Source organism: Cricetulus griseus, assembly GCF_003668045.3.
Source record: "Cricetulus griseus strain 17A/GY chromosome 1 unlocalized genomic scaffold, alternate assembly CriGri-PICRH-1.0 chr1_0, whole genome shotgun sequence".
Classification (NCBI taxonomy): Eukaryota; Metazoa; Chordata; class Mammalia; order Rodentia; family Cricetidae; genus Cricetulus; species Cricetulus griseus.
In genome coordinates this window covers 230,313,669-230,377,005 of record NW_023276806.1, presented here as the reverse complement: position 1 = coordinate 230,377,005, position 63,337 = coordinate 230,313,669, and the positions used below count along the sequence as shown (strand labels likewise).

General features: G+C 46.3%; 3 protein-coding genes across 3 annotated transcripts in view; 1 reads left to right on the top strand and 2 right to left on the bottom strand.

Moving 5' to 3' along the window:
- Positions 1–142, bottom strand: part of LOC100761951 (H-2 class II histocompatibility antigen, I-E beta chain-like) — an 11,177-nt gene extending 11,035 nt beyond the window's left edge. Inside the window, 1 exon segment of the mRNA XM_035451425.1 lies at positions 1–142. This exon segment is cut by the window's left edge and continues 3 nt beyond it. Within this exon segment, the coding sequence (XP_035307316.1) occupies positions 1–97 (97 nt within the window). The 5' untranslated portion in view covers positions 98–142.
- An 18,998-nt stretch (positions 143–19,140) lies between these two features.
- LOC100752328 (H-2 class II histocompatibility antigen, I-E alpha chain) lies at positions 19,141–33,869 on the top strand. The gene is made up of 4 exons (XM_035451986.1): positions 19,141–19,225; positions 32,552–32,800; positions 33,195–33,476; positions 33,715–33,869. Exons 1-4 carry the CDS (start codon positions 19,141–19,143, stop codon positions 33,867–33,869), a joined length of 771 nt encoding a protein of 256 aa, XP_035307877.1.
- A 26,432-nt stretch (positions 33,870–60,301) lies between these two features.
- The window catches only part of LOC100761373 (rano class II histocompatibility antigen, A beta chain), a 7,024-nt gene continuing 3,988 nt past the window's right edge, over positions 60,302–63,337 (bottom strand). Inside the window, exons 3-6 of the mRNA XM_035451424.1 lie at positions 62,551–62,832; positions 61,947–62,057; positions 60,860–60,930; positions 60,302–60,355 (exon numbers count right to left, since the gene is read on the bottom strand). Coding sequence (XP_035307315.1) covers positions 60,302–60,355; positions 60,860–60,930; positions 61,947–62,057; positions 62,551–62,832 — 518 coding nt within the window. The remainder of the gene's footprint in view (positions 60,356–60,859; positions 60,931–61,946; positions 62,058–62,550; positions 62,833–63,337) is intronic.

Below are 63,337 nucleotides of genomic sequence, written 5' to 3'. Positions count from 1 at the left end.
GGGGGTCCCTGACCAAAGTCACAGGAGGGCTCAGGGCCATCAGGGTCAGGACCACAGCTGCCACACAGGAGCCTCTGGGGAGCCACAGTCGCACCATGTTAGAGGAGAGGAGAGACCCGAATAGGAGGAGCAGACAAACTCACACAGTAGAAACTGTCTCCCTTCTTTACTCATTGGCAGGATAGTAAGAGCCAGGGCAGTCACTGCTCTGGTGCTAATTGGGTAAAGTCAGGGTGAGCAGCCAATCAGCAGCAGAGTAGAACAGCATCACCAGTTGCTGGTTAGGGTTTCAGTATGAAGGTCTCCTTCTGAAACCTACAATTCCAGTTCCCTTCATTAAAAGGACACTCAGTCTGGCCAGGTGGCCCAAGAGTCTCCAACCCCAGCCCTTGGGAGGCAGAGGCAGCTGGGGCTCTGTGAGTTCGAGTCCAGCCTGGTCCACAATGTAAGAGCCTGTCTCAAACCAACAAACAAACCCAAGAACCAAACAAAAAGACAGTTATTTTGTGGGGAGCAGGAAGTCTTGTCCCCTGTTGACTGCCCCATATTGTGTATGTGTGGACAGTGCTTACTGGACTCAGTGGACTATTAATCAATTTTTTGGATGAGGAAATGAGTTGGGAAGGAGAGGTGTGGGAAGGTCCCAGGGGAAGCTGGAAGAAGATAGTGGTGGCAAACAGTATCAAAATACATTGTATACATGTACAACTCTTTCAAAGAATAAATACTGTATAAATAAATATACAGAGGGTTTTTTAGAGGTTTTTTTTATTTAGTGTTTTTAATGCTTGATCCAGTTGCAGCTGAAACATTAATCAGCCCACAGTGCTGAGCCAGCTCTGCTGTGGTCCGTAATTCATTCATCACTGTGAGCACTGGGGGAGCGCTCACCTCCTACACAGGGCTGTTGGCACAACTGTGTGTCTGAAGCTTGTGGGAGCAAAGGAGGTGACTGAAGATGACAGCAAGCCAGGAACCTTTAGCCTGGCACTTACTGCCCCTCAGGTTAATGATGGAGATGACAAAGGTGATGCCAGTTCATCCACTTCAGGTGAAGTCACCACCATCTCTCACGTTCCCTAGAGCTGGACAAGGCTGTGGTGCTGTGGACATCTCCAGGAGCAGCTTCTCCTAGTAACTGATGATGTCGCAGAATGCCGGCTCCTGATTGGACAGTGGAATCTGCACTTCCTCCATGAGGGAAATGTCTGACAAACTAAAGGAAACTGAAGGATAGTCTTGGTGTGGCCCTAATAGCGGGAGGAGATGGGGGGGGGGGGGGTTCCAGCCTGGTCCCTGAACTGTTGCTGATCTCAGTGGTGCCTCCAGAAGCTCAGTCTAGGGTCCCTGTGGTCATCACAGCCCAGTCCTCAAGGGAGACACTCAAAGCAGAGGCTGGATATCCTGGGGGCAGAGGGTGGGGCCCTGCCAGGTTGAATCCTGAGAGCGAGAGTCTGGGGAGTGGGGAGTGTGAGGCAGAACTGGATCTGGACTGAAGCAGTCCTCTGACTTGGTGTGCAGCCCTGGGGGATGTGCTCATCTCTGCGGTTGTCAGCTGGAGGCGGGGCTCCTTTTCCTGATGTCTTTGATCTAGTTTACCTGTTTTATATCTTTAGCACAACACCCTGTGATGCAGGACAGCTGTGGACGCTCAGGGAGGGAACTGGAATTCTCAAAGCTGTGAAGATTAAAATAGAACAGGGAAGAGTGTTGATTTCCTTTTTATCTAAATCACCCATCACCTCACCATGGCAACGCATCCACCACCTTAGAGTTCAGAGCTCACACTGGGCAGATCAAAGTGCTAGGGGTTGGACTTATGACCTCATGCATGCTGGGCAAGTGCCTGCCACTGAGCTACAGCCCAGACCTCTCTCTACTTTGATGAAGAATTTATTAGTTACCCAGGTTGGCCTTGAACTTGTGACCCTCCTGCCTTACCCTCTGGACTAACTGAGATTACAGACTTGTTGTTCTAAAAGGCCCAGGTGGAAGATTGTTAATGCTTTAGATTTCTACATATATTGAGAGAGAGAGAGAGAGAGAGAGAGACAGAGAGACAGAGAGAGAGAGACAGAGAGAGAGAGACAGAGACAGAGACAGAGAGAGTTGGTGACATATCGCAGCATGTCTCATCCAGTAATTCCATGTGGTGTGGACACTGTAGAAACTGACCAACCTGTGGCTGGAAATGGCTCAGTTGGAAATATGCAAATCATACAAGCGTGAGGGCCTGAGTGGAGGTACCCAGAATCCACATAAAAGACAGGCATATTGTCCTTTAGTCCCAGCAATGGAGTGGCTGAGACAGGAGGGTCCTGGGGGCTCAGTGACCTGACAGCCTAAAAGCTCTAGGTCTCTGTGACAGACCCTGTCTCAAAGAATGAGGTTAGTGGTACCCGAGAAAGGACAACAGAGTCTGACCTCTGGCTTCCACATGCCCCCACACACATATTCATACACACACACAGAGACACACACACATCCATACATGCACACACATGCTCTCACATGCCTGCACATACACACCTGCAAACACACACACCCACAGAGACATTAATAAGCCTGTGGACCCCATCATTCCAGTCCATCCTGTAAGTAGAGCCTCCAGAATGTTGTTTAATTAAAAATAAATGAAGTATTTTAGTATTTACCGTTGGTCCACACTAGATGACTAATAATCTTTTAACTGACAACAAGAAATGAATAACAGTTATTCACATTAATGACATTTTGCCTAAATAAAATCAACTTAAACATTTTATAAAATAAGGTTAGGGGAGAGTAAGCCCCTACCATCACCATGTCATCCTCTGTGTCATATTTCAGTAAGCCCAGCACACACCCGCTGACATCGTGGAGTAATCAGACATTAATTGGGATCTAGAAGCCACTGAGTCACTATGTTGTGACAAACATTAAAACAAAGATTTTGTTCATCATCATGTCATATGTGTGCGTGCACACACACACAAAATAAGTAAATATTAAATAATCACCAACTTAAATACAGTAATATATGCTTTATCACAGTAAATAAAATAAGTTAAATTTTGTCCTAAGTATTTTTTAAAGCCCTCCAAAATGTTCACAATGAACAAGCCTCACATTTTCTGTGGTCTCCGGGGAAGCCGGTGTTATACTCTGCACATGGGTCACAGAAGGTTGACAAAGTGGGGAAAGTTAGCCAAGGTGGCTCCTGGGCCAAGGTCAGCAAAGTCTAGTCAGACAAGGAAGTCACCTCAGCCATGGCATTGACAGGAATGGGGATGGGTGTCGGGGTGTTTTTGGTTCCCATGGCTGATGGAGGGGAGCTTTTGTCGGGAGCCGGGAACAAGCAGGAGCCTGGATCCCTCAACAAGCAGGAGCCAGGCCAGGCTTTTCCCAAGGGTGGGGACTGAGGATAGGAGAGGAAGTAAGGAATCCGTCTCCAGGAAACCCAAACAGAGGCAATTTAAGCAGTAATGGGGGGGGGGGGGGACTGAGTCTTATAGAGAGGGAAACACGGTCTTTCTCTCTCGTACACACTCCCAGGTCTAAACATTCACCGCCAGAAAATACTGATGCCCACTGCTGCATCTGGCACTGGCGAGAGCTCTTACTGGAAGTTCCCCCCTTTCTCAGGTTTCTCTTCTCCACCAATGGGAATGAAGGGTGAGGTAGCGTCAGCTGTCTCCAGCAGACACTGGTGGCCAGAAGGTCTTTTGTGAATCTTGGGAGAAACTAGGGTGAGGTAGTTGATGATAACATTGTTTCATGTTGGGGATTAGACTTGGAGCCTCACACATGCTGGGCGAGCACTCTATCCCTAGCCCTGCTCCCAGGCCCCCCCCCCCCGTTGATGTTTGTTAAGGCTGAGAATTTCCTTCAGTTGCAGAATTAGGACATGAATGTGTGCCCAGTGAGAAAAGAGTGTTTGCTGAGTAGTGCAAAGGTGGGGCGAAGCTGGAAGAGCCGGCCGTTAACGTAAATATACAGAATGATGCTGAGTCTCACTGGGCCCATGAAAGGCCTGATGCCTCAGCTGTGACCGCCACAGGCTCTTGCTCAAACTCCTGTCTCAGGGAATGAATTTACTTAGATTTACTTTCTACCAGAGTCTGAGTTAGGGAGCCAGACACCTTCTGATCTCACGGCAGCACAGTAGAGAGTGGAGCCATCACACTGCGTCCCACGGACCACCACAAACTGAGCACACTAAGACAGCCTGAGCCCCCCGGAAAACTTACTAAATGCTGAATTACTGAGAAGTGACCAGAAATGAAATGTTTTAAATTTTTAGCACCATATAGTGAAATAGAACTTGTGAATAGAAGAAATTAATGCACAATTTGTTCTTTGCTGTCCCAATGTCCATAGACCCATGCAGACCTAAAGCCAGCAAGGAACACAGACGGCCAGCATGGCTCTTCCTGTCCACTCTGCTCTCCTTTGTCTCCCAGGCTCCTGTGCTTGAGGACTTGGTCCCCAGCTGCTGTTTCAGGAGGCTGTGTGTTTAGCTGAGGGAGGAGGGACACAGACAGTATTCCATTGAGGGGTATGGCCTGGCCCACCTCCTGGCCGGGCACTCTGGCTCCTGCCTGCTCCCTGGATACGACTAGCAGCCTGAGGCCCTGTGCTCCTTGTATACTGTCCCTTGGCTCCTGGAAAGACACCTGTCTCAAAAGCAGTAACTATCAATTGTTTCCTATACATAAATCATAATTAAGTATTGTGGTGGCTTGAATAGGGATAGCCCCATAGGCTCAGAGATCTGAATGCTTGGTCATTAGGGAGTGATGCTAATTGAGAGGGATGTGGCATGGCCCTTTGGAGCAGATGTGTCCTTGAGGGAGGAAGTGTGTCACTGGGGTGTGCTTGGGGTTTCAAAAGCTCAAACCAGGCCCAGTATCCTCCCTCTCCCTCCCTCCTTCTCTCTGTCTCTGTCTGTCTCTGTCTGTCTGTCTGTCTGTCTGTCTCTCTCTCTCTCTGTCTCTCTGTCTCTCTCTCTGTCTCTCTCTCTCTCTGTCTCTCTCTCTCTGTCTCTGTCTCTCTGTCTCTGTCTCTCTGTCTGTCTCTGTCTCTCTCTCTCTCTCTCTCTCTCTCTCTCTCTCTCTCTCTCCTCTGATGCCTTGGGATCCAGATGTAGAGCTCTCAGCTACCGTGTCTGCCTGCATACCACCATTCTTCCCACCATGATAATGGACTAAACTTCTAAGCCCCAATCAAATGCTTTCCTTTAAAGGAGTTGCCATGGTCATGGTGTCTCTTCACAGCAATGGAACTGACTAAGAAAAGTATCATACATAAATCATTCATTACACCTGAGCATCAGCATTAATGGGGGCTGGAGAGGTGGCTCAGTGGTTAAGGGTGCTTGCTACTCTTGCAGACAGTCAGAGTTCAGTTGCCAACACTCACTTCCAGTGGCTCACAACTCTAAAACTGCCTGTAACTATAGCTCCAGGAGAACTCTCTCTCTCTCTCTCTCTCTCTCTCTCTCTCTCTCTCTCTCTCTCTCTCTCACACACACACACACACACACACACACACACACTCATACATGCATGCAAACACGCACATAGATAAAAATGAAATAAAAGCTTTAAACTATAGGTATTTATAAATTACAATGAAAATTCAAATTACTACTATTTTGAACTAACATTTAAGAATAGTAGAGAGATATGGAGAGATGGGCCGGTAGTTAAGAGCACTGGCCGCTCCTGCAGAGGACCCGGGTTCAGTTCCCGGCACCCACGTGGTGGCTCACAACAATCTGTAACCATCCCATTCCAGGGAATCTGATGTCCTCTCCTGAACTCTGAAGGTACCAGGTACTCATGTGGTACACAGACATACATGCAGGCAAACACTTCCACCCAATAGAATAGAATAGAATAGAATAGAATAGAATAGAATAGAATAGAATAGAAAGAGCATATTCACAGACCATAGCACGATGGAACACTTGAAGGAGCTCATTTGCATAGTGAGGCCTGAAGCAGAGAGGAGGGTGTGGCTTGGCTCAGGCCTGAGCTATCTGAGCAAGAGCAGGCTTGGGGGAGGGGTCTGGGAAGCCTTGGGTGGAGGTGGGGAGAGGCGCTGACTGCAGACGACTTGGGATAAGGAGAGGTCTTTCATGTGAGCATCCTTAGAATGGTCGCTTCCTTAGGAAGGAGTTGAGCTTAGATGAGCGTCTGTAAACATCAGAACCCAGGGTTGGTGCTGCAGCTGCGAGGAGTGGGAAACCCCCAAGGCATCTATCAAACTGAAGGCCGGGTCCCCAGGAGGGTGGTGTCAAAAGACACTGTGGACCTTTAAGAAGTGAAGACAAGCCAGCCGTGGTGGCTCACCACTGTAACCCTATTAGTTGGGAGGTTGAGACAGAAGGCTTGTGGCCTGGTTCCAGGCCAGCCTGGGCTATATAGTGAGTTCTAGGACAGCCTGGGCTACAGAATGAGACCCTGTCTAGAGACAAACAAGAAAGTAAAGACATGAGAGCTGGTTGGAGCCTTTGTTGGGGACATAGGTATCACCTGACCCATTGTTGGGGACATAGGAGGTTGTCACCTGACCCCTTAGTAAGTTCTTAGCTCTCCTGAGAAGCTGTTACACAAGGAATACTGCTGGGTGGGCTCTCTCTGTCTCTGTCTCTCTTTGTCTGCTCGGCCCCACTTCCCCAGCACACATCTGCACCGTCGCCACCCACAACAGTGCCGCGCATTCCTGACATAATGAGCCAACGAAGCTGCCCTGTCTTCTATATTAGTGGCCTGCATCTCGTATTCCTCTGAGAGGAAAAAAAAAAAAAAAAAAAAAAAGCTGTAAGGCTAACGGAGTGACAGGTGGAGCCGAGGGTTTGGATTAACTGAGTAGCCAATATTCTCATAATTGTACTAGAAAATATAACTCGAAGAATAGAGAAAGATAATCCTTCTGAGATTGGTCTTTCCTTCCTCTTCCTCCCCCCCCCCCACGCACTCCTGCACCCCGTGCCTTTCCTTTTCTTCCTCAGCGGAGGCCCCCACGGCCCCCACTCAAACCCAGACTCCCCCTCACGGTCTCAGTTCTGGCTAGCTAGTTCCTGTTTGGGAAAGCAGCCCAGCATTTTCTGCACCGACGCATTTTCGGAGTGAGAAACCTTTTTGGAAACCCCCGTCGGGGCGGGCTTTCCTTCGACCAATAGGAACAGAGAGAGAAGCGGCGTCACTTGTTTCCAGCAGACGTGTCTGCTAAGAAGGTCTGAGCTGAAGCAGGTCTGGAGAGTGTGTAAAAGTGTCTAAGGAGAGGAACAGGAGGTGGCGGCGGCGAGCGGGCGAGCGGGTGGGGAAAAGGAAGGTCTGCGGTGCGGAAAGGCAGGGTCGCAGCTTGGGCTGCGAAGCGAGCAGAGAGGGAGGGTTTCGTATGTGCCATTAGCGGGGTGGGATGGACATCAGACATTCTTCGTGCATCTGAGGGAAGTCCCTGGTCAGCGTTAGGGGAAGGGAGTGACGGTGACGCCAGAGGCTCCCTGCTAGTGATGCTTGGGCGCCGGGGTGGTCACGCCTGACTGTCATGAGACACGGCGAGGGGAAGTCGTGTTACCGCGGGCCAGCCATGCCCACGCTCCCATCCCAGCTCATTCCCACAAGAAATCTTTATTTGCCCCCCCCCAAGAAATCTTTTATTGTATTTTGTCATCTGTTGGATCTTTAGTATCCATGACAGTTTCTGGTACTGAATAAATATTTTAAAATTAATTAGCCGGATATGACACTAAGAATTAATCATCTTTAGTGATCCAAGGATTTTTTTTTATATAGTTCAAACCCAGTTCTACCTAAATTTAAATTCTAGGAATTTAAAAAAGAAAAATGTTAGTTTGGGGGGCTGAAGAGATGGCTAAGAGCACTGATTGCTTTTCCAGAGGACCTGGGTCTGATTCCAGGAACCCACAAGGCAGCTCAGAACCATCTGCAACTCCAATGACAGGGGACTTAACTCCCCCTGGGGCCTCCTTGGGCTCTACATGCATGTAGTACATAAACATACATACAGGAAAAATACTCATACATGTAAAGTGAAAATAAATTTTAAAAAAACATAACTTTGTCTGGACAAAAGTCCTATAAACCTTCATTTTGTGAGTTCACCACATCTGGAATGCAGTGTTTCCCCGCTGGTACCATCCAATAAAAGGGGATACTCCACCTGACAAGTTACTCTACAACTCAGTTGTAATTATGGAAGAGGATAGAAGAATACTATATCCACAAGAAAGATATTTACATTTGGCATTTTTTTTCCGAGACAGGGTTTCTCTGTGGCTTTGGAGCCTATCCTGGCACTCGCTCTGAAGACCAGGCTGGCCTCGAACTCACAGAGATCCGCCTGCCTCTGCCTCCCGAGTGCTGGGATTAAAGGCGTGCACCACCAACGCCCAGCTACATTTGGCATCATTTGCTCAAGTTTTTTAGTGTTCTCACTTTATTTCTTCATGACTATAATAAAATGGGTGGGTTGAATTACATGATCTCCATGTTAGCACCCAGCTGGTTCCTGGGACAAGGTAAATATTAGCAATCGCTAATTTTTTAATTATGTTGCCATCAGTCATTCCAGCAATTGACAATTACTACAGAAAAAAAGGAAATGTCTGAAAACTAATTTCAATAAAAATTAATATTAATTGCACTGTGCACTTGAATGACCCAAACAATGAAATCAAGAAAAATATTCTATTTACAATGGTAACAAATTTAACAAAGGAAGTGCTAAACTAATTAATACTCTAAAGACTACAGGATGCTATTGAAGGAAGTTAAAATAAAAATTAGCAGACACACCAAGTTCATGGACTGGAAGACTACATTGCTATCATGGCAATGTCCCAAAAGATACATGTAACTTCCAGCAGAGTCTCAAATGAACCCTCAGTAGGTAATGAGCTGATTCTAAAGTTCGCAGAGAAATGCGATACAAAACAGCCAAGTCATCCTATAGAAGAACACTATTGAGCAGTTGAGATGAGGTTGGTCCTATAGGATTCTTATGCCCAGCAAGCTTCCTGTAAAAAGCCATCTTCTTGTAGTTGTGTTATGGAATGTTACTTTAACTGTGCAAATATGTGTTACATTTGTTTATGCTGTGGAATATTACTTTAACTTTGCAAAGGTGTGTTACATTTGTTTATGTTGTGGAATATTACTTTAACTTTGCAAGGTGTGTTACATTTGTTTATGTTGTGGAATATTACTTTAACTTTGCAAAGGTGTGTTACCTTTGTTTCTGCTGCCTTTGTTAACATGTAAAGATGTGTTACATTTGTTTCTGCTGCATTTGTTTAACAATGTAAAGATGTGTTGCTGTTTCACCTTGCCTGCCTAAGGCACCTGATTGGTCTAATAAAGAGCTGAATGGTCAATAGCAAGGCAGGAGAAAGGACAGGTGGGGTTGGCAGGCAGAGAGAATAAATAGGAGGAATCTACACAGGGACAAGAGAGAAGAGGAGAGAATGAGGAAGAAAGAGAGGTATATGTCTGGGGCAGAAGCCAGGCAGCCATGGAGAGGCAGTGAAAGTAAGATACACAGAAGGAAAGAAAAGTAGAAAGCCCTGAGGCAAAAGTAAAGAGAAACAAGTTAATTTAAGTTAAAAGAGCTAGCCAGAACAGAGCCTAAGCTAGGCTGAGCACCCACAACTAATAATAAGTCTCCCTGTCATGATTTGGGAGCTGGTTGGTGGCCCAAAAGAAAGGGCCTGATACAGTATTTGCCTTCCCAGCAATCACAGCTCTGAACTATTCTCTAACACCATTAGTAATGAATAGCTTTGTTCTCATGTTCTTTATGTCTTGTGTGAAGATTGTTGGGTCGAACAAAAGACATTTAGCTATCTAAACTTTACATTGAGAACCCCAGAAAATAAATGATGTGTTTGATGCTTGCAAGTATAGGGCTAGCCTAAAAATAAAAATAAACAAATAAATAAATAAATAAATAAATAAATAAATAAATACACTAATGACAGCCTATGTTGGACAGGATGTGGAGTAAGGGGAACACTCCTCCACTTTTTCAGTGCAAACTTTTTCAGACACTTTGGAAATCAGTATGGCAGTTTCTCAGAAAATTGGAAATTAATCTACTTCAAGACCCAACTATACCCAAAGGATACTTAATCATACCATAAGGTGTTGTTGTTTTCTTTCCTGGCCTGGTCCTGCAGCCATTAGCCCCAAATAAACACACAGATGCTATATTAATTATAAAATTGTTGACCAATGACTAGGCTTCTTATTGACTAGCTCTGTCTTAATTATCAACCCATTTCTATCAATCTAAGTATTTCCACATGGTCTTGGCTTACCAGAGAATTCCCGGACCTGTTACTCCCTTGATGGCCTACATGGTGACTCTGTGTTGCAGGCCCACCCTGCCTACCTTTCCCAGAATTCTCCTTGTCTCCTAGACCTGCCTATCTTCCTGCCTCATTGGCTGAACAGTGTTTTATTCATTAACCAATAAGAGAAACACATATACAGAAGGACGTCCACCATCAACAAGGATATTTGCTCAACTATGTTCATAGCAGTGTTATTCATAATAGTCAGAACCTGGATACAACCTGGATTCCCCTCACCTGAAAAATGGATTTTAAAAATGTGGTACATTTATCTACACAATGGAGTATTACTCAGTAGAAAAAAAAACAAAAAAAAAAAAAACAATGACATCCTGAAATTTGCAGGCAAATGAATGGAACTAGAAAAAATTATTCTGAGTGAGGTAACCCAGACCCAGAAAGACAAACATGGTGTGTACTCACTCATAAGTGGATATTAGCTGTAAACTAAAGGAAAACTAGACTCCAATCCATAACCACAGAGAAGCTATATAACAAGGAGGGCCCAAAGAGGGATGCATGGGTTTCCCTGGGAAGGGGAAATCTAAGAGATCTCCTGGGTAAACTGGGGTGGGGGTGGGGATGGGGGAACGAGAACATGAGGGATCGGTTTAGGCAGGTTGGGGATAGAGGGGGAGAGCAATGAAAAAATTATCTCAATGGGGGCATTTTGGGGTTAGGGGGAAACCTGGTGCCAGGGAAATGTCCAGGAACCCACAAGAATGACCCCAGCTAAGCCGCCTGGCAGTAATAGAGAGGGTGCCTGGACTGGCCTTGCCCTGTAATCAGATTGGTGACTTCCATAATTCAGAGAGACTTCATCGAGTAACTGATGGAAGCAGATGTAGTCAGTCTCAGCCAAGCACTGGGCTGAGCTCTGGGAGTCCAGTTAAAGACAGAGAGGAAGGATTGTATGGGAGGGAGGGAGGGATGAATAAGACAAGATCAGGTCAGAGAAACCCACAGAGACAGCTGACTTGAACTAGTGGGAGGTCACCGATTCTGGACTGACAGCTGGGGAGCCTGCATGGGACTAACCTGGGCCCTCTGCATGTGTGTGACAGTTGCGTAGCTTGGTCTGTTGGTGGGGCTCCTAGCAGGGGGATCGCGACCTGTCCTTGGCATTTGAGCTGGCTTTGGGGAACCCATTCCCCATGCCGCGTTGCCTCGCCCAACCTTGATGCAGAGGAGGAGGTTAGTCTTGCCGGAACTTGATAGCCATGCTTTGTTGACTTTCACTGAAGGCCTGCCCCGTTCTGAATGGAAACGGGAGGAGTGGATGGGGTCGGGGTATAAGCAAGATGGGGAGCAGGGGACAGGCGGAGAAACTGTGAGCAGTGTATAAAATAAATGAAAAAGAAATTAATCAAAAGAAGAAGGCTACCCAGGTGTGGGAAGTCGCCGTGGCTGATGAGGAAGGGTAGTGACATAAACCTTTGATAAACCACGTCTCCAGGAAACCATGACATTTTCTTAGTTACTTTTCTTCCCAGCTAATAGGCTAGGCAGAGAGGCCACATCAGCTGTCTCTGGCAGACTCAGTAGCAGAGAAGACAAATTCAAAGACACAGGGAGGGGAGTGGTGCCAGTAACACCTGGGAGAAAGTATAATTTTCATAGGAAACTCATATAATCAAGAGGAAGTGAAAATGACATTTTACAAAAAAAAAAAAAAAAAAAAAAAAAAAAAGTGGAAAGATACCACTGACCTGGATGGAGATATAATCCTTACAGTCAAAATAACAATTTTATATGTATTCTGTGTGTGCATGCATGCAGAGGTCAGAGGGCAACTCGCAGAAGTCAGTCTTCCCACCATGTGGGTGCCAGAGAAAGAACTCAGGCTTGGTGGCGGCGGCACCTTCACCCCCTGAGGCCTATTCTGAGTCTCAGTTGGGCCTGAGGAACTAAGGTTTGTGGCTGTGAAAATCCTCACTTCAGGGCGGTTGCATGGGGGGCAGAATTCCTGCCACCGCCTAATGGAACCGCCAGGCTGCCAGTGTCTGTTCTCTGCCTCTCCTCCTCCACCGCAGGAATGCCGGTCCCGGGTTAATCGCTCAAACCCACTGTCTGACTCTTTTTTAATTCTTCAGCCATCTTTACTGTTACTTTTTATCTCTTGTTCTTGGAACTAAAATAATGCCGCCAGGATAGCACACAGATTTCACAATGCTATAATCCCTCACAGAGGCAGACACGAACACTCCCTCCCCCATCTGATGAGCAGGGACTCATTGTCCCCAAGGAATCCTGCTGCAGTTTTTATACTTCCCTCCACAAGAAGGGGAGTTTCAGAAGGAAAGTTCCAGTCTCAGGCCAACTACAGAAAATTCCGGTTGGACCCAGGTTGGACATATACTCTAACTTTGCCTCTTGTGGTCTGGGCTCAAGAACCTTTGTTTGGGTTTTGATGAAACTGAAAAGCGTTGCTAGCCTGACAAAGGATGTAGTAGGTCCAAGCAAATCCTACTGAATTTCTGTTCTGATTCCTTCCTACTTAACGACAACTCTATAGCATTGCCGCGCAGCTGAGCGATGCTGGACCCACCAGGAGCCCCAGCCGTGCACCTGACGCTGCGTCAGAGCTGAGAGAGAGGAGCCCCCAGGAGTCCACAGAAAAGGGAAGTCGGCCTAAGGTGGAGGTGGCTGGTTCCTGTGCGCTGCTTCTCTGGAGGAATCGACTGGATGCGTGGACGTGTGTGGTGCCCACGAGAGGAAGTGTGGCGTAAATTCCCCCAGGTCCACGGTGCATCACAACCTCCCGCCTGGCTCATCCCTCAGAACTTAGGCTACCTGGGTAAAACGGAAAAAGGAAGAGTAGAAAGTTTCCACCTCACAGGCCACGTGAAGGTATTAATAGAGAAGTACAGAGAGTTGACATCGTCATCGCCATTATCGTCATTGCCGTCAGCATCGTGGTCATCGTCATAGTAACTGTTATTAATTACTGCATCACTGGCCTCTGTGGTCATTTCACTGGCAGGTAACCTTGCAATGCCTTCATTTTCTCGCTATCCCGACAGAAGAGAACCTGCTGCCTCTGGGAAGAAAGTCTCAGAGGTCAGGATCCACTGGAAGACTGGAATTCTCTACTGAGTGGGAATGGAGGGCTGTCTGTGCTTTGGTTCTGCGTGGGCGTGGCCACTTTCAGAGTGAGCTCCAGCACAGACCTGGGTTCATGCCCTCACCTGCACCGTTAACACAGCCCAGACTTTATGCTGAACTCAAACTGTGAAGATCTGACTGGCACTTTAAAATCATTCATTTATTTTACATGTGTGGGTATTTTGCCTGTATGTGTAACCGTGTACCATATGTGTGCAGTGCCTGAGGGGACCAGAAGAGGTCGTCAAGTCCCTTGGAGTTGCAGGTGGTTGTGAGCTGCCATGTGGGTGCTGGGAACTGAACCAGGGTCCTCTGTAAGAGCAGCCAGTGCTCTTAACTGTGGTGCGGTCTCTCCAGCCCCTCATTGGCAGTTTAGTAGGCAGAGCAGAGCTAATCTGGGGGATCCTGGAACTCACTGGGACTGAACAGACACAGAAACGAAATGCCCTCTGCATCCCATGATGGAAGAGAGGTCACTTTAAGTTGTTGGCAGTGCCAGCCAGGTTCCAAAGCTTGCCTGTGACCCAGAGCTCAAAGGCAGCACTGTGCCTACCCTCCTGCTGACCCTCACCTCATGTAGAACATTTTCCCAGACAGAGCCCCCCAAAGGCACACCCATAATGAGTCCCATCCATATCTCCCCGCCAACCCCCAAACTCAGCCACCCCACTCCTGTCTAACCAGGGTTCCATTACAAGCAAGCTGTGCAGAAGCTGGGTCCAAACAATGACAAAATCAGACATTATGAAGAACTATGAAAATAACATCTAGTTATTAGGGGGGGAAAGTATCCATTAAATGTAGCTTGAAAAATAAGAGACCCAGAGACTGATATTGGGGTTCAAGTTTCAAGCTGAAGATCAGAAAAGCAAAGCAGCTGGTCACTAGCTCTTATCTCTACCTATGCTCAGACCAAAGGGGAGATCCTCAGACTGCTCCCAACTCACAGCTCCTCAGATTCACTCAGACTGCTAAACTCTCCTCAACGTGGCTAGAGACTTTTATACCTCTCAAATCCTGGGATTAAGGGTGTGAGCTCTGATTCACTCTTAGACTGATCCAATCTCCTGTAGACCTGGGCGGCCTTAAACTCACAGAGATCCCTGTACCTCTTAATCCTGAGTCCTGGGGTTAAAGGTGTGGCCACCACTGCATAATTTCTATAGCTAACTAGTGTGGCTGGCTTCCCAAACGGATCTCCAGTGACTTTATTAGATCAGAAACAATATATCACCACAATTAAAAACATAGAAAGAAATCTGAACTCATGTGTTTCATAAGGAATATAATTAATTATTAAAATTTGGGGACTGAAAAAGATTTCTATGTTCTTAAAGATGAATGTAGTGTATAATTTTAAAGCACTCAACATCTACATGAATTTTTATAAACTTGAGGCTATTTTTCTTTCATATTGATGCCTAGAAAAATAGCATGATTTTGTAAAATATTTAGCATTCCTCACTAGCACATTGTTTAATTTTTTTCAGGGTTCTGTTTATTTTTTCTGTTCTTATATAGAGACAATTTTGTCATTTATGTTGTAATATCTATAACAGTGATAATAATTACAGCTCTATAATAAAGAGTTAATTCTAAGGGTAGGTTCAGGACAACACAGCGGCTTTGCAGTGCAGCTGGGCCCTCTGCTCCCTATCCACCCCCTCGAGGCCCAAACGGTGCATCATCCCCACCAAGGAAACAGAAGCTCACCGGATTCACTGCCAGGAGTCTCAGACTAAGCTGTGCTGAAGTGAAACTGGCTGGCTTTGAACGCATTCTCCTCAGCCAATGAGGAGCAGGTGTGGCCGGCAGCGTCACTTGTCTCCGGAAGAACTCACAGGAAAAGCCCCGCGGTACAGACAAAGCCAGCCATGTCATAAAGCCAGCGAAAGCTGGCTTAGAGGAAACGTAACCAAACTTTCTAACGTATTCGGTAAAAGCCGAAGCACTGGCCTAGGGTCCGGGATAGAAATATGATGTAAACCAAATAAATAAAATTTCAGAATTAGCAACATAAAAATCTGAAAACCATTGGAATGATAAATAGACCTTAAATTGTGTAAAAAGAAAAAAAAAGATAGCTAATTGTATTAATCCAACAGTCCTGTCTGCCTCAACAACGCAGTGAAATGCTAGCAACGACATCATCCATCTCAACCTTAGCTTCAAACATAGGCATGACAGCTCTAGGGGCCTGTAAGTCTACATGTTGGAGGCTGAAGCAGGGGAATTTCAAGTTTGAGACCAGCCTGGTGAGGTTGTTTCTTTTTTGTTTTTTCTATGTCAGACCCCTAATAAGTCTCCGCTGGGCTGAAGGTCCTTACAGGTTAGGCCATCTCCTTGTATGCAGCAAAAACTGACAAATAAACCTCACGCGTTCCAGTATTCAGAGACCAAAGAAAGCCAAATGCAGGAAGAACTTTAAAACAGTATGGTTTCCTCATTGCATGGTTTGTAAATGAGACCTAGTTTTATTCAACTTCGTAAATTTTTTGTTTTGATAACATTTGTGCAAGTCTTAGGAATACTATTCAATAAGTTTTAACAAATAATTACAACCATAACTCATGCCCCTGTTGAGATATGGTTCTCTGGATACGTATAAAATCCTGGGTGGGGGGCAGGCACAAAGAAGTATACTGTCTAGGGGAGACGGAAGTGACACTGTCTAGGGGAATGATTGGGAACAACAGAGGAGGAAGAGAAGGATGGTGGGGAAACATGGCCAAGGTTCATGACGCACGTGTATTAAAGTGTATTTACAAACCTAATACTATGGACAAGGAATATGCTCGAATAGCGACTTATTTTAAAAGAGATGCAGGGCTGGAGAGATGGCTCAGGGGTGAAGAGCACTTACACTTCTTTGTGCTCTTGCAGAGGTCCTGAGTTCAGCACCTCATTGGTGCTATCGCACCAGCTGCCTGTCACTCTAGGTCCAGGGGGCCCAAGGTCTCTCCAGACTCCGTGGTCATCCACATGTGCATACCCACACACAGAGACACATAGTTAAAAATAAAAACCACCTTTAAAGAACACGCCTCATGAACCTCCCAGAGTCCACTGTGGATATAAGCACATCTGACAACTATCCTAACTTTATGTTTTAGAATAAGCGTGTCTACTCTAAGATTTCTGATAAAATGAATCATATAACATATATTCTCTTTAGAATATTTATTGTTTTATTTATGTGTATGTGTGTGTGTGCACGCATGCGTTTATGTGCACCGCACACATGAAGGCACCAAGGGAGGCCACAGGGTGTCCTGGAACTGGAGTTCCAATCAGTTGTCGGCCCCATGTGGGTGCAGGGAAGGGGCCCAGGTCATCACAGCAGCAGTCAGTGCTCTCAACCCCTGAGCCATCTGTGGCCTCATAGCATGTCTTCTTGTGCATGACATCTTTCATTTTGTGTGTGCTCAACTTTGCATTTATTTCTATAATTTAATTTTAAATTTATTTGTATGTGTGTGCGCCTGCTTTTCTACACGAGCACCATGTCAGGGTGTCAGATGCCCTGCAGCCTAGAGACAGCTTAGTGGTGAAGAGCACTGGCTGCTCTTGTGGAGGACTAGAATTCAGATCCCAGCACTCCCATGGCAGCTCACAACCACCTACAACCCAAGCAGCAAGAAATCCAGCTTAGCATAGCTTGCTCATCCCTCCTTTTCTCCACAGGACTCTCTCCTATGGAGCTGGCTGCAACTTGTACAGGGGGCTTCATGGATGCAGCTTTCATGAGTCATTGCCTGGACTGGGGTGGACTGTGTGCCTGTGTGTGTGTGTGTGTGTGTGTGTGTGTGTGTGTGTGTGTGTGTCTGTCTGTCTGTCTGTCTGTCTGTCTGTCTGTCTGTCTTTGTGTGGGTCTGCGTAGTTGCCTCTAGGTCACCATGTACCTATAACTCCTCTCTGGTGATCCTGTCAGTAATTCCAACAAACTTGCTGCTTCACCAAGCTGGACTTGGGTGGAGTCATCTCATTAGTGTGCTGTCTGTGTCCTGTTGGGTGAACAGACATCTGTTCAGGTCTCTGCAGGAATCATACAACATCTAGTAAGATCTGTTAAGGCCTCCAGGCAAAGGCCAGCAGAGAATCGAAAGAGAAGACTCACCACCGAGGATCACAGGGTCTCTCTGGATATCGGCCTGTTGGAACCAAGGAAGTAAAGCCAGTGGGATATATGCTAAGAAAACTGTGGCAAGGAATTTGCTTATGCAGATGTGGGAGTGAACTAGCATGTCCAAAGATCACTGGACAGGTGGCCTTCACATGGGAACTTGGTGCAGACAGAGGCCACTGTGACTCTCCTGTTCCTCAGATGAGCCTTGGTCCATGGTCATCTCTCTTACTTACAGAATTAATCACATCCATGGAATATGTTCACAGATAACTGGAAGGGTGTTTGGTTGAGCAACAGGGGCTGTAACCCAGACACTCAAAACTGGTCCCTACATTATCTAAAGAGAATTATCCCTCATTCCATCAGCAAGTGGGGGGCAGGTAGGAAAACTCTGTGATTACCTTAATAAATCTGCCCAGAAGGAGGCAAGCCACAGTGAGGCTAAGGCTGGAGCAGCACCTAGTTCACTGTATCCAGGCAGGCACTGGGGTATCCTGTCTGCCTCTGGAAAGACCAAGGGCTCACACACTCATCTCACAAGGACAAGGTAACTGGTCCTCAGTCATCACAAGCTTGTGGCCTCCACAGAGTGCACAAAACTCAGTCTTTATGAAGAATAGAACCCCCTAGGTTGCTTTAATTTTCAGTCCCTCACATTTATCCAAAACATTCACATAAAGGATAACAAATTTGGAAAACCCAGTAGTTTGGGGAACAAAGATCCTTTCTAAGTTACAAGAATATCTTCAACATTTACTTAAACATTCTCAATATATATATATATTAAGACTAGTCGAGCTAGCCAGAACTTCCTTTTTTGTGTTCAGTGTCCCCAAACTTCCTTGAGACATAGCACGAAGATTACTCAAAAGAAGGGAGAAATCTGGATAAACACACTGCAGTCCTGATGGCAGCCTTGGGTCCTAAAGCCTCCCCACCTCTGAGCAAAGAGCCCCCACCCAGGTTTACACAAGGAGAAAGAGCCAAGGCTTTGACTGACCCGCCACCATCTGCGGGGACCCCTTGGGCAGGTGGTCAACGCACCATTTGGAGTGTTCTGCGCACACTATGAAAAGAAAAGACAAAACCAGCTAACTCGTGTGTGCGAGCCTGAGAAAGTGGATGGGTTTCAGGGTTGGGGAAGCCACAGGAAAGGAATGAATTCAGGGGAGACTTCCTGGCACAGAAAATTGTAAAGAGCGCCATTATTATCAGAGTTCCCCATCCATGGGCTTTTCAGAAATTCTCTCCTCTCTTGCCAGCCGCACACACGCGCACGGGAGAAAGTCCCGCGTGGAACCTCCCACCGTCCCAGAGCTTCCCTCGGGTCCACTCTGAGCAGAGGCTGCAGCGAGGCAGGGGGTTCCCCTTGCCTCTTCCAGGCCTCTCCCTGCAAGCTCTGCACCTGGCAACTGCGACGTCATCACGACGGAATTTTCTGATTGGGTCTGGCAGGATTTGGTTTGGAGTCAGACCTCCTGGGCTGGATCCTCACACTCTCTTGAGAACTCAGGACAGCAGCGGAGGAGACCACTCAAGGGAGAGGATGACGCCCAGCAGAGCTCTGATTCTGGGGATCCTCGCCCTGACCACCGCGCTCAGCCCCTGCGGGGGTCAGGATGACATCCAGGGTGAGTTGCCCGGCTGAGGGATGCCTAGAGCTGGCAAATGGGAAATTCAGAGATACAAATTCTCTGGATTTAGTTAGAAGGTCTAACAACTATGTGACCCCGTCTTCAGGAGGCTCTGGTTGGCGAGCGGTGCTCACCAAGTCATGGTTCTAATACTGAATTCAGTGAGGGAAGGGTGGAGGGCTCTGCGAGAGGCGGGGTTGTCCCGAGACTGGGGAGTGTGTCCACGAATGGGTGATTTTACATTACTAAAAATCCGTGAACTGTTACTCTCAAATTTCTCTGAGAGTTTCTGAAGCCCTTCGTAGCCATCACCTGTAGTGTACATTAAATTCCATGAGTCTTGTCTACTAATGTATGGGAAATGCTTATGCTAGGAACTGGCCCTGGTAGGAGGAGAAAGAAGGAACCCACCATTTTACTAGACAAACCTCCTGAAGCTTGGTTTCCTCATGAGTCACCTCACAAGTGACCAAGGCAAATAATTACGTAGATGTGCTGTAATAACAGCGTAAACTGAGCTGGGACTGGTAGTGCCTGCCGGTAACTCAGTGCTTAGGTGCCCAGGCAGGAGGATCAGGAGATCAAGGACAGCCTGGGCTACATGGTGAGACTTTTACTACTTAACGAATTAGTAAATGCCTTTAAATGGCAGTTTTCCCTGGTTTCCATTCCATATATAGCTTCATATTTTTGTAACAAAAGAAGGAATACAGGCTGCCTGTTCTACCCCCAACTACTGCCATTCTATAACAGCAACACAGGCCAACACAGATACGCGAGCCCGAGGCTCCTCAGCCTGTGCTGCCCACCTCTCCCCGCTCTGTGTGACTCCTGTCCTCTTCCAGAATCCCTCCGTAACTCTGTGCCACTTTACAGACGTTAATAGTAGCTTTGTAAAATGTTGATTGGAAAGTCAAATGTTTGAAACAGGAAGTGAAAGGGATAGAGCAACCCTGTGAACCATGGCTGCTCTCATGCCAGTTCTATAGGGGGTGGGGGGTAAAAGCCTCACCTGCTTCTCTAGGGAGCCTGGCTCCTTTGTCCCCAGTGTCACACTAGAGGGCTGGAGTCAGGTGTGAGCAGGCACAGTGAGCACACTTCTGGGGAGCCACAGAACTGTGAACCGATTTCCTTTGAATTTAAAAGAAAAAAAAGTGAAATTTCAAGGTCTAAGAAAATGCTTTGATTTTAACTCAGCCTATATCACATTTGTCTTATATATAAAAGATGACTTTCAGTATTTCACCAAGGCAGGGCCCCAAAGCTAAATGTATGGGGCTCATTTGTCTTAGTGCAGGCCTAGTCACCACTGACCCCCGACTTTCACATGGTTCTGTCACCTGTCACTCATTCTCAGAGCGCCCATGGTCCTCGGAACAGGCAATAACCATTCAGTGCTCCCCTTCATAAAACACTTGCTCAGCTAAGATGTGGGAGCTGAAATACATAAAAACTGCTGCCTGTGCCCCTAGGAAGGGTCATCCTGCCCCTAGGAAGTGTCATCCTGCCCCTAGGAAGTGTCATCCTGCCCCTAGGAAGTGTCATCCTGCCCCTAGGAAGTGTCATCCTGCCCCTAGGAAGTGTCATCCTGCCCCTAGGAAGTGTCATCCTGCCCCTAGGAAGTGTCATCCTGTCCCTAGGAAGTGTCATCCTGCCCCTAGGAAGTGTCATCCTGTCCCTAGGAAGTGTCATCCTGCCCCTAGGAAGTGTCATCCTGTCCCTAGGAAGTGTCATCCTGCCCCTAGGAAGTGTCATCCTGCCCCTAGGAAGTGTCATCCTGTCCCTAGGAAGTGTCATCCTGCCCCTAGGAAGTGTCATCCTGTCCCTAGGAAGTGTCATCCTGCCCCTAGGAAGTGTCATCCTGCCACTAGGAAGTGTCATCCTGTCCCTAGGAAGGGTCATCCTGCCCCTAGGAAGTGTCACCCTGTCCCTAGGAAGTGTCATCCTGCCCCTAGGAAGGTGTCATCCTGTCCCTAGGAAGTGTCATCCTGCCCCTAGGAAGTGTCATCCTGCCCCTAGGAAGTGTCATCCTGCCCCTAGGAAGTGTCATCCTGTCCCTAGGAAGTGTCATCCTGCCCCTAGGAAGTGTCATCCTGCCCCTAGGAAGTGTCATCCTGTCCCTAGGAAGTGTCATCCTGCCCCTAGGAAGTGTCATCCTGTCCCTAGGGAAGTGTCATCCTGCCCCTAGGAAGTGTCATCCTGCCCCTAGGAAGTGTCATCCTGTCCCTAGGAAGTGTCATCCTGCCCCTAGGAAGTGTCATCCTGTCCCTAGGAAGTGTCATCCTGCCCCTAGGAAGTGTCATCCTGCCCCTAGGAAGTGTCATCCTGTCCCTAGGAAGTGTCATCCTGCCCCTAGGAAGTGTCATCCTGTCCCTAGGAAGTGTCATCCTGCCCCTAGGAAGTGTCATCCTGCCCCTAGGAAGTGTCATCCTGTCCCTAGGAAGTGTCATCCTGCCCCTAGGAAGTGTCATCCTGCCCCTAGGAAGTGTCATCCTGCCCCTAGGAAGTGTCATCCTGTCCCTAGGAAGTGTCATCCTGCCCCTAGGAAGTGTCATCCTGCCCCTAGGAAGTGTCATCCTGCCCCTAGGAAGTGTCATCCTGTCCCTAGGGAAGTGTCATCCTGCCCCTAGGAAGTGTCATCCTGCCCCTGTCCCTGTCCCTAGGAAGTGTCATCCTGCCCCTAGGAAGTGTCATCCTGTCCCTAGGAAGTGTCATCCTGCCCCTAGGAAGTGTCATCCTGTCCCTAGGAAGTGTCATCCTGCCCCTAGGAAGTGTCATCCTGCCCCTAGGAAGTGTCATCCTGCCCCTAGGAAGTGTCATCCTGCCCCTAGGAAGTGTCATCCTGTCCCTAGGAAGTAAGTGTCATCCTGCCCCTAGGAAGTGTCGCACTGTCCCTAGAAAGTGTCATCCTGCCCCTAGGAAGGGTCATCCTGCCCCTGTCACCCTGTCCCTAGGAAGTGTCATCCTGCCCCTAGGAAGTGTCACCCTGTCCCTAGGAAGTGTCACCCTGCCCCTAGGAAGTGTGTCCCTAGGAAGTGTCACCCTGCCCCTAGGAAGTGTCACCCTGTCCCTAGGAAGTGTCATCCTGCCCCTAGGAAGTGTCATCCTGCCCCTAGGAAGTGTCATCCTGTCCCTAGGAAGTGTCACCCTGTCCCTAGGAAGTGTAGCATCCTGCCCCTAGGAAGTGTCATCCTGCCCCTAGGAAGTGTGTCCCACCCTGTCCCTAGGAAGTGTCATCCTGCCCCTAGGAAGTGTCATCCTGCCCCTAGGAAGTGTCATCCTGCCCCTAGGAAGTGTCATCCTCCCTAGGAAGTGTCATCCTGCCCCTAGGAAGTGTCATCCTGTCCCTAGAAGTGTCATCCTGTCCCTAGGAAGTGTCATCCTGCCCCTAGGAAGTGTCATCCTGCCCCTAGGAAGTGTCATCCTGTCCCTAGGAAGTGTCATCCTGCCCCTAGGAAGTGTCATCCTGTCCCTAGGGAGTGTCATCCTGCCCCTAGGAAGTGTCATCCTTTCCCTAGGAAGTGTCATCCTGCCCCTAGGAAGTGTCATCCTGTCCCTAGGAAGTGTCATCCTGTCCCTAGGAAGTGTCATCCTGCCCCTAGGAAGTGTCATCCTGTCCCTAGGAAGTGTCATCCTGCCCCTAGGAAGTGTCATCCTGACCCTAGGAAGTGTCACCCTGTCCCTAGGAAGTGTCATCCTGCCCCTAGGAAGGGTCATCCTGCCCCTAGGAAGTGTCATCCTGCCCCTAGGAAGGGTCATCCTGTCCCTAGGAAGTGTCATCATGCCCCTAGGAAGTGTCGCCCTGTCCCTAGGAAGTGTCATCCTGCCCCTAGGAAGTGTCGCCCTGACCCTAGGAAGGGTCATCCTGTCCCTAGGAAGTGTATCATCCTGCCCCTAGGAAGTGTCACCCTGTCCCTAGGAAGTGTCATCCTGTCCCTAGGAAGTGTCATCCTGCCCCTAGGAAATGTCATCCTGTCCCTAGGAAGGGTCATCCTGCCCTAGGAAGTGTCATCCTGCCCCTAGGAAGGGTCATCCTGCCCCTAGGAAGTGTCATCCTGCCCCTAGGAAGGGTCATCCTGTCCCTAGGAAGTGTCATCCTGCCCCTAGGAAGTGTCATCCTGTCCCTAGGAAGTGTCATCCTGCCCCTGTCATCCTGTCCCTAGGAAGTGTCATCCTGTCCCTAGGAAGTGTCATCCTGCCCCTAGGAAGTGTCATCCTGTCCCTAGGAAGTGTCATCCTGCCCCTAGGAAGTGTCGCCCTGACCCTAGGAAGGGTCATCCTGCCCCTAGGAAGTGTCGCCCTGTCCCTAGGAAGTGTCATCCTGCACCTAGGAAGTGTCGCCCTGTCCCTAGGAAGTGTCATCCTGTCTCTAGGAAGTGTCATCCTGCCCCTAGGAAGTGTCATCCTGTCCCTAGGAAGTGTCATCCTGCCCCTAGGAAGTGTCACCCTGTCCCTAGGAAGTGTCATCCTGCCCCTAGGAAGTGTCACCCTGCCCCTAGGAAGTGTCATCCTGCCCCTAGGAAGTGTGTCCCAAGCCCCTGTCATCCTGCCCCTAGGAAGTGTCATCCTGCCCCTAGGAAGTGTCATCCTGCCCCTAGGAAGGGTCATCCTGTCCCTAGGAAGTGTCATCATGCCCCTAGGAAGTGTCATCCTGTCCCTAGGAAGTGTCATCCTGACCCTAGGAAGTGTCATCCTGCCCCTAGGAAGTGTCATCCTGCCCCTAGGAAGTGTCATCCTGTCCCTAGGAAGTGTCATCCTGCCCCTAGGAAGGGTCATCCTGCCCCTAGGAAGTGTCATCCTGCCCCTAGGAAGTGTCATCCTGCCCCTAGGAAGGGTCATCCTGTCCCTAGGAAGTGTCATCATGCCCCTAGGAAGTGTCATCCTGTCCCTAGGAAGTGTCATCCTGCCCCTAGGAAGTGACGCCCTGACCCTAGGAAGGGTCATCCTGTCCCTAGGAAGTGTCGCCCTGTCCCTAGGAAGTGTCACCCTGTCCCTAGGAAGTGTATTATCCTGCCCCTAGGAAGTGTCATCCTGCCCCTAGGAAGTGTCATCCTGTCCCTAGGAAGTGTAACCCTGTCCCTAGGAAGTGTATCATCCTGCCCCTAGGAAGTGTCACCCTGTCCCTAAGAAGTGTATCATCCTGCCCCTAGGAAGGGTCATCCTGTCCCTAGAAAGTGTCATCCTGCCCCTAGGAAGGGTCATCCTGCCCCTAGGAAGTGTCATCCTGCCCCTAGGAAGTGTCATCCTGTCCCTAGGAAGTGACATCCTGCCCCTAGGAATTATCATCCTGCCCCTAGGAAGTGTCATCCTGTCCCTAGGAAGTGTCATCCTGCCCCTAGGAAGTGTCATCCTGTCCCTAGGAAGTGTCATCCTGCCCCTAGGAAGTGTCATCCTGTCCCTAGGAAGTGTCACCCTGTCCCTAGGAATTGTCATCCTGTCCCTAGGAAGTGTCATCCTGCCCCTAGGAAGTGTCATCCTGTCCCTAGGAAGTGTCATCCCTTCCCTAGGAAGTGTCATCCTGTCCCTAGGAAGTGTCATCCTGCCCCTAGGAAGGGTCATCCTGTCCCTAGGAAGTGTCATCCTGACCCTAAGAAGTGTCACCCTGTCCCTGTCATCCTGCCCCTAGGAAGTGTCACCCTGCCCCTAGGAAGTGTCATCCTGCCCCTAGGAAGTGTCACCCTGCCCCTAGGAAGGGTCATCCTGCCCCTAGGAAGTGTCATCCTGCCCCTAGGAAGTGTCATGCCCCTGTCATCCTGTCCCTAGGAAGTGTCATCATGCCCCTAGGAAGTGTCCTGTCCCTAGGAAGTGTCACCCTAGGAAGTGTCATCCTGCCCCTAGGAAGTGTCATCCTGTCCCTAGGAAGTGTCATCCTGCCCCTAGGAAGTGTCATCCTGTCCCTAGGAAGTGTCATCCTGCCCCTAGGAAGTGCTGTCCCTAGGAAGTGTCATCCTGCCCCTAGGAAGTGTCATCCTCCCTAGGAAGTGTCCCTGTCCCTAGGAAGTGTCACCCTGTCCCTAGGAAGTGTATCATCCTGCCCCTAGGAAGTGTCATCCTGCCCCTAGGAAGTGTCATCCTGTCCCTAGGAAGTGTCACCCTGTCCCTAGGAAGTGTATCATCCTGCCCCTAGGAAGTGTCATCCTGCCCCAAGGAAGTGTCATCCTGTCCCTAGGAAGTGTCACCCTGTCCCTAGGAAGTGTATCATCCTGCCCCTAGGAAGTGTCACCCTGTCCCTAGGAAGTGTATCATCCTGCCCCTAGGAAGTGTCATCCTGCCCCTAGGAAGTGTCATCCTGTCCCTAGGAAGTGTCATCCTGCCCCTAGGAAGTATATCATCCTGCCCCTAGGAATTATCATCCTGCCCCTAGGAAGTGTCATCCTGTCCCTAGGAAGTGCCCCTAGGAAGTGTCATCCTGTCCCTAGGAAGTGTCATCCTGCCCCTGTCATCCTGTCCCTAGGAAGTGTCACCCTGTCCCTAGGAATTGTCATCCCGCCCCTAGGAAGTGTCATCCCGTCCCTGTCATCCTGTCCCTAGGAAGTGTCATCCTGCCCCTGTCATCCTGCCCCTAGGAAGTGTCATCCTGCCCCTAGGAAGTGTCATCCTGTCCCTAGGAAGTGTCATCCTGCCCCTAGGAATTATCATCCTGCCCCTAGGAAGTGTCATCCTGTCCCTAGGAAGTGTCATCCTGCCCCTAGGAAGTGTCATCCTGTCCCTAGGAAGTGTCATCCTGCCCCTAGGAAGTGTCATCCTGTCCCTAGGAAGTGTCACCCTGTCCCTAGGAATTGTCATCCTGCCCCTAGGAAGTGTCATCCTGTCCCTAGGAATTGTCATCCTGCCCCTAGGAATTATCATCCTGCCCCTAGGAAGTGTCATCCCGTCCCTAGGAAGTGTCATCCTGTCCCTAGTAAGTGTCATCCTGACCCTGTCATCCTGTCCTTAGGAAGTGTCATCCTGCCCCTAGGAAGTGTCACCCTGTCCCTAGGAAGTGTCACTGCCCCTAGGAAGTGTCACCCTGCCCCTAGGAAGTGTCACCCTAGGAAGTGTCACCCTGCCCCTAGGAAGGTCATCCTGCCCCTAGGAAGTGTCATCCTGCCCCTAGGAAGTGTGCCCCGTCATCCTGTCCCTAGGAAGTGTGCCCCTAGGAAGTGTCATCCTGTCCCTAGGAAGTGTCATCCTGCCCCTAGGAAGTGTCATCCTGCCCCTAGGAAGTGTCATCCTGCCCCTAGGAAGTGTCATCCTGTCCCTAGGAAGTGTCATCCTGCCCCTAGGAAGTGTCATCCTGTCCCTAGGAAGTGTCATCCTCCTGGGAAGACCCTAGGAAGTCATCCTGTCCCTAGGAACCCTGTCCCTAGGAAGTGCTGTCCCTAGGAAGTGTCATCCTGCCCCTAGGAAGTGTGCCCCTAGGAAGTGTCATCCTGTCCCTAGGAAGTGTCACCCTGTCCCTAGGAAGTGTATCATCCTGCCCCTAGGAAGTGTCCCTAGGAAGTGTCACCCTGTCCCTAGGAAGTGTATCATCCTGCCCCTAGGAAGTGTCATCCTAGGAAGTGCCCCTAGGAAGCCCCTAGGGTCATCCTGTGCCCCTAGGAAGTGTCATCCTGCCCCTAGGAAGTGTCATCCTGCCCCTAGGAATCCCTGCTGTCCCTAGGAAGTGATCATCCTGCCCCTAGGAAGTGTCATCCTGCCCCTAGGAAGTGTCATCCTGTCCCTAGGAAGTGTCAAGGAAGTGTCCCTAGGAAGTGTCCCTAGGAAGTGTCTAGGAAGTGTCCTGTCCCTAGGAAGTGTCATGCCCCTAGGAAGTGTCACCCTAGGAAGTGTCCCTAGGAAGTGTCATCCTGCCCCTAGGAAGTGTCATCCTGCCCCTAGGAAGTGTCATCCTGTCCCTAGGAAACCCTGATCATCCTGCCCCATCATCCTGCCCCTAGGAAGTGTCATCCCTAGGAAGTGCCCCTAGGAAGTGTCATCCTGTCCCTAGGAAGTGTCATCCTGCCCCTAGGAAGTGTCATCCTGTCCCTAGGAAGTGTCATCCCTGTCATCCCGCCCCTAGGAAGTGTCATCCCGTCCCTAGGAAGTGTCATCCTGTCCCTAGGAAGTGTCATCCTGCCCCTAGGAAGGGTCATCCTGCCCCTAGGAAGTGTCATCCTGCCCCTAGGAAGTGTCATCCTGTCCCTAGGAAGTGTCATCCTGCCCCTAGGTCATCCTGCCCCTAGGAAGTGTCATCCTGTCCCTAGGAAGTGTCATCCTGCCCCTAGGAAGTGTCATCCTGTCCCTAGGAAGTGTCATCCTGCCCCTAGGAAGTGTCATCCTGTCCCTAGGAAGTGTCACCCTGTCCCTAGGAATTGTCATCCTGCCCCTAGGAAGTGTCATCCTGTCCCTAGGAATTGTCATCCTGCCCCTAGGAATTATCATCCTGCCCCTAGGAAGTGTCATCCCGTCCCTAGGAAGTGTCATCCTGTCCCTAGTAAGTGTCATCCTGACCCTAGGAAGGGTCATCCTGTCCTTAGGAAGTGTCATCCTGCCCCTAGGAAGTGTCACCCTGTCCCTAGGAAGTGTCACACTGCCCCTAGGAAGTGTCACCCTGCCCCTAGGAAGTGTCATCCTGCCCCTAGGAAGTGTCATCCTGCCCCTAGGAAGTGTCATCCTGCCCCTAGGAAGTGTCATCCTGCCCCTAGGAAGTGTCATCCTGCCCCTAGGAAGGGTCATCCTGTCCCTAGGAAGTGTCATCATGCCCCTAGGAAGTGTCATCCTGTCCCTAGGAAGTGTCATCCTGCCCCTAGGAAGTGTCATCCTGCCCCTAGGAAGTGTCATCCTGCCCCTAGGAAGTGTCATCCTGTCCCTAGGAAGTGTCATCCTGCCCCTAGGAAGTGTCATCCTGTCCCTAGGAAGTGTCATCCTGCCCCTGGGAAGTGTCGCCCTGACCCTAGGAAGGGTCATCCTGTCCCTAGGAAGTGTCGCCCTGTCCCTAGGAAGTGTCACTCTGTCCCTAGGAAGTGTATCATCCTGCCCCTAGGAAGTGTCATCCTGCCCCTAGGAAGTGTCATCCTGTCCCTAGGAAGTGTCACCCTGTCCCTAGGAAGTGTATCATCCTGCCCCTAGGAAGTGTCATCCTGCCCCAAGGAAGTGTCATCCTGTCCCTAGGAAGTGTAACCCTGTCCCTAGGAAGTGTATCATCCTGCCCCTAGGAAGTGTCATCCTGCCCCTAGGAAGTGTCATCCTGTCCCTAGGAAGTGTCATCCTGCCCCTAGGAAGTATATCATCCTGCCCCTAGGAATTATCATCCTGCCCCTAGGAAGTGTCATTCTGCCCCTAGGAAGTGTCATCCTGTCCCTAGGAAGTGTCATTCTGCCCCTAGGAAGTGTCACCCTGTCCCTAGGAATTGTCATCCTGCCCCTAGGAAGTGTCATCCCGTCCCTAGGAAGTGTCATCCTGTCCCTAGGAAGTGTCATCCTGCCCCTAGGAAGGGTCATCCTGTCCCTAGGAAGTGTCACCCTGTCCCTAGGAAGTGTCATCCTGTCCCTAGGAAGTGTCATCCTGCCCCTAGGAAGTGTCATCCTGTCCCTAGGAAGTGTCATCCTGCCCCTAGGAAGTATATCATCCTGCCCCTAGGAATTATCATCCTGTCCCTAGGAAGTGTCATTCTGCCCCTAGGAAGTGTCATCCTGTCCCTAGGAAGTGTCATTCTGCCCCTAGGAAGTGTCATCCTGTCCCTAGGAAGTGTCACCCTGTCCCTAGGAATTGTCATCCTGCCCCTAGGAAGTGTCATCCCGTCCCTAGGAAGTGTCATCCTGTCCCTAGGAAGTGTCATCCTGCCCCTAGGAAGGGTCATCCTGTCCCTAGGAAGTGTCATCCTGTCCCTAGGAAATGTCATCCTGCCCCTAGGAAGTGTCACCCTGTCCCTAGGAAGTGTCATCCAGCCCCTAGGAAGGGTCACCCTGTCCCTAGGAAGGGTCATCCTGCCCCTAGGAAGGGTCATCCTGTCCCTAGGAAGTGTCATCCTGCCCCTAGGAAGTGTCACCCTGTCCCTAGGAAGTGTCACCCTGCCCCTAGGAAGTGTATCATCCTGCCCCTAGGAAGTGTCATCCTGCCCCTAGGAAGTGTCACCCTGTCCCTAGGAAGTGTCACCCTGACCCTAGGAAGTGTATCATCCTGCCCCTAGGAAGTGTCATCCTGCCCCTAGGAAGTGTCATCCTGTCCCTAGGAAGTGTCACCCTGTCCCTAGGAAGTGTATCATCATGCCCCTAGGAAGTGTCATCCTGCCCCTAGGAAGTGTCATCCTGTCCCTAGGAAGTGTCACCCTGTCCCTAGGAAGTGTATCATCTTGCCCCTAGGAAGTGTCATCCTGCCCCAAGGAAGTGTCATCCTGTCCCTAGGAAGTGTAACCCTGTCCCTAGGAAGTGTATCATCCTGCCCCTAGGAAGTGTCATCCTGCCCCTAGGAAGTGTCATCCTGTCCCTAGGAAGTGTCATCCTGCCCCTAGGAAGTATATCATCCTGCCCCTAGGAATTATCATCCTGCCCCTAGGAAGTGTCATTCTGCCCCTAGGAAGTGTCATCCTGTCCCTAGGAAGTGTCATTCTGCCCCTAGGAAGTGTCACCCTGTCCCTAGGAATTGTCATCCTTCCCCTAGGAAGTGTCATCCCGTCCCTAGGAAGTGTCATCCTGTCCCTAGGAAGTGTCATCCTGCCCCTAGGAAGGGTCATCCTGTCCCTAGGAAGTGTCACCCTGTCCCTAGGAAGTGTCATCCTGCCCCTAGGAAGTGTCATCCTGTCCCTAGGAAGTGTCATCCTGCCCCTAGGAAGTGTCACCCTGTCCCTAGGAAGTATATCATCCTGCCCCTAGGAATTATCATCCTGCCCCTAGGAAGTGTCATCCTGCCCCTAGGAAGGGTCATCCTGCCCCTAGGAAGTGTCATCCTGCCCCTAGGAAGTGTCATCCTGTCCCTAGGAAGGGTCATTCTGCCCCTAGGAATTGTCATCCTGCCCCTAGGAAGTGTCATCCTGCCCCTAGGAAGGGTCATCCTGCCCCTAGGAAGTATCATCCTGCCCCTTGGAAGTGTCATCCCGCCCCTAGGAAGTGTCATCCTGCCCCTAGGAAGTGTCATCCTGGCCCTAGGAAGTATCATCCTGCCCCTTGGAAGTGTCATCCCGCCCCTAGGAAGTGTCATCCTGCCCCTAGGAAGTGTCACCCTGTCCCTAGGAAGTGTATCATCCTGCCCCTAGGAAGTGTCATCCTATCCCTAGGAAGTATATCATCCTGCCCCTAGGAAGTGTCACCCTGTCCCTAGGAATTGTCATGCCCCTAGGAAGTGTCATCCCATCCCTAGGAAGTGTCATCCTGTCCCTAGGAAGTGTCATCCTGCCCCTAGGAAGGGTCATCCTGTCCCTAGGAAGTGTCATCCTGCCCCTAGGAAATGTCATCCTGCCCCTAGGAAGTATCATCCTGCCCCTAGGAAGTATCATCCTGCCCCTAGGAAGTGTCATCCTGCCCCTAGGAAGTGTCATCCTGCCCCTAGGAAGTGTCACCCTGTCCCTAGGAAGTGTCATCCTGCCCCTAGGAAGTGTCATCCTGCCCCTAGGAAATGTCATCCTGCCCCTAGGAAGTATCATCCTGCCCCTAGGAAGTATCATCCTGCCCCTAGGAAGTGTCATCCTGTCCCTAGGAAGTGTCATCCTGTCCCTAGGAAGGGTCATCCTGTCCCTAGGAAGTGTCATCGTGCCCCTAGGAAGTGTCATCTGCCCCTAGGAAATGTCATCCTGCCCCTAGGAAGTGTCGCCCTGCCCCTAGGAAGTGTGCAGGGAAGTGACAGATGCAGACCAAGGTCAGGAAGCAGAAAGGCCTTTGGCGAGCACAGTGGACCCAGCTGAGGGCAAAACTGTAACCTCAGGAGGCCGTGCAGTGTCTTCAGCGGCACTTGTGTCCCAGGACAAGAACCTGCTGGAGCACAGGCTGTGTGATCCTCATTTGGAAAAGGAATCAAGAAGGTTTATTAATAAAGAATAAGACAGCATTGAGGGGAGGTGTGGTGTCTGTGTGGTGGGGCGGGGAGGGGGGGCTGGTAACACCAACCAAGATGGTCACACTGGGAAGGGAGGAGCCACAGGAGCAGTCAGGCTTGGCTAGGAGACAGAGGGGCTGGGAGTCGCAATGTGGCTGGAAGCCTATTAATTAAAACCGAGTGCAAACCTTCACAGTAGAGGAGGTTTCAGCAAACTGAAAAACAGCAACAACCTTTATTTCAATGAGAAAAAGAGACCCCCCTCTCCCCCGCAAACAGCAGGACCCTGAGAGGAAGGTGTAGTCAATTTGGGTTGGCAGTTGCTTGTGCAGAATGACAGACTGTAACCTGCCCACAGCCATTCACAGCACATTGCATGTATCCATTTGTCTAGTGACCCACCCACTTCTCCCAGAATTCACCATGCTCGGTGACTGCAAAGGCCAAGCCTGGCTGGCCAGTTACTTCTTACACAGTGTCATGTCTGAGTTTTCTTGAAACTCAATAAATGTAGGAAGAAAAGATGAATGCTAGATACCATCTATGCCTTGACAATCATGTGTATCTGGTGTTCTTTGCGTGGGATTGCCTGGTTGGTGGCCGCTCACTGTGGCATCTCACACATGCTCACTGTTTGAGGCAAAAACTTTAATTTACCACGAATCTGCAAGTGGATGCCAGTGTTGATTTGGAAAAAAGCAAGAGGTAGGCATTGATAGAAGCATATAATCCAATAAAGTCTCTATTTTTTTTATTCCAAAAGAAATCAGAAAAGTATTCCGTAGATCCCCACAGTTAACAATGCAGGAAATGTAGACACAATATTTTTTATATATTTTGTAACGATGTCATTGTTGTCTTTCTGTAAGATTATATATGCTTTTCTTTTGTTAAAAATAGGAAGTTTTCCTGTGTTGAAAATGTCATTTTTTGGAAGAGAAATAAAATGTAATACCTATGTTATTAATGTCTGGAAAATCAATGAGACAATAAAGCTAATAAGAGAAGGAGATAAACTGACTGAATCTTTGAGAAGAGAGCAAATACCTGAATTGTTTTCTTCCATTCAGTTGTGAGCAACTTTACATAACCCATCAGTGTGCCAGGCACTGATCAAGGCAGTCAGGATAGCAGAAATCAAACACGTGACATCCTGCCACACACGTCACAGAGGGAAAGACTGAACTGAGAGGAGTGGGTGATGGAAATGTACCCAAAAAAAATGAAGTTCATGCTATTTTAAAAAGTATTTTCTGTCATTTTGTTTAATAATGTTCCTTTTTCTTCCTGTTTTCAATTTTTTCCTATTTTCCAATTTCCATCTAAATTCACCAGCCGACCATGTTGGCCTCTACGGTTTAAACTTGTATCAGTCTCATCAACCCAACGGCCAGTACACGATGGAATTTGATGATGATGAGCTGTTCTATGTGGACTTGGATAAGAAGGAGACCATCTGGAGGATTCCTGAGTTTGCCCAACTGAGAAGCTTTGACCCACAAGGTGGACTGCAAGAGATAGCTGTAGCAAAATACAACTTGGACATCCTGATTAAAGAAACCAATTCTACCCCAGCTGCCAATGGTTCGTGCTCAGCACCCTGCTCCGCCCTCCCATCCCCAGTGGGGAGTGTGAGCCACTGCTCTATAAAACCCTCTCCTTTCCAAGGCATGCCCAGACCTCATCACCCTCACCCTCTCTTCTTACAAACCACACATTTTGTGTAATATAAAGCTCTTGTTCCCACAGTTCCTTCCTTGAACCTTTCAAAGAGGCTCCAGCAGACTTAACACCCTAGAGAGAAGGGCACAGGGTTAAAGTGGATGCAGTTACACTTTAGCTCCAAGCAGGAGGAAGCTCGGGCTCCTTGACAGTCATGGTTTAAGCCTTGGCAGGAGGCTCCCTCACCAGGCAGTGAGGGATTGTCCGGGAGAGAATCTCCCGTCAGCCACTCACGTCCAGGCCGTTTCCCTTCCAGAGGTTCCTGAGGTGACCGTGTTCCCCAAGTCCCCGGTGCTGCTCGGTCAGCCCAACGTCCTCATCTGCCTGGTAAACAACATCTTCCCTCCTGTGATCAACATCACGTGGCTGAGGAACAGCAAGTCAGTCACAGAAGGTGTTTATGAGACCAGCTTCCTCTCCAACAGCGACCATTCCTTCCACAAGATGGCTTACCTCACCTTCATCCCTTCCGACGATGACATCTATGACTGCAGGGTGGAGCACTGGGGCCTGGAGGAGCCGGCGCTGAAACACTGGGGTTTGTATGAGTTCATCCTGCTCCTGCGCTTTCTAGTTCTTTGTCATCCCTAGAACAGTCTGTCTCTGGCTCTGTGACAAAACTCCACTCTTAAAATATATCGTAATGATAGACTTCATGGTCTTCCATAAGCCCATCCCCAAAGTCTGTGTGGACTGACTTCCGTCCTCACAGGGGCTGTTTGTAAACACACACATGAACACACTCCCTCCTGACTCCAAGATCTTCCCTTTCCCAGAACCCGAGGTCCCAGCCCCCGTGTCAGAGCTGCCGGAGACTGTGGTCTGTGCCCTGGGGTTGTCCGTGGGCATCGTGGGCATCGTGGTGGGCACCGTCTTCATCATTCAAGGCCTGCGATCAGGCGGCCCCTCCAGACACCCAGGGCCCCTATGAGCCCCACCCTGGAGAGGAAGGTGAGGTTTGTGTTGTGGGAGCTGAAGCCTCCACACAGAGGGGAGCGAGGGAAGGGGAGACTGGTGAAAACACAGTTGGAGCATTGCTGGAGAACTGTGCAGGTGTGATCACAGCTCGGGAGCCTTTGGAACACATCCCTCTCCTGTCTGTTTTGTTTCAGGGGTGTGGCCCTCTCCAGAGCATCAGTGGTGAGCTGGATGACCCGGCATGGAGTGTTTCCTGGTCCAATTCATCTCGTTGTCTTCCCCAAGTGTCCTCCATGTCACTTTTCTCTTGGACCTGACGCTGTCCCCTCACAGCTCACACGCCCTTGGGATTCTCCCCTGATCTGAGTTTTGGTTTTGGCATCTTTCACATCATATCTACTATAGAATCTCTCAGTGGCCCTGATTCAGTAGCTCCACAAAAAAACAATAAATCACCTTGTGTAACTCAGTTACTAGTTTTTGTTTTGTTTTTCCTGTCTTTCATCTTGGAGCTTACTGGAGCCAGTACAATATAATCCCATGTTCAGTGACTCAGAAACAACACAATCCATCGATGGAATATTTGAGTATCTTAGCCAAGGTTGAACTTTCTTTCTCTTCTTTTTGTTCCGAGCCCTGGCCACTGTCACTTGTCTCTAGTCAAGGTGTGAAATCTTCCTCAGTGTACACTTGCTGTAAGGAAATGCCAAGGCAAGGGGCACACACCAGTAATCCCAGCACCCCACAGACAGAACAGGAGAGTCCTCACAAGTTTAAGCCAAGCTGGTCTACACGAGGCAAACTGGAGCTATATAGGAAGGCCCTGTCTAAATATGTGTGCATGTGAGTAGCATGAAAAATAAAAGACCCAAAGACAGATATTGGGGTTCAAACTTCAAGCTGAAGATAAAAAAAAAAAAGCAAAGCAGCTAAGCCACTAGTTCTCACTCTACCTCAGACTGAAAGGTGATCCTGGCTCCACCAAACCTCAGACTGCTTCCTCTCCTCAGCATGGTTGGAGAATTCTGAAACTTCAATGACTTTCTATCTTCAGTGTGGCTGGAGAATGAAAGCCAGCTCTGAGACCCTGTTCCTGTCTTAAATACTCTTCACTATTGTGTAGGCCATGATGGCCTTGAACTCACAGAGATCCACCTATCTCTTAATCCTGAGTCCTGGGGTTAAAGGTGTGGCCACCACTGCCTGATCTCTATATCTTGAGGCTGACTTTGCTTTCTGAATCCTCAGGCAAGCTTTAATAAATCATAAATAATATATCACCACATGTGTGTATGTATGTGTGTATGTGTGTATATGTGTATGTGTGTGTATGTATGTGTGTGTATGTTGTGAATGTATGTGTGTATGTGTATGTATTTGTGTGAATGTGTGTTTGTGTGTATGTGTGTATATGTGTGTGTATGTGTGTATGTGTGTGTGTGTGTATGTGTGTGTATGTGTAGGTATGTGTGTGTATGTGTAGGTATGTGTGTGTGTGTTTGTGAGTATGGGTGTGTATGTGTTTGTGTGTGTGTATGTATGTGTGTGTGTGTGTGTGTGTGTGTGTGTGTGTGTGTGTGTATGTGTGTGGGCTAACTTTTTAATTGGAAGAACTTAGAATCTCAAAGGCAAGAAAAAAATTTAAATTGTATCAAAAGTCAAAATTGTTCTCAATTTTTTTGGAATCATCCAGGAGAGACACCTGGTGGTGTGACTGTGAGGGCATTTCCAGAGACATGTAGGTGAGGTGGCAAGAGCCAGCCTGAGCATAGGAAGCATCTTCTGGGCTGGACCAGAGGAGAAAATAAACCACTTGCTAATCTCCACAAGTTCTTCTGAACTGAATTGCCATAATTCAGGAGAGGACTTGACATTCCAACCACATGTCATTGAATAGACTCATTAACAGTAGAATTAATTTCTACAGTTCCGTTTAAACTATGGCTGCCATCTTAATTCTGAATGAGAATATTTTCATTGAGGGAATGAGGTCTCCATGGGAGATATTAATAAAAACTTCAGGCTTCTCACTTTTACATTGTTGCCATTGTACTGAGTCAGAGTGGTAGATTTCTAGAACTAGTAGCATCAATCTCCTGTCCTGTAAAACCATATGCATGAAGCATATAAAACTTATGACAATCCTGGGTAGTATTAACTACAGATAACCATACTTAAAAGGTTATATTTAAACATATTACTGGCTGGTTTTGTGTGTCAACTTGACACAAGTTAGAGTCATCAGAGAGGAAGAAGCCTCAGTTAAGGAAATGCTGAGATCCAGCTGTAAGGCATTTCTCATTTAGTGATCAGTGGGGGAGGACCCAGGCCATTGTGGATGGTGCCATCCCTGGGCTGGTGGTCCTGGGTTCTATAAGAAGGCAGGCTGAGCAAGCCATGAGGAGCAACCCAGTAAGCAGGCAGCACCCTCCATGCCCTTTGCATCAGCTGCTGTCTCTGGGATCCTGCCCTGTTTGAGTTCCTGTCCTGACTTCCTTCAGTGATGAACAGCTATTTCGAAGTGTAAGTCAAATAAATCCTTTCTTCCCTGATTTGCTGTAGGTGGAGTTTTTCATTGGGACCACTGGCCAGCTCCCAAATAACCACACAGAGGCTTAATATTAATTATAAATGTTTGGCCAATAGTTTAGGCTTATTATTAACTAGCTCTTACAACTTAACCCATATTTATTAATTTACATGTTCCTACATGGCTCATGGCTTGTTACCTTATTTTCCACATGTCTGGTCCCTCTGCATGGGCCTGGAAACTGTGAGTCTTACCTCAGCATCCTCTCAGTTTGGTCTCCTGCCTCCTCTCCTCCTGATTAGCTATTGTCCAATCAGCTATTTATTAACAACGAGAGTAACACATCTTCTCGGTGTACAAAAAAGATTATTCCACAGAATTCTCCCTTTTTTGTCTAACTAAAGATTTTAACTTTACACATAGTAAAATTATATACAACAAAACAGTTATCAAGAGTTACAATTACAATATCCAGTCCCTTTGTATTTGGCAAAATTAGAGAAAATACTCTATATCTATCTTTGTGAACCTAATATACCTAATTTACTTTCTATCAGAACTAAGGAAAAATTTTAAGTTTAGTTATTTAGTCTTTGACTTCATCAAAGACCCCAGAAGGGTGTAACATTACCTAATGACAGGGACATCTGGCTGCCTGGACAGTTACCCAAAGTTCTTTTGTAACTTTGGGAAGTCCGTCTTCAGTCTATAGGCCTAGAATATCTGACAGACATTTCTGAGAAGCAGGGAATTTTGAAAGACTGTCCTATCTTGTCTAGCAAAGTTTAGCAAACATGTTCTCTTGCATCCTGCTGGTCAAGTTTGGGCAGCATACTGTCAGCAATTGAGGCAAGGGTAGATTTTTTTTTCCAAATGGCTAGCTTTTCCCTTAAAGAGAGAAAGCTCCATATGGAGGTTCTTCAATGATCATCGTCATCTTTTGAAGTAGATCTGTGCTGCCAGGAGCAGATGTGTCTCATGAAAAGCCTTATGTTACTAAAACCTCTTAAATGCCATATTCTGTAAGTCTTTGAAGTGGCTGAAGATTATCTGTCTATCTGAATATTTATGTTTAACTTTGAAAACTACCTAATATGACTGTAGGTTTGATTATTACAAATGACTACTAACCTGCATTTCTTAATTATACATTATATTTTTAAATGAGTTGCATAAGCACAATAACCCAAACAAGAGTAGAAACATGCACATAGTATAGCAAAAAAAAAACTTTAAATTTGTATCAATAAACAAAAGTCCATACCAATATAAAATATTTTGAGATTAATAGTTGATTTTTGGATTAAAGTAGATTCAGTAACCTACCCTTTTATCTCATTATTTCTATATTACACCCCCCTTTTTCCTTCAGAAAGAGATCTTTGAATTTAACTCCTTTTTTAAGCTTTTCTTTTTTGACTATGACCAATAACAACTTGTAACCAACCTCCATCAAATGCTAACAAACATCCACGATTCATCTCTTGGGGATGTGGGTATTGTTTTCTCTAGACTACTTCCTGTTGTCTAGGTGCATTAGAATCTTTGGGACAACCTTGACAAACTCAGGTTAATGGCTAAGTCCTGGCTGCAGTAGTTTGTGAGGCTGGACCATCTCAGCCAACAGCCTTGAAGCTGTTCTGGATGCAGAACTCTGAGGGAACTACAACAGAGGCACTCTGAGAGGCTGAGTCAGCTAGGCCACCTGTTTTCATTTTTGACTGGTCCCCTTGCTCTGAAAATACACAAACGTTTAAAGGTAACATACATATCTGTATTAATACAAATATGGAGTATACTTTGTACACAACTCAGCCAAAATGATTTTTGTTTTGTCAAAAATTTTAAAGACAACACAATTATATACAGGATCCACACTTCCCATGTGTTTTCCATCTTTATGTGGCCTTTTTCTTTTATAATAATTTATCTCTTTTTTAAGGGCTTTGCTTTATTATTTTTTATTTTATTCTGTATATTCTGTATATACTCTCTCCTTTCTCTCCCATGCCTTTGTACATTTTTTAAGTGCACTGGAACCTGTTTCGAGGCTGCCCAGTGTTTGTGGAATTGCCACCTCACTTTTGTCACAAAACTCTTGAGGATCAGCTTCCTCTTCAAAGGCCTTTTGTATTATTGCATTTTTTCTCTCCCAGAGTCAAGTCACTCATATCAGCAACTAAAGTGTTCAAGAGACTCCTCTTGCCAAATTTTTATCAATTTTGATGGGACCCATAATCTCTTGCTCTCCTGCAGAAACAAGCATAACCTCAGCCCCATCTTAACACTTTCCCTGTTTCCACTCTGATATTAAAACATCCTGTACTACACAGGCTGGCTCAATTCAGCAGGTGTTTTCACAATACAACGCCTTTCTGTAACTGTGGTCTGTGTTTCATCCATGTTTTAAAAATTTAAAGTTAATAAAGCATTATGTAGTCTATCTCTGGGGATCCTCAGATCCCACTTCTGTTTAAAAAGAATCTCCTTTACAGTGTGATTAGATCTTTCAACAATTGCTTGTCCTGTAGGATTACATGGTATCCTTGTAATGTATTTTATGTGGTAACATGCAAAAAAAATTTTAGGCCCTTACTATTAATATGATGTTTCATTAAAATCTAACAAAAATCATTAAAATGGCATATAACTGATTATTTTTTAACTGAACCATGTAGGGGATACCCAAACCATGCCTTTTCAGGGCTGCCGCTTCTGGCTGCGCACCCACGTCCAACCCAAAAGCCAGGCGCACACGCGTGCCTGCACCACCAGCTTGCTCGCTCACTTGCTTGCTCATTCATTCACCCGACTGCCCATCCATTTCCCAGTCACCGCCATTCCCAGCCAAGCGCCACTGCCTGCGTGACCTCAGCCCGCCAGTGCCGGGAAGTCCCACGCACCGGCGCCCAGACTCATGGCCACCATCCTCCCTGGGCAGCCATCACCGAAAGCCACGTGGACACCAGGGTATCAGCCAACACCGTGAGTCAAACCGCACTACCACTAAACTCTGTTCCCAAAAGCCCGTCCCTCCTCCACCCATTCTTTACGTGGTCCCGGGAGCTCCTAGTAGCCTTTCAGATTCTACTAGCTGGACACCTGCGCCATCTTCTGGTCAAAAACAGTTACTGCATCTGAAGTAGCAGCAACCAGGTAAATAATGGTAGAATATCCTATTCTATTGGTAATATCTTTGCTTCTTATGTGAATTCAATGTTAGAGGAGGCTTCTAATTTTCCAGTTACCTGCCTGTATGCCGCACTAGCAGCTAGCATTATGATACAAGTGATCTCTCTAGCCAGAGACCTCAGAAACAGGGACAGAGACAATTTCACCACTTGCTTACAGGAAATAAAAGCCAGCCAGCATAATTTGGTATCTGAGTTCCAAGAGGTGAAACGTTTATGTAAAGAGGTAGAAAATAATCGGTCTGGCCATACCACATTGTTAAAGCAAGTGGAACAGATCCATGGGAAAACAGACAATAAGCTTTGCTCACTAGATGCAAAGTTGCCTGTTAGCTAGGATGAGGTACAGAAGATTTATGGTAAAATAAACACGGAGACATGCTACATGTCTGAGGCATTAGATGCTGTCTGAGGACCATGACAAACTAAAGCATATCTGTAGCCAAGTAGAAACAAGGATATGCTCTGTATCCCAGATTTTAGATGCAAAGGTAGCTGGAAACCAGGACAGGATTGACGACTTGGCTAAGACCATTCACTCCATTTCTGAGGTATCTGCTGCAACAGGTCACAAGGTTGAGTCTAGGATTGGATATCTGGAAGGCAATCTACATGCCATTCAGATGCTATCTAAGGAGCATATCAAAGGTTTAGAAGCACATGTAGGTGGGGAAATAGAGAAACTCAATGATTCTATAACATGCTTCAAATCTCACATGATTCATAAATTGAAGCTATTCATGAGAATATGATAGCTAGGCTAAAAGTTCAGTGGGATGACTCAGAAACGGACTCACTCCAATCCAAGGCACCTACTCCACTCAAACATCAGAAAAACTCTCCTAAGGTTGTTATGCATACACCACTAGTGTTCCCAGCAACCATAATAGAGAAACTACCCTCTAAAAAGCTTCCTCATGGGCAGATGGCATATGAATGACAGCCCATCCAGTTAAATGATCTCAAAAGTATTAAGGAATCAGTTGTCTCATATGGTCTCCATAATCCATATGTAAAACAGCTATTGCTTTGGTGGGCAACTTTTAACAGGGTGACGCTCACAGACTGGGAATGCCTGGGAACACCTAGTAGCAGCTGTGCTTGAAAATTCATCTCAGATACAATGGAGGGCTCTATGGAGGGAGGTAGCGAAAGCCCTCGAGCTTCAAGGTATAAAGAATGGTCGGTTATGAAGCTCCCCAAGATAAGATTCTTGGTGAGGGTATTTATGCTAATAAATTCAGCCACAGGTTCAGGTTGAATATGATGGCCATATTTTGTCCTTATGCCATACAGCAGGCTGAAATGCCTGGGACAAGGTTCGTGAGCCAGGAGAAAGGGTAGAGACTTATACCAGGATAGAACAGGGATCGATAGAACAGTTCCATGACTTTTTACAAAGGCTAACTAGGGCAGTAGAATTGCAGGTAACAGATCGAGAAACAAGAAAATCCATCGTAAACACTACAGCTTATGAGAATGCAAACCCAATATCCAAAAAAATACTTTTGCCTTTAAAGATCAGATCAGCACCACTAGAAGAATGGGTTTTGCATACAGCTAATCTTGACTATAATGTACAAGATACAGGAGCTTGGGTAGGAGAGGCAATCTCAAAAGGTTTAAAAAGGCAACAGGAGATTAAAAGTTCTAAATGTAATGACACAGAGGCTTGGGAAGGAGAAGCTCCTTACAGAGGTCAACATAGGTACCAAAAGGCCAGAGGTTATCACTACCATGAACCAGGAACTTGGGTAGGAAGAGCCTTCCCCAGGGGGCCAAGAAGGCACCAAGAACCTAGATGTTTCAGCTGTGGCAAAATAGGACATATTAAGAGAATTGTAGGCAAGTGAACTCTAACAATGCTTCATACAGAAGGCCTCCACCTTCTGGATTGTGTAGAAGATGTGGTAAGGGCAGACACTGGACCAATGAATGTAGATTGACCAGAGACATACAAGGAAACCCCTTACAGTCAGGAAACTCCGAGGGGAGGGACTCAAGAAGGCCCCCACATCGAGAAAGTTCCAGTCATCCTCAGTTGCTGTGGAGGACAATCTCTCACAGGATGAATAGATAGTATATTGCCTATTGCAAAAAAAAAAAAAAAAAATGATACCACTCTAGATGGTAGTTTGGCTAGTGATGAGGAATCAAACATGACTGGAGGAGACAAGAAACACATATTTTGGCAAACTTCTATTAATGATAAGAGACCTCACTTAAAAGTAAGAATTAATAATAAAGTTATTACCGAGATCTTGGACACTGGCACAGACATGTTCTGTGAGAGGCCTCAGAGATGGCCTCTTAGGTGAATGTACAATTTTTCGGAATTGGAACTTTATCTAGAGTTCGACAGAGTGTTAACTGGGTGGTTTGCATTGGACCAGAAGGACAGAAAGGAAGGCTGAAATCATAGGTCACAGACAAAGCAATAAATCTCTGGGGTCATGATCTTTTACAGCAATGGAATAATCAGATAAACATTCCTCCAGTATCAGATGCGAATTATGTACAATCTTTAGATGGTAGACAAAATTGAGTAAGGTGCTATGGGAAACAGTTACCAACCATCCAGGCTGTACAGAAACTAAGTCCAAATGATAGACCCTCCGAGGAGCCTAAGGCCCTACCATTAATGTGACTTACAGATGAGCCTGTTTGGGTAAGACAATGACCTATGACTTCTGAGAAGCTAGAGGCTTTGGAAAGACTAGTTCAGGAACAGCTAGATGCTGGACATATAGAAGAATCTAACAGCCCTTGGAATTCTCCTGTATTTGTTATTAAGAAGAAGTCAGGTAATTGGAGAATGCTGACAGATCTGAGAGCCATCAATAAAGTAATTCAGCCAATGGCTCTCTGCAGCCCTGTATGCCTTTGTCTGCCTTGATACCTAAAGGATGGCCTATCATAGTCATTGATCTAAAAGACTGTTTCTTCACAATACCGTTACAAGAAAATGATAGGGAAAAATTTGTATTTACCTTACCAACTTTTAATAATTCACAGCTGGTTAAGAGATTCCAGTGGAAGGTTTTGCCACAAGGGATGTTAAATAGTCCTACCTTGTGCCAGCATTTTGTACAACAACCTTTGGAGATAATCCGTAAGAGATTTCCACAGTCCCTTCTTTACCATTATATGGATGACATTCTTTTAGCAGATTCTAATGAAGAAACATTACAACTAATGTTTGAAACAGCAAAGAAGGTTCTGCCTTGCTGGGGGCTACATATTGCCACAGAAAAGATATGAAGAGGAGATTCTATTAATTATTTAGGTTACAAGATAGACTCACAAAGAATCAGGCCTCAAAAGGTACAAATTAGAAGACATCATAATCAAACCCTTAATTCTCTTCAGAAACAATTAGGGGAAATTTCGCAATTACAGACGATAATTGGTGTAGAAACACATGACTTAAAGCATTTAAAAATGGTGTTAAAAGGTAACAAGGACTTGAACAGTCCATGAATATTATCAGCCGAGGCAGAAAAATAATTACAATGGGAGGAAAGCGGAATATTGGATGCACATGTAGATCAGATAAAACTTAATTTAGACTGTCTTCTGGTCATCTTGCCATCCTGGGAATACTCTTCTGGGATTCTGATGTAGAGGAAAGATATTACATTGGAATGATTATTTCTGCCACATAAACAGAATAAAAAGCTAAAGACATACATAGAAAAGATTTCTGATTTGATTCTTAAAGGGCAAATTAAGACTTCATCAACTGACTGGAAAAGATCCAGCAGAAATTATAGTACCTTTAACTAATGAGGAAATTTCCTCCTTTGGAAGGACAATGAATATTGGCAAATAGCTCTTGCTGACTTTTGGGGGAAAAATAGCAACAATTATCCCAAAACTGACAGAATTAAATTCATAAAAAAGACAATCTAGATCCTTCCACGTATTGTAAGACAAACTCCTATTTCTGGAGTTCTTACCTTCTACACTGATGCCAGCAAATCAGGTAAGACAGGTTATAAAGCAGGTGAGGTAAGTAAAGTAGTTCAAAGTCCATATACACATCTATACAGAAGGCAGAATTATACACAATTCTCATGGTTCTTATGGATTTTACAGAACCTCTTAATATAGTTACTGATTCCCAATTTGCAGAGAGAGTCATGTTACACATTGAGACTTCAGAATTCGTTCCTGATAATACAGAATTAACTTCACTGTTTATACAATTGCAGGACACAATCAGGAACAGAACTGATCCTTCATATATAACTCATATTAGATCCCATACGGGTCTGCCAGGCCCACTGGCACAAGACAATGATGAGATTGATCATTTGTTAATAGGAAATATGCTAGAAGCCTCAGAATTCCATAAGAAACACCATGTAAATAGCAAAGGTTTGAAAAAGGGACTTCTCCATCACTTGGCAGCAAGCCAAGGAGATAGTGAGAAACTATCCTACTTGTTCCTTTTATAACCAAGTTCCAGTGCCAGCAGGTTGTAATCCTATGGGCATTTGGAGAAATGAGGTTTGGCAGATAGATGTCTTTCACTTTACAGAATTTGGAAATTTGAAATATGTACATCATACTATAGACACATTTCAGGATTTCAATGGGCTACTGCTCCTAGCTCTGAAAAGGCTGATTCTGCACACCTGCTAAAGGTGATGGCAGTTATGGGTATGCCTGCACAAATAAAAACTGACAATGCTCCATCATATGTCTCTACTAAATTGGAAGAGTTTTTCAAATATTATAACATAAAGCATGTCACTGGTATACCACACAGTCCTACAGGACAAGCAGTGGTTCAGAGATCTAATAGAACACTAAAGGAGAAGCTCCACAAACAGTCTGGGGGCACCAAAACCCCCCAAACATAGGTTGTATAATGTGTTATTAACCCTAAACTTTCTTAATGCTAATGAGAAAGGACAAACAGCTGCAGAAAGACACTGGACTCTAGAAAAAACTGCTGAACTGAGTCAACCAGTGTACTTCAAAGATGTACTAACCTCTGTATGAAAACCAGGACATGTGTTACGTTGGGGAAGGGGTTTTGCATTTGTTTCCACAGAAGAAAAACTTTGGATACCATCAAAGTTGATCAAGATTCGAGTTGAAAAGGAAAAACCTTTCGTCGGGGAGAAATGACAGGTATTCTACTAAGGTATATCTCATAAACTAAAAAGAAACCTCACAAAGGAAAGGGAAGTGTTTTGTTTGTCTTTTCACAGGAAAACTCATCTCCAGAAGGCAAAGGACACTGCATGGGTACAAGAGAAGGTAGATATAACCATCAAACAAAAGAAAATTGTCATATGATAAATTTCGTGGATACATCTATACCTATTTCTCTTTATTTCCTAGTCCCCATTCAATTAAATCAATGCTGGATTCAGAGTTGGATTTGGCTTTCCTCTAAATCCAAGCACGTTGTTGAAATAACTCCAGAATTTCTGTTTTATATCAAGAAGCCAATTGATGTAATACAGAATAAGAAAAAAATGGGACTGTCATTTGTCTTTTCTTGGCTCTTTGTCTCAAGGTGTACACCCCCTCATAATTGCTATTTTCTTGTGGTTGCCCTTCCCAGTATGCATGCATACATATACAACCAAACATTTCTCTGCTAACATTTATGTTTGATTCCCTTACAGCCAATGAAGACCTGCCTGACAGCAACCCCTGGATGCTCCAGAAAGAAAACAGCCCACACCTCCTCAAGGACACTGGATCTTACTCGCTTCGTTTCAACTGACACTACAGCCAGAGCTTCGAGTACTGACTTCAATCAACACAAGGACTTCAATCAAATTAAAAACTTCAACCTAGATCTTCAATCAAGCAAGTCCCATCAATATGGACTGGATACAATCCACTCAAGACTTTAATTATACTAACATTTTCTTCCTACAGAACCCCATGAGGCTATCATCATCCCATTTCAGCAGGAAGTAATTTGAAGAATGCTACGCCCCCTTTCCCCATTGTTGTCATTTAGGATAGTGTATATACCTAGTTAGGGATAGTTTCCTGTTGTCTAGGGTTGGGTTTGGAAGTAGGTGTTCAGGCTTGGACACCTCTTTCAGATGACTTTAGGGTTTAGTTAAAATAGACAGAGTTAGGATGTGACATGTACATGTATATTTCACCCTTATGATTGTTAATTTTGGATACTTTACACTGTTAAGTTTTAATCCTCTATTGCGTACACTCAAAGATGATCCATAGGCCATAATGCTAAGATTTCTTTATTCAGATAAACACCAGCCCAAATGCAAGCCAGAGTGTGCCCAGAGGCCGCAAGCTAGCGTGGCCAGAGAGAGAAGCGAACTCCAGGTGTTCACGGCCTCTTAAGAATTGTCTCCGTGTCATCTTCGACCTCCCCTGACCTCGACCTCCCCTGACCACGCCCTCATGTGGCTACTAGGAGGCGGGGCTACAGTGTCTCCCTACAATTCCCCTTTTAGTCTAAAAGAGGATTAAAACTTAATAGTGTAAAAGATCCAAAATTAACAATCATAAGGTGAAATACAAGAAGATACAATAATATGTTATTGTACATCCTAACTATGTCTATTCCGGCTAAGTTACTTCCTGCTGAAATGGGACGATGGTAGCCTTGAGGGGTCCTGTAGAAAAAAAATGTTAGTATAGTGAATGTCTCTAATGGGTTATCTCCAATCCATGTTAGATGGGATTTGCTTGATTGAAGATCTGGTTGAAATCCTCAACTTGATTGAAGTCAGTACTCGAAGCCCTGGTTGGGGTGTCAGTTGAAACGGAGTAAGTTGGATTCAGTGCAGTCGAAGAGGTGTGGTCCAATTCCTTTTCCAGAGCGTCCAGAGATTGCTGACAGTCTGGTCTTTATTGGCTGTGTGGAACTCAAACATAAGTGTTAGCAGAGGAATGTTTGCTTGCACATGTATGCATACCAGGAAAGGCAACCATGGGAAAATGACAATTATGAGAGGATGTATGCCTTGAGAGAAAGAGCCTAGAAAAGACAAAGATAGTCCTCAAATTCTTCATTTATTCTGCATTACATCAATTGGCTTCTTGATGTAATACAGAAACTCTAAAATTTAGTTAAATAACATGTTTGGATTTTAGGGGAGGAAAGCCAAATCCAACTCTAAATCCAGCACCAATTTAATTGAATAGGAACTAGGAAATGAAGAGAAATAGAGTTATTTGAGAGACAGCTGTAAAGTTTACTGTATGGCAGGTTCCTTTTGTTTGATGTTTATAGCTACCTTCTTTCCTTAAGTATCTACACATGCAGTGTCCTTTGACTTCTGGAGGTGAGTTTTTCTGTGAAAAGAAAAACAAAGCATTTCCCATTCCTTTGGGAGGTTTCTATTTAGTTTATGAGATACACCTCAGTAAATACCTGTCACTCGTCCTTGTCAAGAGGGTTGTCTTTTTCAACTCGAATCTTGATCAACTTTGATGGTATCCAAAGTTTTTCTTCTCCTGTGGAAACAAATGCAAAACCCCTTATCCCAATGTAACACATGTCTGGGTTTCCATACCGAGGTCATTACATCTTTGAAGTACACTTGTTGATTTAGTTCAGCAGTTTTTTCCGTAGTCCAGTGTCTTTCCGCAGCTGTTTGTCCTTTGTCATTGGCATTAAGAAAGTTTAGTGTCAATAAAGCATTATGCAACCTGTGTTTGGGGGGTTTTCACTTACCAGCTTGCCTATGGAGCATCTCCTTAAGCATCCTATTAGATCTCTCAATCACTGCTTGTCCTGTAGGATTGTGTGGTATACCTGTGACATGCTTTATGTTATAATATTTGAAGAACTGTTCCATTTTTGTGGAGACATATGCTGGAGCATTGTCAGTTTTTATCTGTGCAGATATGCCCATAACTGCCATCACCTCTAGTAGGTGTGTAATAACGGAATCAGCTTTTTCAGAGTTGAGAGCAGTAGCCCATTGGAAACCTGAGAATGTGTCTATAGTATGATGTACATATTTCAAATTTCTAAATTCTGTAAAGTGAAAGATGTCCATTTGCCAAACCTCATTCCTCCGAATGCCTTTAGGATTACAGCCTGCTGGCAATGGAGTTTGGTTATAAAGGGAACAAGTAGGACAGATTCTCATTATCTCCTTGGCTTGTTGCCAAGTGATGGAGAAGCCCTTCTTTAAACCCTTGCTATTTACATGATGTTTTTTATGAAATTCTGAGGCTTCTAGCACAGTGCCAATTAATAAACGATCAATCTTGTCATTGCCTTGTGCCAGTGGGCCTGGCAGACCTGTATGGGATCTGATATGCGTAATGTACAGTGGGTTACTTCTGTTTCTGATTGTTTCCTGTAACTGCAAGAACAACGAGGTTAGTTCAGTATTATCAGGGACGAATTCTCTCTATGTGTAAGACAACTCTCTCTGCATATTGGGAATCAGTAACTATGTTAAGAGGTTCCGTAAAATCCATAAGCACCATGAGAATTGCATATAATTCTGCCTTCTGTACAGATGTATATGGACTTTAAACTATTTTACTTACCTCACCTGCTTTATAACTAGCCTTACCTGATTTGTTAGCATCAGTGTAGAAAATAAGAACTCCAGAAATGGGAGTTTGTCTTACAATGCGTGGAAGAATCCAGCCTGTCTTTTTTATTAATTTAATTGTCGGTTTTGGGATAGTTGTTACTAATTGTTCCCAAAAAGTCGGTAAGAGCTATATGCCAATATTCATTATCCTTCCATAAGGAGGAAATTTCATCATTATTTAAAGGTACTATAATTTCCCCTGAATCTTTTCCAGTCAGCTGATGAAGTCTTAATTTACCCTTTAAAATCAAATCAGAAATCTTTTCTATGTATGTCTTTAACTTTTTATTCTGTTTATGTGGCAGAAATATCCATTCTAATATAGTGTCTTCCCTCTGCATCAGAATCCCAGAAGGGTATTCTCTGGATGGCAAGATGACCAGAATGCAGTCTAAATCAAGGTTTATCCGATCTACATGCATATCCAATATTCTGTTTTCTACCCATTGTAACTGTTTTTCTGCCTCAACAGATAATATTAGTGGACTGTTTAGTTCCTTATCACCTTTTAGTACCATCTTTAAATGCTTTAAGTAATGTCCCTCTACACCAATAATCATCTGTAATTGAGAAATTTCTCCTAGTAGCTTCTGAAGACTGTTAAGAGTTTGATAACGATCCCTTCTAATTTGCACCTTCTGTGGTCTAATTCTTTGTAAGTCTATCTTATATCCTAAATAGTTAATAGAATCTCCTCTTTGTATCTTTTCCAGGGCTATTTGTAACCCCCATCTAGGCAGAACTTCCTTCACCATGTCAAACATATGTTCCAAAGTTTCCTTATTAGAATCCGATAAAAGAATATCATCCATATAATGATAAACAAGAGATTGTGGAAATTTTTTAGAATTATTTCCAAAGGTGGTTGTACAAAGTGTTGACATAAAGTAGGACTATTTAGCATCCCTTGAGGTAAAACTTTCCACTAATATCTCCGAAATGGCTGTGAGTTATTAAGAGTTGGTACTGTAAATGCAAATTTCTCTCTAACACTTTCTTGTAATGGTATAGTGAAAAAGCAGTCTTTCAGATCAATTACTATGATCGGCCATCCTTTAGGTATTAAGGAAGGCAGTGGCATTCCAGGCTGTAGAGAGCCCATAGATTGAATTACCTTATTTATGGCTCTCAGGTCTGTCAGCATTCTCCAGTTACCTGACTTCTTCTTGATAACAAATACAGGAGAATTCCAAGGGCTGGTAGATTGCCCTATGTGACCAGCCTCCAGCTGTTCCTTACTAATTTTTCTAGAGCCTCTAGCTTCTCAGAGGTCAAAGGTCATTGCCCTGTCCAGACCAGTTCATCTGTAAGCCATTTTAATGGCAGGTCCTTTGGTTCATCTGAAGGCCCATCATTTGTATTTAGTTTCTATACAGCCTGGATAGTTGGTAACCATTTTCCATGGCATCTTACCCGATCCTTCCTACTATCCAGTGATTTTTTAGAATTCTTATCTGACATTGGAGGGATTTTAATTTGAGTATTCCATTGCTGTAAGAGATCACAACCCCAGAGATTTATAGCTGTATCTGCCACATATGGTTTCAGTCTCCCTTTCTGTCCTTCCTGTCCAATGCAGACCACTGAGTTAACACTCCGACGAACTCTAGATAGAGTACCAATTCCTAAAAATTGTACATTTGCCTCTTTAAGAGGCCATTTCTGAGGCCAAGACTTTTGGGTAACAATAGTCACATCCGCCCCAGTGTCTACTAAGCCAGTAATAACTTTATTATTAATTTTCACTTTCAACTGAGTTCTTTTATCATTAATAGAAATTTGCCAAAATACGCATTTCTCATTTTGTCCATTCACATTTGATTCTTCATCACTATTCAAACTACCATCTAGAGCATTTTTCACAATAGGCAAAGAACTATCCATTCGTCCTGTGAGAGATTGTCTCCGATGGTCACTGGGAATGATTGGACCCTTCTCGATGTGGGGTCTGCTGGAGGTGCCCTTTGGAGTTTCCCGATGTTAACAGGTTCCCTTGCATGCCCCTAGTCGATCTGCATTCGTTAGTCCAGGGTCTGCCCTTACCACATCTCCTACATAACCTAGAGGGCAATGACCTGTCACGTGGGGAATCGTTAGAATTTCTTTGCCTACAATTTCTCCTTATATGTCCCATTCTACCACAGCTGAAACATCTATTCTCCTGATGCTTTCGTGGACTCCTGGAGTGTGCTCTTCCTATGCGAGGTTCTGGGTCATGGTAGTGATGAACACTGGCCTCTTGATACCTGTGTGAGTCCCTGTAAGGTGCTTCTCCTTCCCAAGTCCTTCTGTCATTATCTCTCCTAATCTCCTGTTGCCTTTTGAAACCTCTTGGGACAGTTTCTCCTGTCCAAATTCCAGCATCTTGCATGTTACTGTCATGTGGCAGTATGCAGAACCCATTCTTCTAATGGAGCTGATCTGATCTTTAAAGGCAAAAGTATTCTTTTGCATATTGGGTTTGCATTGTCATAAGCTAAGGTTTACACAATTGAATGTCGTATCACTGAATCTGTTACTTGTATGTCTACTGCTCTGGTCAACCGGTCTAAGAAGTCCTTAAATGGTTCTGTTTGTCCCTGTTCTATTCTGGTATAAGCTTCTAATCATTCTCCTGGCTCACGAACCTTATCCCATGCATTTAGTGCTGCTTTTCTGCTTAGGGACAGCATATGGTCGTCATATTCAGTCTGAACCTGTGGGTCAGCATAAATACCTTCTCCTAGGATTTTCTGGAGGGGCGCATCAACCCGGTCTCTAATGGCCTGCCACTCTAGGAGTTTCCCTCCCTCCCTGAGCAATGCCTTCCATTCAATTTGGCAAGAATTCTCAAGGACAGCTGACACCAGTCCTTCCCAATCTGCGGGTGTCACCCTGTTAAAGGTGGCCCATGAATGTAATAGCTGTTTTACGTATGGGCTATGAAGACTGTATGAGACAACTGATTCTTTAATATGCTTAAGATCTTTCAACTGGAGTGGTTGCCATGCATACACTGTCTACCCCTGGGAGTGTCTTTTAGTTGGTTGCTTTTCCACCACCATGGCCAGGTAGACTAGAGGTGTGTGTGTAATTGCTTTAGAATGATTGAAATATCTGTTCGGAGTAGGCACCTCAGATTGGACCGATTCTGCCTCCTCTTTGTCAAATCGATCCTTCAGCCTAGCCAGGACATCCTCCTGGGAGGTTTTAATCTCATTTATCATGAAAGATTCAAGGTATGATATAGAATCCATGAGTTGCTGCGACAATTGTTCTATAAGGTTTTCTAGACAGGTAATACTTTTGTCCCTAGCTAGCATCTGGGTGGAATGGAGATAGCCATCCAGAGATTGAAATTTAGAATCAAGGTTGTGATTTGCCTCAGCAATTGCCTTGATAGACATTTCTAGCTTGTTATCAATGTTCTGTAATTCATCTTGCAGGCTTTGAAACTCAGCTCTAATTCTACCATAGTCTCTTTCACATTTTTTAGCCATTGATTTAATGGCATTATCCGATTGTTGAAGCCTATCTTGGGTGTGGGTGCTCAGGGGCCCATTCAGAGCAATGTAGCCGTGGGTGGTGGTTGTCAGGGCGCCAAGTATGCGTGCGCTCAAAGATGATCTGTAGGCCGTAATGCTGAGATTTCTTTATTCACATAAACACCAGCCCAAACGCAAGCCAAAGCGTGCCCAGAGGCCTCAAGCTAGCGTGGCCAGAGAGAGAAGCAAGCTCCACGTGTGCGTGGCCTCTTAAGAATTGTTCTAGTGTCATCTTCTACCTCCCCTGATCACACCCTCACGGGCGTGGCCAGGGACACCTGTAGGGGCTACTAGGAGGCGGGGCTACAGTGTCTCCCTACAATCCTCTTTTAGACTCAAAGGGAAATTGCAGGAGGACACCCAAACCAAACCTTCTCAGGGCTGGCTACAGGTTACCTGGCCATGTCCCCTAAGGTGTGGTCAGGGGAAGTGAGGGAGGCTTAAGAGTGAGGGGACACACTCGGGGCACCCCTTCTTTTCCCTGCTGTTTCCGACCGATGTCTTTAGGACTGTGAACGGAGCCAGCCGTACAGTCCCGGGTCCGATTCTGAGTGGAAGTGTGTGGACTAGGGAAGTTTAATTACCCAACGATGATGAGACAGGAAAGACCATATCATCTCAGAAGGGCTCCCAGCTGATGCCGAGCAGCCACAGTTTATTGAGAAGTCCATTTAAATAGTCTGCCAAGGGCAGGGACAACATCAGGAAGCATCTATTATAATGCATATAGCTAACATTAAGTGATTCTATTACCTAAACAACTCTTGATCATGTAGGCAGAGTCCTCAGCCCAGGCATGGATCTATACAGAGATGCAAATTAGGAGACATATTACCCTGAGGCCATGGTAAACAATAGTAGCCTAATGGCAATTAACAATACAATGGTGACCCGAGGCTTTCCGGTGCCCCTGTTTACAGCAGCTAGAGACTGGGCCCCAAAATTTTCCATAACAGAAATATTAGGTCCCCCACACCTGCTTCATCGGGTTGCTCTGCTTACTTCATTTCCTGCCGGATGGCTAGGTTGCTCTATTAGTAAAGAATCTCCCTAATAAATATGCCCTAATATCATTCCTGACTCCATACTGATATTCGCTCATTAGAACCATATGAATTTCAAATTACTTTACTTATGTTTCCTGCTTTATAAAGATTATAATATTTTTGTGTCAGTATTGAATGTAAGAACCCCAGAAATAGGTGGGGTGTTTTGTGGTTTTTTTTGTTTTTGTTTTTGTTTTCACTATGCAGGGAAGAATCCATTCAGTTCCTTCCATAAATTGAAGTTGCTTAATTTGGGGATAATTTTTGTGAATTTCTCCTAAGAATGTGGGAGACAGCTGTGAAGCTTGGATGAGCTGAGGGGCCCCTGGCAGTAGGATCACAATATTATCCCAGTACATGAGCTACCTTGTTGGAGCCCACTCTCTATGGTGGGATGCCATGCTCAGTCTTGATGCCCTGCCCCAACCTATTGTGTCAGACTTTGTTGACTCCTCATGGGAGCCCTCACCTGTGAGGAGCAGTAGACTAGAATGGGTTGGGGGAGAAGGGGAGGGGAGCTAGGAGAAGGAACTATGGTTGGGATGTCCTTTATAATTAATTCAGAAACCTTCTTTTTTTGTTGTTGTTGTTGTTGTTTTTGAGACAGGGTTTCTCTGTGTTTCCCTGGCTGTCCTGGAACTTGCTTTGTAGACCAGGCTGGCCTTGAACTCACAGAGATCTGCCTGCCTCTGCCTCCTGTGTGCCACCACTGCCCAGCCCAGAAACCTTTTCTATATATATATATTTTTTTTAAGATTTATTTACTTATTGCATATACAGTGTCCTGTCTGCATGTATTCCTTGCAGGCCAAAAGGGGGTACTAGATCTCATTATCAATGGTTGTGAGCAACCATACGAGTGCTAGGAATTGAACTTAGGACCTCTGAAAGAGGAGGCAGTGTTCTTAACCTCTGAGCCAACTCTCCAGAACCTCTTCATGGGTTTTTAACTTATAACTCTGTTTGTGAGCTAGGAAAATACATTCTAAAATTTTATCCTCCCTTTGCATAATGGGTCTAGTAGAGGGATGGGTAGAAGGTAAAATTACTAGAATTACTTATTCAATTGTGAGATCTAATTGATGTATATAGGCACCCTGCAATTTCTGTTTTACTTGGGCAAACTTTTTTTTTGCTTCAGCTGTTAATTGTGTGTTTAAATCTGAGTCACCTTGCAAAATTTGAGACAAATTATTTAATTCTTGCATAAGTAGCTCAATGATAGGCTGAAAACAATATCTCCTAATAATTTTTGAAAGTCTTTAACACTTTGCAATTGATTTTTTTTCAAATCTGTGCCTATTGTGGCTGGATTCTCTGTTTACTTAATTTAAATCCTAAATAATTACGAGCATCTCCTCTTTGAATTTTTTCAAGAGCAATCTTACCTTTGAGGTAAGATCTGTTGTACAACAGCAAATACCTTTTCAAGGGTACTGATATCAGAGGCAGCTAATAGGATATCATCCATATAATGGTAAATAATGAATTGAGGAAAATGTTTATGAATCACTTCCAATAGTTAATTCACAAAAGATTGATATAAAGTTGGACTATTTAACATTTCCTAGGGAAAGACTTTCCAATAATGCCAGTTTACAGGCTGGGTATTATAAGTAAGAACCGCAAAAGCAAATTTTTCTCTATCTTGTTCCTGCTGGGGAATAGTAAAGAAGCAATCTTTTAAATCAGCAAATATTATAGGCCATGCTTTAGGCAATACAGAAGGTAAAGGAATTCCAGGCTGTAAAGGAACCATAAGTTAAATTACTATTTTCAGTTCTCAAATCAGTTAATATTTACCACTTTCCAGCTTTCTTTCTTATTACAAATCCAGGAGAATCCAAGGACTTGCAGTTTCCTCAGTATGTTTCGCATCAAACTGCCCCTGTACTAGTTGTTCAAGTGCCTGTGATGTTTTTTAGTTAAGGGCCACTGCTCCACCCATACAGGCTTATTTGTCAACCATTTTAAATACAGAGCAGTTGGGCTTCTGGCAATGTATAATCAATTCCTTCCCTGTCTCGTTACTGGGCAGTACATTTTGTAGTGGCAGTCTCAAAAGCCAAGTATGCAATTAACATTTGTTTAGGCCTTTTATCAGTAAGACTTCATTTCTTTTATTTTTATTTTTTTGTTGTTGTTGTTGTGAAGGAACCAGCTTCCTTTTGGCAGCCATAACAGCCGAACATGTGCTTGCCATAAACCTGCCTTGGTCACGTAGAGGTCAGATGCCTGTCTCGTGACAAGGAACCTTAGTCACTTAGAGGTCAGATGCCTGCCTCGTGGCAAGGAACCAATCAGAAGTTAGCTGGTGGCGCTATGCTTTACGACCCTGGGTGTGCTTTACGGACAAGCGCACGACAATGACGTAGAGAGCATAGCAACCACCCTGGGAGGGCCTATGGGCCATAACAACCAGTTGACCAATCAACACAGGGCAAGCCCTCCAAGCCTGGAAGCACACCAATCGTGAGCCTGTGCGTACCCCTAGACACTCCCCTTACGCTGCCCTATAAGATCTTTTGGGAGCCCTAGGAGCCGTCTTTTCTAGCTGTCCGCCATGGTGGGTGGTTGAAAGACCCGAGCTAACATAGGGTTAGCTCGTTAAATTACAATAAAGCCTCGTGCAGTTTGCAGCAAGCTCTCGAATCCGCCTGGTGATTGGGGTGACCGCGAACCTGGCCTGAGACCCCGGATACTTGAGTTTTCGGGGGTCTAACATTTGTTTTTGTTTTGGGTTTTTTTTTTTTTTTTTTGTTTTTTTTGGTTTCTGTGTGTAGCTTTGGAGCCTATCCTGGCACTTGCTCTGTAGACCAGGCTGGCCTGGAACTCACAGAGATCCGCCCGCCTCTGCCTCCCAAGTGCTGGGATTAAAGGCATGCACCACCAACGCTGGCCATTTCTATGAGCTACAGCCTTAGCAGCCACATTATTTAATAAGCTAACAACCCACTCTGTTTCAGGTGTTACATTTTTATTGAATTTAACCAAGAATTTTTAGATAGTAACTTAAAGAGCAGTAATTCTCAGTAATGAGAGATAAGAGGGTACACAATGATGAAGTTCAAAATTACAAATTTTGCTCTTTTAGTTCACTTACTATGAAAATTAAGCATTTATTTAATTATTAGTTAGATGATCAAGAGAAGAGAACCTCCTCCCCCATATGATGAATGACTAATACCTCTAGAAATTTAAACAGCATTGGCTCAGTACTTTATACCCTGGTTGTGATTATTTCTGTACTAGAAGTTGGGCTTGTTTTAATTTTTCTTCCATGAAGGAACATTTAACGTTGAGTTGTTCCAGCTAATAGATAAAAACAAGAACAGTTGAGCAAAAATAAAGCAAACAAATAAGAAAATTCTAAGTTCTGGGCTAGGTGTGTTAGCTCAAGCAGCAGCAATGGAACGGTGGCCCACCCATCATTCTTGGGAATTCAAATGCTGCAGCTCTGCGTTGGTGAGCTCTTGGTGAAAGCTGACAGGCAGAGTGTAGCCAGGGAGCTCTAGGTTCCAGCTGACATGAATTACTTTTTTTATCAGAAAGAGCCTTTCTCCTTCCTCTCTTCCTACCAGGAAGAAGCTTTTTTTCTCTAATTTTTCCTTTCTTCCCATTTCTCTGCCAGGAAGTTTTTTGGTTTTGGTTGTTTTGATTTTTGTCTTAGGAGTTGTTGTATTTATATCTATAATTCATGTAAATGTGCAGTTAGTATTTTAACCTTTTTCATTTTTAAGTCTGTTTCATCTAAAGGAGGCAAAAGAGAGTCATCTTCCAGTGTCTTGGCTTTCCTCACTTTTTTTTTCTTTATCTGAATTGATATTCTTATTTTTTGTGTGTGTGAAAAAACATTTTCCTCAGCTGACTGACAATTTCTAGTCCAAATGTCCTCCTTTTTAGGTCTCCGTTCTACATCAAAGCAAGCTTTCAGTGCAAGGGCTCCAGAGCATTTGAAATTGAATTACATAAAGACCAAATCTTTATCAGTATAGGTTCCCTTCTCTTTGATCTCTCCTCAAAGCTCTCAACACTTGCCTCCATACCATCAAGTTTTTTGTTATTGTTGTTTTTGTTTGGGTTTTTTTTTTTGGTTTTTGCATTTTTTTCAAAACAGGGTTTCTCTGTGTAGCTTTGGAGCCTGTCCTGGCACTGGCTCTGGAGACCAGGCTGGCGTCAAACTCATAGAGATCCACCTGCCTCTGCCTCCCGAGTGCTGGGATTAAAGGCGTGAGCCTGGTTCTGTCAATTTTAATCAAACACAAGGAGTTGCCTGAAACCAATAGCAATGATATTTAACTAGTACCAAAAGCTCTGTAAACTTCTTTCCTTTACTTTCACTCCATTTCCTTTTAACAAACACAATAATAACTGCATGCATTGCTGCTCATGAGATGGGATATTTCTCATGTTCCTGCCAACTTCCTGGAGTATCACATACATACTTGATCATACTTTACCTCCAGTCCTAATGTTTACCCTAATTCAGTGATTCTGCTAGATTTCTGCTACAGCATACCTCAATGTCTCCCTAAACTCTGATTAATCCCAGCCTTGATTCCTTCCTTAGCAAGATCAAAAGTAATGCTCTCTCTACAGAAACTGCAGGCTCTGTGGGAAAGCCAGCACAAATTGTTTCCATTCCCCAAGTGGAAAGTGGTCCTTTTGATGAATTTGGAAAAGAGGACAGTACCCACTGTGCTCTGTAATGAAAGCAGCAAGGTTCACTGAGGATGAAGATAAAACTTCTAACTGGTGACTGGAGAGATGCCCACTGGTTAAGAGCACTGGCTGCTCTGGTAGGGATCCTAACTTAGTTTTTCAGAGCCCTCATGGTGGTTTGTGCATGTGTGCATGCATATGTGAGCATCTTGTTCTGGAAAAACTCAGACTACAGCCTCGGGGAGCAGAGCCCCAAATGCAGTCTGTACACCAATAGTGTCCCTGACTGATGACCTGCATTGCAGCCTGGATGTCAGAAGATACAAAGGGCTACTCCCCATTCTGACCTGGTCCAGAGGATGAGAATCCTACTAACACCCTCTAGACAAAGTGTGTGAATGAGGTATGTTCCTATGAGACACAGTCTTCCATGTTCTCAGCGATAGGCCCACCTGTGTTAGCGAAAAGAAAATCTGAATGTGCTCCAGCTGTCAAGGCTGAATCCACATCAAAGGAGCCACAATGTGTGGTGACTTCCCTGGTAACCAGATAGATGGAGAGGTCACAATGTTAACAGTTGATAGAGGCTTCAATTCCTGAGAATTTCAGCTCAGCGATGACATCACATGCCTGTGCAATGACAGCATCCATGTGAGATGCTGTTTCCAGTGAGGGGACCAAGAGCCACAGATGGCTGGGCTACTCGTTCTGTTAGGTTTCACATTAGTTATCTTTCTTATTGCTCTGCAGAAACCCAAGGAGTAACAGGAGTCAGGAGTTTGCTTTGACTTACAGTTCAATGAAGAACACCTCATTATGCTGGGGGAGGCCTGGTGGCAGGATGAGAGGTCACAGTGATTCCACTGTGACACAGAGAGAGGTGAATGACCAATCCCCTCTGCTTTTGCTTTGTTTTGCTTTTTGTTTGTTTCTTTTTCCCCTGTCTGGGACCTCGTCCTATCTGAGGTGGGCTTTCCCACCTCAGTCTAATCTAGAAAGTCTTCACAAATATGCCCAGAGATGGGTCTCCAATCGACGATCATAAACTGTCACAACCTTCCAAAATCAAACTGCCCCTAAGCCCACCCTGAGGGAATCTGGAGATCCAGGTGCCCCACACTGTTGATGTAACAACCTCCATGCTGAGCCCCTGGAGATTCACTTTCCTGATAAGAGGGATGAACACAGTGTCTGCTGCTCACATCCTTGTGGACATGATGTTTTTCAACACTGCATTTGTTTCCCAGGATTTGTCAGTAAGGATTTTCCTAAAATTGTCAAAACATTGGAAGACATACAACAGAGTCAGAAATACACAGAGAGGTAATGATGGACCAGCCTGACCCCATCTTAAGATTACACATTATCTTGTTACAAGGTTAAAATAAGTTCATTCCTGTTTTCTGTTGAACTTGGATTTGACTGTGTCTTGACCCATTTTCTGGAATTAGACATTGTCTACACCCTATACCCTAACCTCCAACCTGATAAGATGTTCTGCTAAATAATTTTGAGATTTTCTGCCAATTTCATACATAATTCCTCTGAAAATCCACCAACTCTTGAAAACCCCCTAGCCTTGCAGTTTGGGGGCTCTATATAAACCCCACCTCATCCTGTGTTCTTTCCAATCCCAATTTAGGGAGACAGCCCTGTTTAACAGAAGATAAAGCTCGCTTAATTCAACTTAAAGAATTTGGGTAATGGGGGCTGGAGAGATGGCTCAGAGGTTAAGAACACTGACTGCTCTTCCAGAGGTCCTGAGTTCAATTCCCAGCAACCACATGGTGGCTCACAGCCATCCGTAATGAGATCTGGTGCCCTGTTCTGGCCTGCAGGCACACATGGAGGCAGGATGTTGTATTCATAATAATAAATAAATAAAATCTTTTAAAAAAAGAATTTGGGTAATGATCTTTATTCTCATTTGGTGGGATTAACAGTAATAGGAGAAATATAGAACACAGAGATGTAAAAGAAACACAGAAAAAAACAAACAACAAAGGTGTATACAGAGAAAAATGGAGAGAGAAGGCTCAGTGCATTGAAACAGACACAAAGAGTAAGAGACAAAGACAGAGAGAGCACACCATACAGACATACACACAGACAAGGAGATGCAGAGGAGAGAATAGATGGAGGTGACAGCTGAGGGGAGATGACTGTCATCAACTATATGTACCCAGTCACTTCTGAAGTGAATCCTAGTTTCCTTACAACATCAACAAAATAAGATTAAGTTAGATTTTTATCATTTGCAACCACAAAAATTACTTATATTATTGACAGTAATCTTTAAAAAATGTAAGTGAGCTTAAATCAATGTGACTTCACAGGACACATTTGAAACACCAGCAATGAGAGGTCATGGCATCTGTCCCCAACAATCCTAAGTGTTTAGTTGCACTGTCCTCACCAATCTGAGAGAGGCTGTGGTGGTGTGAGAACAGGACACTGAACAGCAAAAGTACGAGCCGTGAAGATGACACAGCAGGTTCCTGTCTCCTCTCCCAACCCACCCCACATGGAGCCCAGATGCTTCAGATCCTCTTTGGACCAGAGACCTCTACTTCCAGGCACTTTGGCTGGGTCACCTCACTCACCTCTGCCCAGTTAAAGAGACTCAGGATGTATATAATTCAGAATCATGTTTAATTATGAAAAAGAGGCAAATGTTTTCAGTGTATCTCTTCAGCAGCCTGTGTGGGGCAGTGGAAACAGAAGGCCTGGGGTCTGAATAGACTGTGCTGCAGTACACAGACTGTCTCTGGAATCAGCCCAGGAGCAGAGCCAAAGACAGAGAGCCTTGGGGCATTGAGGATCACAAGAGCTGAGCTGCTAAGTACACTGGCACCATGCTAGACTCTGAATCAGAGAGGGACAGGCAGGCTGGCACAGACAGGAACTCAAGGCAGGGACAGGCAGGTCTTACAGTGCAACAGCCAACTTCATCAAACACTCTCGTGAATCACTGTAGGAGCCCTGTGGGAGACAGAGAGAGGGAGTGGTCACAAAAGGAACCCTGGAGATGCCTGACTCTTCTTCTGGATCCCACAGAGTTAGACCAGGCCACGCCACCACCTTCCCCATCACCTGTGCAAAGGTAAAAAGCAGCTAAAGGGACACACAGCGTCACAGGACACAAATGTGTGTGGGGTGGAAGAGAAGCCACCACCCCCAGGGAATATGAAGCATCGATCTTTTTGGTAAGTTGGAGGGATTCATTAGTCTCTTCTGCAGGACTGCCAGCCTCTTCAGGCCACCATCAATGTCACAGTGTCCAGTGTGGGGCACAGAGAAGGCTACACCTTAGTGTCTAAACCCAAGGCACCACCCAAGTGATGGTGGTGAAGTCCTGCTTGGGGACAACCTCTGGAGCTTCCTGCAGACACAGACTGTGACACCAGCTGTGACACTCTCAACCCCACAGCAGACAGACTGTGAACCGACTATGTCAGCTACACCACCTCAGGCCCTCCCTCACACCCACACCCCTGCACCACCCCCCAGATAAGGGCTGAAGTATTTATTACCTGCTGGAGGAGGCCCACGAGGTCCTACAAAAGGAAGTCACAGAGAAAGGTCTTGTCAGAAAACAGGGGTCTCTCACAAGGCCCAAGGGGCAACAGGACCTGAGGCTTAGCTGAAGTTATTCTCTCATCCTGTGTTCACTGAGACCCTGAGCACCCCCGAAATGGATGAAGCTCCCACCAGAAGGAGGGAAAGCAAGGCCCAAGCTCTCTCAGGGGAAAGGAGGCAGTGGTGGACAGTGGTGGACAATGGTGGAGTCCCAGGATGGGCTCCACCATGGCTCTGTGGCAGTCACACAACCAGCAAAGTCAGATTCCGGTGTCCCCCATGGGGTCTCCTGGGTCCTCCCACCCCCAAACCAGCTCCTCCCCCAGACCAGCTCCTCCCCCAGACCAGCTCCTCCCCTCAGCCCAGCTCCCCCCCAGCCCAGCTCCTCCCCCAGACCAGCTCCTCCCCTCAGCCCAGCTCCTCCCCAGCCCAGCTCCTCCCCTCAGCCCAGCTCCTCCTCAGCTCCTCCCAGCCCAGCTCCTCCCAGCCCAGCTCCTCCCTCAGCCCAGCTCCTCCCTCAGCCCAGCTCCTCCAGCTCCTCAGCCCAGCTCCTCCTCCAGCCCAGCTCCTCAGCTCCTCCCAGACCCTCCTCCCCTCAGCCCAGCTCCTCCCCTCAGCCCAGCTCCCCCCCAGCCAGCTCCTCCAGCTCCTCCCTCAGCCCAGCTCCTCAGCCCAGCTCCTCCCCAGAGCTCCTCCCTCAGCCCAGCTCCTCCTCCCAGCCCAGCTCCTCCCCTCAGCCCAGCTCCTCCCCTCAGCCCAGCTCCTCCCCAGCCCAGCTCCTCAGCTCCCCAGACCAGCTCCTCCCTCAGCCCAGCTCCCCAGCCCAGCTCCTCCCCTCAGCCCAGCTCCCCCCAAACCAGCTCCTCCCCCAGCCCAGCTCCTCCCCAGCCCAGCTCCTCCCCAGCCCAGCTCCTCCCCTCAGCCCAGCTCCTCCCCAGCCCAGCTCCTCCCCCCAGCACAGCCCCCACCACCCCAGTTTCCCCAGAGTCCTCACCCTTCTGGCTCCTGTGACGGATGAACAGCCCCAGCCCGAGGAAGATCAGCCCCAGCACGAAGCCCCCGATGCCGCTCAGCATCTTGCTCTGGGCAGACTCGGACTGTGCGCCTGGGGAGCAGAGAGAGCCTGAGTGCCAGCTTTGTCCCCACACACCCTGACTGAGACCTAAAGTCCAGCTTGAGTTGTAAAATGTGGAGGGGCTGGGAGGACCCAGTTCTCTACTCTGACTTTAACCACGGCAAGGAAGAGCTAGGAGATTGAACACAGTGATGAGGAGAATGAGCAGGGGTGAGCAGAACACAGCAGTGAGTGGGAGGGGATAAGTGGACATTTTCACCTCACAGACATGTCTATAATCTTAGGACAAAATATGTAGTTAACAGCTATCATTGCCAATTCCTCTGGGTGTTAGGGATGGGTTCCAGGGCCCGGTGTATGTAGTATTTGGAAAGTCAATTAGGTCAGGGTTCTCTTGATATCCTTACTCTAGTGGAACCAGACTGCACAGGACAATGATGGGGTTGGTGGCATAGGAGGGATGGGATAATTACTAAAATCCTGTGTCATGTGGGGCCCATAGTGAAATAAAAGTTCCCCTTACTCCACTCCACAGAGACCGGGCTCTGCAGGCTGGGGTGCTCCACATGGCAGGTGTAGACGTCTCCCCGCTGAGGGGTCATCTCCAGCATGACCAGGACCTGGTAGGTCCAGTCCCCGTTCTGAATAACCTTCGTGGACACGACCCCCACCGTCTCCTCCTGGCCATTCCGGAACCAGCGCACTTTGATCCGGGCTGGGTAGAAATCTGTCACCGAGCAGACCAGCAGGTTGTGGTGGTTGAGGGCCTCTGTCTTAGTCAGGTAGACGGCCACTTTGGGCTGCTCTAGGGGAACAGAGGAGAAAAGACAGTGAGGTGAGGGGGTCACGTGGACAGGGAGAGGTGAGTGAGATGGGGGGCCATGTGAAGACTCCGGGGGAAGAGACAGGTGGGAATGTCTGGGCCTGGACTTCAATATTGAATGAAGACTAACTCCACAAATATAAACTTAACGGTCACTAGAAAAGTAAGAGTGAGTCACCCTGCTCTTATATAGCATGAAATGTATTAAGACAAAAGAAAAAATGATTGTGATTTCAAGTTTACAATTTTTAAGAAAAAAGCTGCAAAAAAAACTCAAGTACAACATCACCTCCTTCATCCACTCAGACTGTCACGCACAATCCCACAGACATCTTTCCCAACTTTGTGTCAGCTACGCCAGAAGCCTGCTCGCTCGCTTACCCCTTCAGGGTGAAAACAGCGTATGTACTTAGTGTGTTTCGTGAATTGAGGACACACTATGTTCTCTCATTTCCTCCTCCCCCGTTTTCTTTCCCTGTCGCCACCA

Excerpts from the sequence above, each read along its gene's own strand:
- LOC100752328 (XM_035451986.1), top strand. The coding sequence starts at position 19,141 with ATGACGCCCAGCAGAGCTCTGATTCTGGGGATCCTCGCCCTGACCACC. Across the intron at positions 32,801-33,194 it reads TTCTACCCCAGCTGCCAATG|AGGTTCCTGAGGTGACCGTG; the intron begins GTTCGTGCTCAG and ends TTTCCCTTCCAG. Across the intron at positions 33,477-33,714 it reads GCCGGCGCTGAAACACTGGG|AACCCGAGGTCCCAGCCCCC; the intron begins GTTTGTATGAGT and ends TCCCTTTCCCAG.